A 72089-nucleotide genomic window follows, 5' to 3' on the forward strand; every position below is an offset into this window, starting at 1 on the left:
GACACGAACAAACTAAAACTCAAAGGCTATCAAGCGAACAATAATCAAAATAGAGCAGGAGTAGCAATATTAATTTCTGACAAAATAGACTTTGAAGTTCAATCCACCGCAAAGAATAAAAGACACTACACAATGATTCAAGGGACAATTGACCAGGAAGATATAACCATATTAAATATTTATGGCAGGGCTGCAAGATACATAAACCAAACTTTAACAGAACTGAAAAGTGAGATAGACACCTCCACAAGTATAGCAGGAGACTTCAACACACCACTTTCGGTGAAAGACAGGACATCCAGCAAGAAGCTCAATAGAGACACGGAAGACCTAATTGCTACCATCAACCAACTTGACCTCATAGACCTATACACAACACTCCACCCGACAGCTGCAAAATATACTTTTTTTCCTAGTGCACATGGAACATACTCTGGAATAGATCACATATGAGGTCATAAAACAAACCTTTGCAGAATCCAAAACATCGAAATATTACAAAGCATCTTCTCAGACCACAAGGCCGTAAAAGTGGAAATCAGTAAGAGAAAAATTAGGGAAAAGAAATCAAATACTTGGAAACTGAACAATACCCTGCTGAAAAAAGGCTGGGTTATAGAAGACATTAAGGAGGGAATAAAGAAATTCATAGAATGCAACGAGAATGAAAACTTCCTATCTAAAACTCTGGGACACAGCAAAAGCAGTGCTCACAGGTCAATTGATATCAATAAATGCACACACACAAAAAGAAGAAAGAGCCCAAATCAGAGAACTGTCCCTACCACTTGAACAAATAGAAAGTGAGCAACAAAACAATCTGTCAGGCACCAGAAGAAAACAAATCATAAAAATTAGAGCTGAACTACATAAATTAGAGAACAGAAAGACAATTGAAAGAGTTAACAAAGCCAAAAGCTGGTTCTTTGACAAAATTAACAAAATTGATAAACCATTGGCCAGACTGACTAAAGAAATACAGGAAAGGAAACAAATAACCTGAATAGGAGACGAGATGGGCCATATCACAACAGACCCAACTGAAATTAAAAGAATCCTATCAGATTATTACAAAAAATTGTACTCTAACAAATATGCAAACCTAGAAGAAATGGATGAGTTCCTAGAAATACATTACCTACCTAAACTAACCCAATCGCAAGTAGAACAGCTAAATAGACCCATAACAAAAAAAGGGATTGAAAAGGTAATCAAAAAACTCCCAACAAAAAAAAAAGCCCTGGCCTGGATGGCTTCACTGCAGAGTTCTACCAAACTTTCAGAGAAGAGTTCACACCACTACTACTAAAGGTATCTCAAAGCATAGAAAATGACGGAATACTACCTAACTCATTCTATGAAGCCACCATATCCCTGATGCCAAAACCAGGTAAAGACACCAGAAAAAAGAAAATTACAGACCTATATCCCTCATGAATATAGATGCAAAAATCCTCAACAAAATTCTAGCCAATAGGAGGTGGGGCCACGATGGCTGACTAGGTAGAAGCTACCTCGGATCCCTCTTGCAACAAAGACTTGGAAAAACAAGTGAATCGATCACATACATGACAGTCTATGAACCCTGACCATCAAACACAGATCTAAAGAGTTGACCTGAGTGACAGAGACTGAGAACGAACAACCACGGGGAAGCAGCGACTGTTTTTGGAACCTGGAGCCAGCGTCCCGGTAAGGAAACCTTGGCGCCGGGCTTTGGACTGGGCGCAGGGAAGCTGAGCACGGCATCCTAAGACGGCACATACACGGGACGCAGCCCCAGCCCCCAGAAGTGACCTCAGGGGAAGCCCAGCCAGTGCATGCAGACAGCACAGCTACGCGGCTGACAGCAGGAGAAGTCACCGGAAGGCAGCAACTGATTTTGGAGCCTGGAGTGCAGTGTCCCAGCCAGGGAACCTTGACGCTGGGCTTTGGACTGGGAGTGGAGGAACTGACCACGGCTTCTGAGACAGCACAAGCACAGGACGTGGGCCTGACCCTCGGGGGCAATCTCTACCCAACCAGCGCACACAGTCAACACGCCCCTCGGGAATCTCAGATAAAACAGTCATCCCAAGCAAGATAAGTAACTTTGTCTATATTCTGGCGTGCTACTCTCTCCTATTTATCTGAACCCTCCCCTCCCCTTCCCAGACTGCTTCATTAACATTGGAATTTCCTGAGCCAGAGAGTGAAGTGCGCTGTGGTTTTTCTGTCTTTCTTTCTTTTTTTTTTTTTTTTTTGGTCTTTTCCTAACCCATTCTCCTGACCTGAGAGAAGCAGCTAAAAAAAACCCAGGGACCCAAAATCCTTCCCTACTTGGACTAAAAACACAGAACCAGCTCCAGCCAAACATATGTGATCCACAGTCTCGGGGCTCTCATCCCTACAGGGAACAAGGTGGCTATTATAATGCAAAGGCACTTCTGATAGGGATCTGACTGTAATTGTTTTAGCGGATTCCTGGAAAGACAAGTTTCCCAGGTCTGATATCTCTGCCTATTGAACAGAGCCCTCACTGACCCACAACAGGGAACTGAGGGCTGAAGCTCCACCCAGACCACCTAGCCTCCTGCCTTAGGGGTCTAAGGAGGGTGACACCTACCAATCTGTAGAGGTACCTGCATTGGGGGCCTAAGGTACAGCTGCAGAGCTCACCCACCAATGTGCTTTAGGAATAGAGACATGCCTACCTCACTGGCACTTGGGGGAAGCCTGTCAGCATCCTGCCCCCCCTGGCGTGTGAAACCCTGCTGCTACTAGAATCTGGTGCACACAACTATCACCACTACTTCTCTAGGTGGGTAGGTGACAGTCTGCACCACACACTTGATGACCCCGAATCAGATTCTACTCAAGAATAGTGAATGGACTCTTAGGCTTATATATCTGGTAACAGCCCAGAAAGGCAGGTAGGAAGACATAAGTGATTCAAGGGCTCCAACAATCAAGACAGTGCAATCCAGTAGCCCATCTACATATATAGAAAGAAAACAAAACAAGATAAGGCTCAGTGAACAAATATAAAATAAGTCACTACAATGTCTTAGAGATGGCTCGGAGACAGCAGTCGATATCAAACCACATGAAGAAGCAGACCATGATTGCTTCTACAACTCCCCAAAGTAATGAATCAAAATCTTTCCCAGATGAAGATACAATCCTGGAATTACCAGATGCAGAATACAAAAAACTAATTTACAGAATGCTTCAAGACATCAGGGATGACCTCAGAAATGATATAAGACAATCTCCAGAAAAAGCCAAGGAACACACTGATAAAGCAGTTGAAGAAATCAAAAAGATTATTCAAGAACATAGTGGAAAAATTAATAAGCTACGAGAATCCATAGAGAGACAGCATTCAGAAATCCAAAAGATTAACGGTAAAATTGCAGAATTCTACCACTCACTAGGAAGTCAGAGGAGCAGACTCGAGCAATTGGAATGCAGAGTGGGGGATCTGGAGGACAAGAGTATTGACACCAATACAGCTGAAAAAAAATCAGATAAAAGAATTTAAAAAAATGAAGAAAACTTAACAGTCATGTGGGACTCTATCAAGAAGAATACCTTGCGTATGATTGGAGTTCCAGAAGAGGGAGGGATAACAGAAAATACAGAGAGAATAGTTGAAGATCTGTTGGCAGAAAACTTCCCTGACATCACGAAAGACGAAAGGATATCTATCCAAGATGCTCATCGATCCCCATTTAAGACTCATCCAAAAAGAAAATCACCAACAGATATTATCATCAAACTTGCCAAAACCAAAGATAAAGAGAAAATTTCAAAAGCAGACAGGGATAAAAGAAAGGTCTCCTACAAAGGAGAATCAATAAGAATAAGTTCAGACTACTCAGCAGAAACCATGCAGTCAAGAAGGCAATGGGATGACATCTATAGAGCACTGAAGGAGAAAAACTGCCAGCCAGGGATCATTTATCCAGCGAAACTCTCTCTCAAATCTGAAGGTGAAAGTAAAACATTTACAGAGAACACAAGCTTAGAGAGTTTGCCAAAACCAAACCAAAGCTACAAGAAATACTAAAGAAAATTGTTTGGTCAGAAAATCAATAACATCAGATAACCACACAACACAAAGACAGAGGACAGAACGTCCTGATATCAACTCAAAGAAGGAAATCACAAAAACAAATAAAGATTAATTTTAAAAAGAAAAAAAAATGCTCAAAACAGGGAATCATTGCAGTCATTATGGAAAACATCACAATAATCAGAAAGAGGGACTAAATCTGGGAGGCATAGAACTGCCACGTGGAGAGGAAAACAAGGTGATACAGGATGATACAAGTTAGGTTTTTACTTAGCAAAATAGGGGCAAAAATTCAGGTAACCACAAAGAGTTCTAACAATTCCATAACTCAAAACAAAAACCAAGAAAAACATAACAACTCAGCAAACATAAATTCGACTACTATGAAAATGAGGAACACACAATTTACAAAGAAAAACGTCTCAGTACAAAAAAGTAAGTGGAAAAATGAAACTGCGAACAACACACAGAAAAAGGCATCAAAATGACAGCACTGAACACATTCTTATCTATAATTACACTGAATGTAAATGGACTAAATGCACCAATAAAGAGACAGAGAGTCTCACACTGGATAAAGAAACACGATCCGTCTATATGCTGCCTACAAGAGGCACACCTTAGACTTAGAGACACGAACAAACTAAAACTCAAAGGCTATCAAGCGAACAATAATCAAAATAGAGCAGGAGTAGCAATATTAATTTCTGACAAAATAGACTTTGAAGTTCAATCCACCGCAAAGAATAAAAGACACTACACAATGATTCAAGGGACAATTGACCAGGAAGATATAACCATATTAAATATTTATGGCAGGGCTGCAAGATACATAAACCAAACTTTAACAGAACTGAAAAGTGAGATAGACACCTCCACAAGTATAGCAGGAGACTTCAACACACCACTTTCGGTGAAAGACAGGACATCCAGCAAGAAGCTCAATAGAGACACGGAAGACCTAATTGCTACCATCAACCAACTTGACCTCATAGACCTATACACAACACTCCACCCGACAGCTGCAAAATATACTTTTTTTCCTAGTGCACATGGAACATACTCTGGAATAGATCACATATGAGGTCATAAAACAAACCTTTGCAGAATCCAAAACATCGAAATATTACAAAGCATCTTCTCAGACCACAAGGCCGTAAAAGTGGAAATCAGTAAGAGAAAAATTAGGGAAAAGAAATCAAATACTTGGAAATTGAACAATACCCTGCTGAAAAAAGGCTGGGTTATAGAAGACATTAAGGAGGGAATAAAGAAATTCATAGAATGCAACGAGAATGAAAACTTCCTATCTAAAACTCTGGGACACAGCAAAAGCAGTGCTCACAGGTCAATTGATATCAATAAATGCACACACACAAAAAGAAGAAAGAGCCCAAATCAGAGAACTGTCCCTACCACTTGAACAAATAGGAAGTGAGCAACAAAACAATCCGTCAGGCACCAGAAGAAAACAAATCATAAAAATTAGAGCTGAACTACATCAATTAGAGAACAGAAAGACAATTGAAAGAGTTAACAAAGCCAAAAGCTGGTTCTTTGACAAAATTAACAAAATTGATAAACCATTGGCCAGACTGACTAAAGAAATACAGGAAAGGAAACAAATAACCTGAATAGGAGACGAGATGGGCCATATCACAACAGACCCAACTGAAATTAAAAGAATCCTATCAGATTATTACAAAAAATTGTACTCTAACAAATATGCAAACCTAGAAGAAATGGATGAGTTCCTAGAAATACATTACCTACCTAAACTAACCCAATCGCAAGTAGAACAGCTAAATAGACCCATAACAAAAAAAGGGATTGAAAAGGTAATCAAAAAACTCCCAACAGAAAAAAAAGCCCGGGCCCGGATGGCTTCACTGCAGAGTTCTACCAAACTTTCAGAGAAGAGTTCACACCACTACTACTAAAGGTATCTCAAAGCATAGAAAATGACGGAATACTACCTAACTCATTCTATGAAGCCACCATATCCCTGATGCCAAAACCAGGTAAAGACACCAGAAAAAAGAAAATTACAGACCTATATCCCTCATGAATATAGATGCAAAAATCCTCAACAAAATTCTAGCCAATAGGAGGTGGCGCCACGATGGCTGACTAGGTAGAAGCTACCTCGGATCCCTCTTGCAACAAAGACTTGGAAAAACAAGTGAATCGATCACATACATGACAGTCTATGAACCCTGACCATCAAACACAGATCTAAAGAGTTGACCTGAGTGACAGAGACTGAGAACGAACAACCACGGGGAAGCAGCGACTGTTTTTGGAACCTGGAGCCAGCGTCCCGGTAAGGAAACCTTGGCGCCGGGCTTTGGACTGGGCGCAGGGAAGCTGAGCACGGCATCCTAAGACGGCACATACACGGGACGCAGCCCCAGCCCCCAGAAGTGACCTCAGGGGAAGCCCAGCCAGTGCATGCAGACAGCACAGCTACGCGGCTGACAGCAGGAGAAGTCACCGGAAGGCAGCAACTGATTTTGGATCCTGGAGTGCAGTGTCCCAGCCAGGGAACCTTGACGCTGGGCTTTGGACTGGGAGTGGAGGAACTGACCACGGCTTCTGAGACAGCACAAGCACAGGACGTGGGCCTGACCCTCGGGGGCAATCTCTACCCAACCAGCGCACACAGTCAACACGCCCCTCGGGAATCTCAGATGAAACAGTCATCCCAAGCAAGATAAGTAACTTTGTCTATATTCTGGCGTGCTACTCTCTCCTATTTATCTGAACCCTCCCCTCCCCTTCCCAGACTGCTTCATTAACATTGGAATTTCCTGAGCCAGAGAGTGAAGTGCGCTGTGGTTTTTCTTTTTTTCTTTGTTTTTTTTTTTTTTTTTTTTTGGTCTTTTCCTAACCCATTCTCCTGACCTGAGAGAAGCAGCTACAAAAAACCCAGGGACCAAAAATCCTTTCGTAATTGGACTAAAAACACAGAACCAGCTCCAGCCGAACATATGTGATCCACAGTCTCGGGGCTCTCATCCCTACAAGGAACAAGGTGGCTATTATGATGCAAAGGCACTTCTGATAGGGATCTGACTGTAATTGTTTTAGCGGATTACTGGAAAGACAAGTTTCCCAGGTCTGATATCTCTGCCTATTCAACAGAGCCCTCACTCACCCACAACAGGGAACTGAGGGCTGAAGCTCCACCCAGACCACCTAGCCTCCTGCCTTAGGGGTCTAAGGAGGATGACAACTACCAATCTGTAGAGGTACTTGCATTGGGGACATAAGGTACAGCTGCAGAGATCACCCACCAAAGTGCTTTAGGAATAGAGACACGCCTCCCTCACTGGCACTTGGGGGAAGCCTGTCAGCATCCTGCCCCCCCTGGCGTGTGAAACCCTGCTGCTACTAGAATCTGGTGCACACAACTATCACCACTACTTCTCTAGGTGGGTAGGTGACAGTCTGCACCACACACTTGATGACCCCGAATCAGATTCTACTCAAGAATAGTGAATGGACTCTTTGGCTTATATATCTGGTAACAGCCCAGAAAGGCTGGTAGGAAGACATAAGTGATTCAAGGGCTCCAACAATCAAGACAGTGCAATCCAGTAGCCCATCTACATATATTGAAAGAAAACAAAACAAGATAAGGCTCAGTGAGCAAATATAAAATAAGTCACTACAATGTCTTAGAGATGGCTCGGAGACAGCAGTCGATATCAAACCACAGGAAGAAGCAGACCATGATTGCTTCTACAACTCCCCAAATTAATGAATCAAAATCTTTCCCAGATGAAGATACAATCCTGGAATTACCAGATGCAGAATATAAAAAACTAATTTACAGAATGCTTCAAGACATCAGGGATGACCTCAGAAATGAAATAAGGCAATCTCCAGAAAAAGCCAAGGAACACACTGATAAAGCAGTGGAAGAAATCAAAAAGATTATTCAAGAACATAGTGGAAAAATTAATAAGCTAAGAGAATCCATAGAGAGACAGCATTCAGAAATCCAAAAGATTAACGGTAAAATTGCAGAATTGAACCACTCAATAGGAAGTCAGAGGAGCAGACTCGAGCAATTGGAATGCAGAGTGGGGCATCTGGAGAACAAGGGTATTGACACCAATATAGCTGAAAAAAAAATCAGATAAAAGAATTTAAAAAAATGAAGAAAACTTAACAGTCATGTGGGACTCTATCAAGAAGAATACCTTGCGTATGATTGGAGTTCCAGAAGAGGGAGGGATAACAGAAAATACAGAGAGAATAGTTGAAGATCTGTTGGCAGAAAACTTCCCTGACATCAGGAAAGGCGAAAGGATATGTATCCAAGATGCTCATCGAACCCCATTTAAGACTGATCCAAAAAGAAAATCACCAACAGATATTATCATCAAACTTGCCAAAACCAAAGATAAAGAGAAAATTTCAAAAGCAGACAGGGATAAAAGAAAGGTCTCCTACAAAGGAGAATCAATAAGAATAAGTTCAGACTACTCAGCAGAAACCATGCAGTCAAGAAGGCAATGGGATGACATATATAGAGCACTGAAGGAGAAAAACTGCCAGCCAGGGATCATTTATCCAGCAAAACTCTCTCTCAAATCTGAAGGTGAAATTAAAACATTTACAGAGAACACAAGCTTAGAGAGTTTGCCAAAACCAAACCAAAGCTACAAGAAATACTAAAGAAAATTGTTTGGTCAGAAAATCAATAACATCAGATAACCACACAACACAAAGACACAGAACAGAACATCCTGATATCAACTCAAAGAAGGAAATCACAAAAACAAATTAAGATTAATTTTAAAAAGAAAAAAAAATGCTCTAAACAGGGAATCATTCAAGTCATTATGGAAAACATCACAATAATCAGAAAGAGGGACTAAATACAGGAGGCATAGAACTGCCACGTGGAGAGGAAAACAAGGTGATACAGGATGATACAAGTTAGGTTTTTACTTAGAAAATAGGGGCAAAAATTCAGGTAACCACAAAGAGTTCTAACAATTCCATAACTCAAACCAAAACCAAGAAAAACATAACAACTCAGCAAACATAAATTCGACTACTATGAAAATGAGGAACACACAATTTACAAAGAAAAACGTCTCAGTACAAAAAAGTAAGTGGAAAAATGAAACTGCGAACAACACACAGAAAAAGGCATCACAATGACAGCACTGAACACATTCTTATCTATAATTACACTGAATGTAAATGGACTAAATGCACCAATAAAGAGACAGAGAGTCTCACACTGGATAAAGAAACACGATCCGTCTATATGCTGCCTACAAGAGGCACACCTTAGACTTAGAGACACGAACAAACTAAAACTCAAAGGCTATCAAGCGAACAATAATCAAAATAGAGCAGGAGTAGCAATATTAATTTCTGACAAAATAGACTTTGAAGTTCAATCCACCGCAAAGAATAAAAGACACTACACAATGATTCAAGGGACAATTGACCAGGAAGATATAACCATATTAAATATTTATGGCAGGGCTGCAAGATACATAAACCAAACTTTAACAGAACTGAAAAGTGAGATAGACACCTCCACAAGTATAGCAGGAGACTTCAACACACCACTTTCGGTGAAAGACAGGACATCCAGCAAGAAGCTCAATAGAGACACGGAAGACCTAATTGCTACCATCAACCAACTTGACCTCATAGACCTATACACAACACTCCACCCGACAGCTGCAAAATATACTTTTTTTCCTAGTGCACATGGAACATACTCTGGAATAGATCACATATGAGGTCATAAAACAAACCTTTGCAGAATCCAAAACATCGAAATATTACAAAGCATCTTCTCAGACCACAAGGCCAGAAAAGTGGAAATCAGTAACAGAAAAATTAGGGAAAAGAAATCAAATACTTGGAAATTGAACAATACCCTGCTGAAAAAAGGCTGGGTTATAGAAGACATTAAGGAGGGAATAAAGAAATTCATAGAATGCAACGAGAATGAAAACTTCCTATCAAAAACTCTGGGACACAGCAAAAGCAGTGCTCACAGGTCAATTGATATCAATAAATGCACACACACAAAAAGAAGAAAGAGCCCAAATCAGAGAACTGTCCCTACCACTTGAACAAAGAGAAAGTGAGCAACAAAACAATCCGTCAGACACCAGAAGAAAACAAATCATAAAAATTAGAGCTGAACTACATAAATTAGAGAACAGAAAGACAATTGAAAGAGTTAACAAAGCCAAAAGCTGGTTCTTTGACAAAATTAACAAAATTGATAAACCATTGGCCAGACTGACTAAAGAAATACAGGAAAGGAAACAAATAACCTGAATAGGAGACGAGATGGGCCATATCACAACAGACCCAACTGAAATTAAAAGAATCCTATCAGATTATTCCAAAAAATTGTACTCTAACAAATATGCAAACCTAGAAGAAATGGATGAGTTCCTAGAAATACATTACCTACCTAAACTAACCCAATCGCAAGTAGAACAGCTAAATAGACCCATAACAAAAAAAGAGATTGAAAAGGTAATCAAAAAACTCCCAACAAAAAAAAAAGCCCTGGTCCGGATGGCTTCACTGCAGAGTTCTACCAAACTTTCCGAGAAGAGTTCACACCACTACTACTAAAGGTATCTCAAAGCATAGAAAATGACGGAATACCACCTAACTCATTCTATGAAGCCACCATATCCCTGATGCCAAAACCAGGTAAAGACACCAGAAAAAAGAAAATTACAGACCTATATCCCTCATGAATATAGATGCAAAAATCCTCAACAAAATTCTAGCCAATAGGAGGTGGGGCCACGATGGCTGACTAGGTAGAAGCTACCTCGGATCCCTCTTGCAACAAAGACTTGGAAAAACAAGTGAATCGATCACATACATGACAGTCTACGAACCCTGACCATCAAACAGAGATCTAAAGAGTTGACCTGAGTGACAGACACTGAGAACGAACAACCACGGGTAAGCAGCGACTGTTTTCGGAACCTGGAGCCAGCGTCCCGGTAAGGAAACCTTGGAGCCGGGCTTTGGGCTGGGCGCAGGGAAGCTGAGCACGGCATCCTAAGACGGCACATACACGGGACGCAGCCCCAGCCCCCAGAAGTGACCTCAGGGGAAGCCCAGCCAGTGCACGCAGACAGCACAGCTACGCGGCTGACAGGAGGAGAAGTCACCGGAAGGCAGCAACTGATTTTGGAGCCTGGAGTGCAGTGTCCCAGCCAGGGAACCTTGACGCTGGGCTTTGGACTGGGAGTGGAGGAACTGACCACGGCTTCTGAGGCAGCACAAGCACAGGACGTGGGCCTGACCCTCGGGGGCAATCTCTACCCAGCCAGCGCACACAGTCAACACGCCCCTCGGGAATCTCAGATAAAACAGTCATCCCAAGCAAGATAAGTAACTTTGTCTATATTCTGGCGTGCTACTCTCTCCTATTTATCTGAACCCTCCCCTCCCCTTCCCAGACTGCTTCATTAACATTGGAATTTCCTGAGCCAGAGAGTGAAGGGCGCTGTGGTTTTTCTTTCTTTCTTTCTTTTTTTTTTGGTCTTTTCCTAATCCATTCTCCTGGCCTGAGAGAAGCAGCTACAAAAAACCCAGGGACCAAAAATCCTTTCCTAATTGGACTAAAAACACAGAACCAGCTCCAGCCGAACATATGTGATCCACAGTCTCGAGGCTGTCATCCCTACAGGGAACAAGGTGGCTATTATGATGCAAAGGCACTTCTGATAGGGATCTGACTGTAATTGTTTTAGCGGATTACTGCAAAGACAAGTTTCCCAGGTCTGATATCTCTGCCTATTCAACAGAACCCTCACTGACCCACAACAGGGAACTGAGGGCTGAAGCTCCACCCAGACCACCTAGCCTCCTGCCTTAGGGGTCTAAGGAGGGTGACACCTACCAATCTGTAGAGGTACTTGCATTGGGGGCCTAAGGTACAGCTGCAGAGCTCACCCACCAAAGTGCTTTAGGAATAGAGACACGCCTACCTCACTGGCACTTGGGGGAAGCCTGTCAGCATCCTGCCCCCCCGGCGTCTGAAACCCTGCTGCTACTAGAATCTGGTGCACACAACTATCACCACTACTTCTCTAGGTGGGTAGGTGACAGTCTGCACCACACACTTGATGACCCCGAATCAGATTCTACTCAAGAATAGTGAATGGACTCTTAGGCTTATATATCTGGAAACAGCCCAGAAAGGCTGGTAGTGAGACATAAGTGATTCAAGGGCTCCAACAATCAAGACAGTGCAATCCAGTAGCCCATCTACATATATTGAAAGAAAACAAAACAAGATAAGGCTCAGTGAGCAAATATAAAATAAGTCACTACAATGTCTTAGAGATGGCTCGGAGACAGCAGTCGATATCAAACCACAGGAAGAAGCAGACCATGATTGCTTCTACAACTCCCCAAATTAATGAATCAAAATCTTTCCCAGATGAAGATACAATCCTGGAATTACCAGATGCAGAATATAAAAAACTAATTTACAGAATGCTTCAAGACATCAGGGATGACCTCAGAAATGAAATAAGGCAATCTCCAGAAAAAGCCAAGGAACACACTGATAAAGCAGTGGAAGAAATCAAAAAGATTATTCAAGAACATAGTGGAAAAATTAATAAGCTAAGAGAATCCATAGAGAGACAGCATTCAGAAATCCAAAAGATTAACGGTAAAATTGCAGAATTGGACCACTCAATAGGAAGTCAGAGGAGCAGACTCGAGCAATTGGAATGCAGAGTGGGGCATCTGGAGGACAAGGGTATTGACACCAATATAGCTGAAAAAAAATCAGATAAAAGAATTAAAAAAAATGAAGAAAACTTAACAGTCATGTGGGACTCTATCAAGAAGAATACCTTGCGTATGATTGGAGTTCCAGAAGAGGGAGGGATAACAGAAAATACAGAGAGAATAGTTGAAGATCTGTTGGCAGAAAACTTCCCTGACATCAGGAAAGGCGAAAGGATATGTATCCAAGATGCTCATCGAACCCCATTTAAGACTGATCCAAAAAGAAAATCACCAACAGATATTATCATCAAACTTGCCAAAACCAAAGATAAAGAGAAAATTTCAAAAGCAGACAGGGATAAAAGAAATGTCTCCTACAAAGGAGAATCAATAAGAATAAGTTCAGACTACTCAGCAGAAACCATGCAGTCAAGAAGGCAATGGGATGACATATATAGAGCACTGAAGGAGAAAAACTGCCAGCCAGGGATCATTTATCCAGCAAAACTCTCTCTCAAATCTGAAGGTGAAATTAAAACATTTACAGAGAACACAAGCTTAGAGAGTTTGCCAAAACCAAACCAAAGCTACAAGAAATACTAAAGAAAATTGTTTGGTCAGAAAATCAATAACATCAGATAACCACACAACACAAAGACACAGAACAGAACATCCTGATATCAACTCAAAGAAGGAAATCACAAAAACAAATTAAGATTAATTTTAAAAAGAAAAAAAAATGCTCTAAACAGGGAATCATTCAAGTCATTATGGAAAACATCACAATAATCAGAAAGAGGGACTAAATACAGGAGGCATAGAACTGCCACGTGGAGAGGAAAACAAGGTGATACAGGATGATACAAGTTAGGTTTTTACTTAGCAAAATAGGGGCAAAAATTCAGGTAACCACAAAGAGTTCTAACAATTCCATAACTCAAAACAAAAACCAAGAAAAACATAACAACTCAGCAAACATAAATTCGACTACTATGAAAATGAGGAACACACAATTTACAAAGAAAAACGTCTCAGTACAAAAAAGTAAGTGGAAAAATGAAACTGCGAACAACACACACAAAAAGGCATCACAATGACCGCACTAAACACATTCTTATCTATAATTACACTGAATGTAAATGGACTAAATGCACCAATAAAGAGACAGAGAGTCTCACACTGGATAAAGAAACACGATCCGTCTATATGCTGCCTACAAGAGGCACACCTTAGACTTAGAGACACGAACAAACTAAAACTCAAAGGCTATCAAGCGAACAATAATCAAAATAGAGCAGGAGTAGCAATATTAATTTCTGACAAAATAGACTTTGAAGTTCAATCCACCGCAAAGAATAAAAGACACTACACAATGATTCAAGGGACAATTGACCAGGAAGATATAACCATATTAAATATTTATGGCAGGGCTGCAAGATACATAAACCAAACTTTAACAGAACTGAAAAGTGAGATAGACACCTCCACAAGTATAGCAGGAGACTTCAACACACCATTTTCGGTGAAAGACAGGACATCCAGCAAGAAGCTCAATAGAGACACGGAAGACCTAATTGCTACCATCAACCAACTTGACCTCATAGACCTATACAGAACACTTCACCCGACAGCTGCAAAATATACTTTTTTTCCTAGTGCACATGGAACATACTCTGGAATAGATCACATATGAGGTCATAAAACCAACCTTTGCAGAATCCAAAACATCGAAATATTACAAAGCATCTTCTCAGACCACAAGGCCAGAAAAGTGGAAATCAGTAAGAGAAAAATTAGGGAAAAGAAATCAAATACTTGGAAACTGAACAATACCCTGCTGAAAAAAGGCTGGGTTATAGAAGACATTAAGGAGGGAATAAAGAAATTCATAGAATGCAACGAGAATGAAAACTTCCTATCAAAAACTCTGGGACACAGCAAAAGCAGTGCTCACAGGTCAATTGATATCAATAAATGCACACACACACAAAGAAGAAAGAGCCCAAATCAGAGAACTGTCCCTACCACTTGAACAAATAGAAAGTGAGCAACAAAACAATCCGTCAGGCACCAGAAGAAAACAAATCATAAAAATTAGAGCTGAACTACATAAATTAGAGAACAGAAAGACAATTGAAAGAGTTAACAAAGCCAAAAGCTGGTTCTTTGACAAAATTAACAAAATTGATAAACCATTGGCCAGACTGACTAAAGAAATACAGGAAAGGAAACAAAAAACCTGAATAAGAGACGAGTTGGGCCATATCACAACAGACCCAACTGAAATTAAAAGAATCCTATCAGATTATTCCAAAAAATTGTACTCTAACAAATTTGCAAACCTAGAAGAAATGGATGAGTTCCTAGAAATACATTACCTACCTAAACTAACACAATCTGAAGTAGAACAGCTAAATAGACCCATAACAAAAAAAGAGATTGAAAAGGTAATCAAAAAACTCCCAACAAAAAATAAAAGCCCTGTCCCAGATGCCTTCACTGCAGAGTTCTACCAAACTTTCCGAGAAGAGTTCACACCACTACTACTAAAGGTATCTCAAAGCATAGAAAATGACGGAATACTACCTAACTCATACTATGAAGCCACCATATCCCTGACACTAAAACCAGGTAAAGACACTAGAAAAAAGAAAATTACAGACCTATATCCCTCATGAATATAGATGCAAAAATCCTCAACAAAATTCTAGCCAATAGGAGGTGGGGCCACGATGGCTGACTAGGTAGAAGCTACCTCGGATCCCTCTTGCAACAAAGACTTGGAAAAACAAGTGAATCGATCACATACATGACAGTCTACGAACCCTGACCATCAAACACAGATCTAAAGAGTTGACCTGAGTGACAGAGACTGAGAACGAACACCCACGGGGAAGCAGCGACTGTTTTCGGAACCTGGAGCCAGCGTCCCGGTAAGGAAACCTTGGCGCCGGGCTTTGGACTGGGCGCAGGGAAGCTGAGCACGGCATCCTAAGACGGCACATACACGGGACGCAGCCCCAGCCCCCAGAAGTGACCTCAGGGGAAGCCCAGCCAGTGCACGCAGACAGCACAGCTACGCGGCCGACAGGAGGAGAAGTCACCGGAAGGCAGCAACTGATTTTGGAGCCTGGAGTGCAGTGTCCCAGCCAGGGAACCTTGACGCTGGGCTTTGGACTGGGAGTGGAGGAATGGACCACGGCTTCTGAGGCACCACAAGCACAGGACGTGGGCCTGACCCTCGGGGGCAATCTCTACCCAGCCAGCGCACACAGTCAACACGCCCCTCGGGAATCTCAGATAAAACAGTCATCCCAAGCAAGATAAGTAACTTTGTCTATATTCTGGCGTGCTACTCTCTCCTATTTATCTGAACCCTCCCCTCCCCTTCCCAGACTGCTTCATTAACATTGGAATTTCCTGAGCCAGAGAGTGAAGGGCGCTGTGGTTTTTCTTTCTTTCTTTCTGTTTTTTTTTTTTTTTGGTCTTTTCCTAACCCATTCTCCTGGCCTGAGAGAAGCAGCTATAAAAAACCCAGGGACCAAAAATCCTTTCCTAATTGGACTAAAAACACTGAACCAGCTCCAGCCAAACATATGTGATCCACAGTCTCGGGGCTCTCATCCCTACAGGGAACAAGGTGGCTTTTATAATGCAAAGGCACTTCTGATAGGGATCTGACTGTAACTGTTTTAGCAGATTACTGGAAAGACAAGTTTCCCCGGTCTGATATCTGTGCCTATTCAACATATCACTCATGAACATAGATGGAAAAATCCTGAACGAAATTCTAGCCCATAGAATTCAACGATATATCAGAAAAATAATCCACCACGACCAAGTGGGATTTATACCAGGTATGCAAGGCTGGTTTTTTTTTTTATGCAAGGCTGGTTTAATATTAGAAAAAACATTAATGTAATCCACCATATAAATAAAACAAAAGACAAAAACCACATAATATTATCAATTGATGCAGAAAAGGCATTTGACAAAGTCCAACACGCATTTATGATAAAAACTCTCAGCCAAATAAGAATTGAAGGAAAATTCCTCAAGATAATAAAGTGCATCTATACAAAGCCAACAGCCAACATCATTCTAAATGGAGAGAGCCTGAAAATATTTCCCTTGAGAATGGGAACCAGCAAGGATGCCCTTTATCACCGCTCTTATTCAACATTGAGCTAGAGGTCCTAGCCAGAGTAATTAGGCTAGACAAAGAAATAAATGGCATCCGGATTGGCAAGAAAGAAGTAAAAATATCTCTATTTGCAGAAGACGTGATCTTATACACAGAAAACCCTAAGGAATCCTCCAGAAAACTACTGAAACTAATAGAAGAGTTCGGCAGAGTCTCAGGTTACATGATAAACATTCAAAAATCACTTGGATTCCTCTACATCAACAAAAAGAACATGGAAGAGGAAATCACCAAATCAATACCATTCACAGTAGCCCCCAAGAAGATAAAATACTTAGGAATAAATCTTACCGAAGATGTAAAAGACCTATACAAAGAAAACTACGAAGTACTAATGCAAGAAACTAAAAAGGACCTACATATGTGGAAAAACATACCTTGCTCATGGATAGGAAGACTTAACATAGTAAAAATGTCTATTCTACCAAAAGCCATCTATACGTACAACGCACTTGCGATCCAAATTCCAATGACATTTTTTTATGTAATGGAGAAACAAATCACCAACTTCATATGGAAGGGAAAGAAGCCCCAGATAAGTAAAGCATTACTGAAAAAGAAGAACAAAGTGGGAGGCCTCACTCTACCTGATTTTAGAAGCTATTATACAGCCACAGTAGTCAAAACAGCCTGGTACTGGTACAACAACAGGCATATAGACCAATGGAACAGAATTGAGAACCCAGATATAAATCCATCCATATATGAGCAGCTGATATTTGACAAAGGCCCAGGGTCAGTTAATTGGGGAAAAGATAGTCTTTTTAACAAATGGTGCTGGCATAACTGGATATCCATTTGCAAAAACATGAAACAGGACCCATACCTCACACTATGCACAAAAACTAAGTATAAGTGGTTCAAAGACCTAAACATAAAGACTAAGACGATAATGATCACGGAAGAAAAAATAGGGACAACGTTAGGAAACCTAATACAAGGCATAAACAGAATACAAAACATTATTTAAAATGATGAAGAGAAACCAGATAACTGGGAGCTCCTAAAAATCAAACACCTATGCTCATCTAAAAAAAAAAGACTTCACCAAAAGAGTAAAAAGACCACCAAGAGATTGGGAAAAGATTTTCAGCTATGACATCTCTGACCAGCGTCTGATCCTTAAAATCTATATCATTCTGTTAAAACTCAAGCACAAAAAGACAAACAACCCAATTGAAAAGTGGGCAAAGGATAAGAACACGCACTTCACTAAAGAAGATATTCAGGCGGCTAACAGATACATGAGAAAATGCTCTCGATCATTAGCCATTAAAACTACGATGAGATTCCATCTCACCCCAACAAGGCTGGCATTAATCTAGAAAACATAATAATAAATAATAATAATAATAAATGTTGGAGGGGCTGCAGAGAGATTGGAACTCTTATACACTGCTGGTGGGAATGTAAAATGGTACAACCACTTTGGAAATCTATATGGCGTTTTCTTAAAAAGTTAGAAATAGAACTACCATACAACCCAGAAATCCCACTCCTCAGAATATACCCTAGAGAAATAAGAGCCTTTACACAAGCAGATATATGCACACCCATGTTTATTGCAGCTCTGTTTACAATAGCAAAAAGCTGGAAGCAACCAAGGTGTCCATCAATAGATGAGTGGTGAAATAAATTATGGTACATTCACACAATGAAATACTGCACAGCGATAAAGAACAGTGACGAATCTGTGAAACATTTCATAACATGGAGGAACCTGGAAGGCATTATGCTGAGTGAAATTAGTCAGATAAAAAAAAAATTTTAAGATACAAAAGGATAAATACTGTATAAGACAACTATTATAAGTTCTTGAGAAATAGTATAAACTGAGAAGAACACATTCTTTTGTGGTTAAGAGAGGGGGAAGGAGGGAGGGTGGGAGAGGGTTATTTACTGATTAGTTAGTAGATAAGATCTACTTTAGGTGAAGGGAAGGACAATACTCAATACATGGAAGGTCAGCTCAACTGGACTGGACCAAAAGCAAAGAAGTATCCTGGATAAACTGCTTTGAGGTCAGTGGAGCAAGGGTGGGGGTTTGGGGACTATGGCTTAAGGGGACTTGTAAGTCAATTGGCAGAATAAAGTCTATTATGAAAACATTCTGCATCCCACTTTGAAGTGTGGCGTCTGGGGTCTTAAATGCTAACAAGCGGCCATCTAAGATGCATCAATTGGTCTCAACCCATCTGGATCAAAGGAGAATGAGGAACACCAAGGTCACACGAAATCTATGAGCCCAAGACAGAAAGGGCCACATGATCTAGAAACTTAAATCATTCTGAGACCAGAAGAACTAGATGGTGCCCGGCCACAACCGATGACTGCCCTGACAGGGAACACAACAGAGAACTCCTGAGGGAGCAGGAGAACAGTGGGATGCAGACCCCAAATTCTCATAAAAAGACCAGATTTAATGGTCTGACTGAGACTAGAAGAATTCCGGTGGTCATGGTCCCCAAACCTTCTTTTGGCCCAGGACAAGAACCATTCCCAAAGACTACTCATCAGACATGGAAGGGACTGGACAATGGGCTGGAGAGAGATGCTGATGAAGAGTGAGCTACTTGTATCAGGTGGACACTTGAGACTGTCTTGGCATCTCCTGTCTGGAGGGGAGATGGGAGGGTAGAGAGGGTTAGAACCTAGCAAAATGATCACAAAAGGAGAGACTGGAAGAAGGGAGCGGGCTGACTCTTTAGTGGGAGAGTAAATGGGAGTATGGAGTAAGGTGTATATAAGCTTATATGTGAGAGACTGACTTGATTTGTAAACTTTCACTTAAAGCACAATAAAAATTATTTAAAAAAACTTATAATAAGTGAGATAATGAAATAACTAATTTCCATAAGAATATCTTTTGTCACAGCATTGTATTTCTGGAAGGATACTGTCTTATTTGGCAATAAATTTCTCTGCCTTTAATATTACCTAAAGAAAAAAAAAAGCACAAAGTGGCCAGGTGGCATTCTTAGCTTCCAGTTCAATGGAATCAGTGATGTGTCTTAGTTCCTTTGGAACTAAGGCCTCTAGATCCCCCAGAACATAAGATCATGGGGACAGGAAGCAAAAATCTTATAAGTGAGTGACTTTTAGTGTGTGGTGCCACTCAAATTTCCACCCCTTGATTCCTGGACCCTTGAATCCTAGCTATGGGAAAAACAGCACCATATATTGGATACTTGTTTAGAGAATATACAGCCTGCTGGAGAACATTGCCCCAACTCTGCAATGTAATTGTGTCTTTAGAAGGCGATTTCATCATTCTATCAAGCCAGCTGCTTCAGGATGATGGGGAACATGGTAAGACCAGTGAATTCCATGAGTATGGGCCCATTGCTGCACTTCATTTGCTGTGAAGTGAGTCCCTTGATCTGAGGAGATGCTGTGCGGGATACCAGGATGGTGGATAAGACATTTTGTAAGTCCACAGATGGTAGTTTTGACAGAATTTTGTGCAGGGAAGACAAATCCATATCAAGAGTGTCTATTCCAGTAAGAACAATACATTGTCCTTTCCATGATGGAAGTGGTCCAATGTAATCAACTTGCTACCGGGTTATGGGTGATCAACTTGAGTGATGGTGCCATACTGGGGACTCAGTGTTGGTCTCTGCTGCTGGCAGATTGGGCACTCAGCAGTGGCTGCAGCCACATTGGCCTTGGTGATTGAAAGTCCATGTTGCTGGGCCTATGCATAACCTCCATTCCTGCCACCACGGCCACTTCGTTCATGAGCCCTTTGAACAAAGACAGGAACAGCTGGGGAAAGAGGATGACTGGTTTTCACAGAAGGCGCCATCCAATCCACTTGACTGCTAAAAATCTGCTCTGCTGAGGTCACCCTTTGGTGTGTGTTATGGATTAAACTGTGTCCCCCCAAAATGTGTGCCAACTTGGCTAGTCCATGATTCCCAGTATCATGTGATTGTGCACCATGTTGTCATCTGATGTGATTTTCCTTTGTGTTGTAAATCCTACATCTATGATGTCAATGAGGTGGGGTTAGTGGCAGTTATGCTAGTGAAGAAGGACTCAATCTACAAAATTACATTGTTTCTTAAGTCAGTCTCTTTTGAGATATAAAAGAGAGAGGGAAACTCATACCACAAAGCAAACAAACCGGGAGAAGAACGTGTCCTTTGGACCCAAGGTTCCTGCACTGAGAAGCTCGTAGACCAGGGGAAGATTGATGACAAGGACCTTCCTCCAGAGCTGACAGAGAAATAATGCCATCCCCTGGAGCTAGCACCCTGAATTTGGAATGGTAACCTAGCAGAGTGTGAGAAAATAAATTTCTCTTTGTTGAAGCCATCAGCTTGTGATATTTCTGTTATAACAACATTAGATCGTTAAGACAATGAGCATTCACATGGGAAATATCTTCACTTCTTTGACACATTCAGAGAGGTCTATCCACATACCTCTTCCCCATACCTCTTTCTCTGGAATTTTCCAATCAAGTTCCTTCCAAGTCCCTGATCATCTAGCCAAACCATTGGTCATAGCCCATGAATCAGTATACGGTCACACATCTAGCCATTTCTCCTTCCAAGCAAAGAGAACAATCAGGTCCACTGCTTAAAGCTCAGCCAATTGGGAGGATTTCTCTTCACTACTTTCTTTCAGGGAGGTCCCAGAAAGGGGATGTAGTGCTGCCGTTGTCCACTTTCGAGTGGTGCCTGCATATCAAGGAGAACCATCTGTAAATCAGGCACGAGTTTTCTCTTCCTCAGTCAACTGATCATAAGGAACTCCCCGTGGGGCCATAGGTGCAGACTGGGAGATGGTAGGTAACATGACAGGAGAGGAGACCATGGGCATTTGGGCCACTTCCTCATTCATCTTACTTGTGCCTTCAGGCCCTGCTAGGCCCGATCTCGTATATGCATTTAATGATAGAGTGTTGCTGTGCACATCCATCATTATGACTCTGGGTCAGGGAACACCCAGTTCATAATGGGCAGCTCAGGCTGCATGGTGATTTGGTATCCCATGGTTAAGTGTTCTGTCTCTACTAAGGTCCAGTAACAAGTCAAAAGCTGTTTCTCAAAAGGAGAGTAGTTATCTGCAGAGGACGGCAGGGCTTTGCTCCAAAATCCTAAGGGTCTGGGCTGTGATTCACCAACAGGGGCCTGCCAAAGACTCCAAAAAGCATCTCTATCTGTCACTGACACTTCAAGCACCATTGGATCAGCTGAATCATATGGCCCAAGTGGCAGAGCACATTGCATGGCAACCTGAACCTGTTGCAGAGCCTTCTCTTTTTCTGGGCCCCACTCAAAACTAGCAACTTTGCAAGTAATTTGATAAATAGGCTGGGGTAGCACACCCAGATGAGGAATATGTTGACTCCGAAATCCAAAGAGGCCCAGTAGGTGTTGTCCCTCCTTTTTAGTTGTGGGAGGAGCCAGTTGCAATAACTTATTCTTCACTTTAGAAGAAATATCTTGACATCCCCCACACCACTGGACCCCTAGAAATTTCATTGAGGTTGAAGGTGCCTGAATTTTTGTGGAATTAATAGCCCACCCTCTCTAGAACCACCAAATGCCTTTGGCTGGGTTCTACAGGTAAGCAAAACCAGCAAAGCATATTAATAGAGAGTTTTATATCAAGAAAATCATTCACATGGTTGTAGAGGCTGGAACATCACAAGTCCGTGGGTCAGAATAGAGGCATCTCCTGATTCACGTAGCCCCAGGGGCTTGCAAACCCAAGATCAACAGGTTAGAGAGCAGGGCTCTTGCTCACAGCCTGCGAAGTTTGACTAATCCCAAGATCGACAGGCAAGACCAGAGGGAAGCTGCCAGCTCTTCTCAAGAACTGGAGTACAGACAAACAGGAGCCAGCTGCAGGATCCAAAGCAAGCAAAAGCCCACAGCCATGCCAGAATGTCCACTTGTATTCATTGCAGGCCACACACACAAGGAAACTCGCTTTAAACTGATTGACTATTTGCAGCAGATTCCCTTGTTACCAAACCCCCAGAGAAGTGGGTCCTTGTCCAGCACACTCAGACTTGCCAATTACCTGAACACCAGTCTTAGAGAAAGAGAAAGTAACTTTGTTGCAATGTGCAGAGCAAGGAGCTGGGAGGAAGTTCCTCAGATCTGGCTCACCAAGCTATAGGGAAGCAGGACTTATGTGTGATTTGGGCAGCAAGATGGCGGCCAAGCAGGTGTTCTGGGGAGGGAAAACTCTAGAAGGCGACCAGGAAATAGGAGGTGACCAGGTTCTTGTTGGACCTCTTGTTTCGAAGTAGGGTGTGTGATGATTTTCCTTCTGATTCATTCCTCCTGTTGCTGCGTCCTCTGTTGAGGTAAATTAACAGTCACAGCTGGCCCTTCAGTCACAGCATGTGGTGCAGTCCAAATCTGATTTGGGCTAGTTTTAGGACTAATGGAAATTTACTGGCATTAGTAAGGTAAGATTACAATCCCCCTTGCGTTGTACCAAGGGAAAAAGGTCGGTGACTCATCTGGCTACTTCCTGCTGACATGGGGTGGAGTTTTTAGGGGCTTAGGAACAGACAGGGAATGATTAGCTCCTAGGGGCAGCAGGCAAAGAAGATTTATGGTGGAAAAGGGTACTTATCTATAGGCTGTTTCTTAAAGAGTAATCTTAAGTCTTCTAGCGGCTCACACTCCCACCCTGGTTCAGGTGTTCGCTGTCTTTGTAGTCTGCATTTTGGTAACCCAAGCCTAGAGGAAGACTTTAAAGGCACATCTGGATCTATGGAGGCATACTTCCTCCTGGTGTGGTGGGTCCAAGGTTTGACTCCAGCTACCTTCACCAAGAAATGGGTGACTAGAAGAACTTCATAAGGACCAGTCTACTTGAGTTGAAGCTGGCTGTGAGGATCTTTATGAAAGCTAGGTTTTCTGGGGCAAGAGGATCAAGAGGGGTATCTGTGGGAAAGAACATACGACTGGACGCATAATGGTTTAGAGCTTTCAAAGTTACGTATAGTAACCTGAGATACCTGGAAACCCTAAGTTCCTGGACTACTTGTAGATCATCTGAAGTGCTACATTTCCAGGCTGCCTTAAGGAAAGGTTTCCCATACAGCATTTCATTGGGGTTCAATGGGAGCCTGCTTCTAGGGGCCACCCAGACTCTCAACAGGGCAATGTGTAGCAGTTTAAACCAGGGCAGGTTGTTCTCTTGGCAGAGCTTAGCTAATGTCTTCTTTAAGGTGTGGTTCGTCTTCTGTTTTTACAGTTGACTGTGGCCTCCAGGAAGCATGCTTCTTCCACTGGATGCCTAGGTGCCCTGAAACATCTTGGGTAACCTTAGATACAAAAGCTCCCCAGTTATCTCTTTGAATTGAATAAGGTAAGCTAAATCTAGGAATAATTTCATTAAGAAGAGCTTTGCTTACCTCTGATGTCTTTTCAGTTCGGCAGGGGAAGGCTTCTACCCATCCAGTAAAAGTGTCTGCAAACACTAAGAGATATTCAAAACCTCCAGTAGCTTTAGGCTTAACAGCAAAGTCCACTTGCCAGTCTCTACGGCTATGGTCCCAGGGGCAGGTACCCCAGGCATAAGAGGTTGTGGGGTCTTCTTTCAGATTTATCTTCCCACAGGTGACACATTGTTGCATTATTTTCTGATCTTTTTTAGAAATTTTTTATATTATTTATTGTGCTTTAAGTAAAAGTTGACAAATAAAGTCAGTCTCTCATGCAAAAATTATATATACCTTGCTATGTTGCTATGTACTCCTGGTGGCATAGTGGTTAAGTGCTATGGCTGCTAACCAAAGGGCCTGCAGTTCAAATCTGCCACGCGCTCCTTGGAAATGCTATGGGGCAGTTCTACTCTGTCCTATAGGGTCGCTATGAGTCGGAATCGACTCGACGGCAATGGGTTTGGTTTGGTATGTACTCCTAGCTGCTCTCCCCCTAACGAGATAACACACTCCTCCTCTCCACCCTGTGTTCCCCGTGTCCATTCAATGAGCATCTGTCCCCCTCTGCTTTCTCATCCCACCTCCAGACAGGAGCTGCCCACATGGTCTCATGTGTCTACCTGAGCCAAGAATCTCACTCCTCACCAGTATCATCATCTGTCTTATAGTCCAGTCCAATCCCTGTCTGAAGTGTTGGCTTTGGGAATCGTTCCAGTCTTGGGCTAACAGAAGATCCATGGATCATGACTTCTGGGGTCCCTCCAGTCTCAGTCAGACCATTAAGTCTGGTCTTTCTAAGAGAATTTAAGGTCTGCATCCCACTGTTTTCCTGCTCCATCAGGGATTCTCTGTTGTGTTCCCTGTCAGGGTAGTCCTCGGTTGTAGCTGGGCACCGTCTAGTTCTTCTAGTCTCAGGCTGATGTAGTCTCTGGTTTATGTGGCTCTTTCTGTCTCTTGGGCTCATAATTACCCGTGTCTTTTTTTGGTGTTCTTCATTCTCCTTTGCTCCAGGAAGGTTGAGACCAATTGATGCATCTTAGATGGCCCCTTGCTAGGGTTTAAGACACCAGAGTGGGATGCAGAATGTTTTCTTAATACATTTTGTTATGCCAATTGACCTAGATGTCCCCTGAAACCAAGGTCCCCAGACACCCATCCCTGCTACTCTGGCCTTCAAATCATTTGGTCATATTCAGGAAACTGCTTTTGGTTTAGTCCAGTTGTGCTGTCGTCTACTATATTGTGTGTTGTCTTGGCCTTCACCAAAAACAGTTCTTGTCCACTATCTAGTTAGTGAATACCACTCTTCCTCCCTCCCCACCTTTGTAACCATCAAAGAATGTTTTCTTCTGTGTTTAAACTATTTCTTGAGCTCTTATAATAGTGGTCTCATACAACACTTGTCCTTTCGTGACTGCCTAATTAAACTGAGCGTAATGCATTCTGGATTCATCCATGTTATGAGCTATTTCACAGATCCATCATTGTTTATCCTTGGAATGGAATTGCTCTGCCAAGCGCTCCTTGGAAACTCTATGGGTCAGTTCTACTCTGTCCTATAGGGTCGCTGTGAGTTGTAATCGACTCAACAGCACTGAGTTTGGTTTTTGGTTTTTTTATGGTATTTCTATTTCTAGCTTCTTAAAGAAGTGCCAAATCAACTTCCAAAGTGGTTGTACCATTTTACATTCCCATCAGCAGTGTATAAATATTCCAGTGCCTCCACAACCTCTCCAATATGTATTATTTTGTGTTTTTTGGGTTAATGCCAGCCTTGTTGGGGTGAGATTACATCTCATTGTAGTTTGGATTTGCATTTCTCTAATGGCTAAAGATTCTGAGCATTTCCTCATTTGCCTGTTAGCAGCCTGAATGCCATTTTTGATGAAGTGCCTGTTCATATCCTTTGCCCATTTTTTAATTGGGTTATTTGTCTTTTTGTTGTTGAGTTTTTGCAGTATCATGTAGATTTCAGAGATCAGATATTGACTGAACTTGTCGTAGCCAAAAACTGTCTCCCGTTCTGTCGGTAATCTTTTCATGAAGTCTTTGGTTGAGCATAAGTGATTTTTTTTAGGAGTTTCCAGTCATCTAGTTTCTCTCCTGGTGTTTGTGTGTTGTTACTAATGTTTTGTATATTGTGTATGCAATGTATTAGGGATCCTAGCATTGTCTCTATTTTTTCTTCCATGATCTTTATCGTTTTAGATTTTATATTTAGGTCTTTGATCCATTTTGAATTAGCTTTTGTGTACATTGTGAGGTATAGGTCTTCTTTCACTTTTTTGCAGATGGATATCCAGTTACGCCAGCACTATTTGTTAAAGAGACTCTGTTTTCCCCATTTAACAGACTTTGGCCTTTGTCAAATATCAGCTGCTCATATGTGGATTGATTTATGCCTGAATTCTCAATTCTGTTCCCCTGGTCTATGTAGATGTTGTTGCGCTGGTACCAAGCTGTTTTGACTAGTATGGAGGTGTAATGTATTCCAAAATCAGGTAGTGAGAGGCCTCCCACTTTGTTCTTCTTTTTCAGTAATGCTTTACTTCTCCGGGGCCTCTTTCCCTTCCATATGAAGTTGGTGATTTGTTTCTCCATCTCATTAAAAAATGTCATTGGAATTTGGATAGGGATTGCATTGTATCTAGAGGTTGCTTTGGGTAGAATAGACATTTTTACAATATTGAGTCTTCCTATCCATGAGCAAGGTGTGTTTTTCCACTTTTGTAGGTCTCTTTTGGTTTCTTGCAGTAGTGTCTTGTAGTTTTCTTTGTATGGGTCTTTTACCTCTCTGGTTAGATTTATTCCTAAGTATTTTATCTTCTTGGGGGGCTATTGAAAATGATATTGATTTGGTGATTTCTTCTTCAACCTTCTCTCTTTTTTTATGGAGTAATCCAACTGGTTTTTATATATTTATCTTGTATCCTGATACTCTGCTGAACTCTTCTATTAGTTTCAGTAGTTTTCTTGAGGGCTCTAGAATTTTCTGTGGATAAGATCATGTCATCTGCAAATAAAGATACTTCTATTTCTTCCTTAGCAATCTGGACCCTGGTGGATTCAAACTGCCAACCCATTGGTTAGAAGCCATAGCACTAGCACTTAACCACTACGCCGCCAGGGTTTCCTTTATTTCTTTATCTAGCCAATTGATCTGGCTAGAACCTCCAGCACAATGTTGAATAAGAGTGGTGATAAAGGGCATAATTGTCTGGTTCTTGTTCTCAAGGGGAATGCTTTCAGACTCTACTTAGGATGATGTTGGCTGTTGGCTTTGTATAAATGCCCTTTATTATGTTGAGGAATTTTATTTCTATTCCTATTTTGCTGAGAGTTTTTTTTTTCATGAATGGATGTTGGCCTTTTTCAAATGCTTTTTCAACAACAATTGATAAGATCATGTGGTTCTTGTCTTTTGTTTTATTTATGTGGTGGATTACACTGATTGTTTTTCTAATGTTGAATCATCCCTGCACGACTGGTATGAATCTCACTTGGCCATGGTGAATTATTTTGTTGATACATTGTTGAATTTTATAGGCTAAAATTTTGTTGAGGATTTCTGTGTCTAAGTTCATGAGGGATACAGGTCTGTAATTTTCTTTTTTTGTGGTGTCTTTACCTGGTTTTGGTATCAGGGATATGCTGGCTTCATATAATTTGTTTGGCCGTATTACATCCTTTTCTACCCTCTGAAATTCCTTTAGTAGTAGTGGTGTTAACTCCTCTCTGAAAGTTTGGTAGAATTCTCTAGTGAAGCTGTCAGGGCCAGGGCTTTTTTTTTTTTTTTGCGGGGGTGGGGGGAGTAAAATACTTTTTCAATCTCTTCTTTTGTTATGGGTTTATTTAGTTGTTCTACCTCTGTTTGTGTTACTTTAGGTAGGCAGTGTGTTTCTAGAAATTCATCCATTTCCTCAAAGTTTTCAAATTTGTTAGAGTGCATTTTTTCATAGTAATCTGATATGATTCTTTTAATTTCAGTAGGGTCTAATGTGATATTACCTATCTTATTTCTTATTCAGGTTATTTGCTTACTCCCCTGTTTTTCTTTTGTCAGTTTGGCCAATGTTTTATTGATTTTGTTAATTTTTTCAAAGAACCAGCATTTGGTCTTGAATTGAAAGAATTTTTTCTGTTCTCTGTTTCATTTAATTCTGCTCTAATTTTTGTTAATTTGCTTTCTTCTGGTGTCTGAGGGTTTCTTTTGTTGCTCTCTTTTTTTTTGTTTAAGGTGTAGGGATAATTCTTTGATTTTGGCCTTTTCTTCTTTTTTAGTATAAATTGACCTCTGAGCACTGCTTTAGCTGTGTCCCAAAGGTTCTGATAGAAAGTGTTTTCATTCTCATTGGATTCTATGAATCTCTTTATTTCATCCTTAATTTATTCTATAAGCCAGTAATTTTTGAGCAAGGTGTTGTTCAGTTTCCAAGAGTTTGATTTCTTTTCCCTTCTTTTTCTGTTATTGATTTCTACTTCTATGTCTTTATGATACTTTGTAATACTTCAATGTTTTGGATTCCGTTCAGGATTGCTTTATGACTTAATATGTGCTCTATTCTAGAGAATGTTCCATATGTGTTGGAAAAGAAAGTATACTTGACTGCTGTTGGGTGGAATGTTCTGTGTATGTGTATGAGATCAAGTTGGTTGATTGTGGCATTTAGATCTTGTGTCTTTATTGAGCTTCATTCTGGATGTTCTGTACTTCACCAAAAGGGGTGTGTTGATGTGTCCTAATATTATTGTGGAGCTGTCTATCTTGCTTTTCAATCCTGTTAGAGTTTGTTTTATGTATCTCGAAGCCCTGTCGTTGGGTGTGTAAATATTTAATATGGTTATATCCTCCTGGTATATTGACCCTTTAATCATTATATACTGTCCTTCCTTATCCTTTGCAGTAGTTTAATATTGCCACTCCTGCTCTTTCATGATTGTTGTTTGTTTGATAATTTTTTCTCATCCTTTGAGTTTTTGTTTGTGTCTCTAAGGTGTGTCTCTTATAGGCAGCACATAGATGTATCATTTTTTTTTATCTGTGCCACTCTCTGTCTCTTTATTGGTGCATTTAGTGCATTTACATTCAGCATGGTTATGGATAAAGTATGAGTTAATGCTGTCATTTTGACGTCTTTTTGTGTGTTGTTGACAGTTTATTTTTTCCACTTAATTTTTTGCTGAGTAGTTTTTCTTTATATATACTGTCTTTTCCTCTTTTTCATTGTTGATTTTGTTTTTGCTGAGTCTTTACATTTTTAATATATTTTAATGTGTAGAAATGTTAGTCTTCTTTGTGGTTACCTTAATATTTATCCCTATTTTTCTAAGTTTAAACCATAGTTTTATCTCTTTTTATCATCTTGGCTTCCTCTTTGTATGAAAGATCTATGAATACAGTTTTTAGTCTCTTTTTATTGATTTAATCTTGTCATCTTTTACATAATGAAATCACTGTTTCCCTGTTTGGAGTTTTTTTTTTCTTGATTTATTTTTGTGATTTCTCTATCTGGGTTGATATCTGGTTGCTCTGTCCTGTGTTCTAGTCTTGGGTTGTTATCTGATTTTGATTTTCTAACCAGAGAACTCCCTTTAGTATTTCTTGTAGTTTTGGTTTGGTTTTCACAAATTCCCTAAATTTCTGTTTACCTGAAAATGCCCTAATTTCTCCTTCTTATTTTAGAGACAGTTTTGCTGAATATATGATTCTTGGCTGGCTATTTTTTCCCTTAAATGCATTATATATGTCATCCCATTGCCTTTTTGCCTTCACGGTTTCTGCTGAGTAGTCCAAGCTTACTCTTATAGATGCCCCCTTGTAGGTGGCTTTTCATTTACCCCTAAACCAAAACCAAAAATCCCCTAGCCCCTCTTAAAATTCTCTCTTCGGTTTTGGCAAGTTTGATTGTATCTTGGTGACTTTCTTTTGGAACTTACCTTGAGTGGGGTTTGATGAGCATCTTGGATAGATATCCTGTCATGTTTCCCAATATCAGGGTAGTGTTCTGCCAAAAAATCTTCAACAATTCTTTATATTTTTTCTGTTATCCCTCTCTGTTCTGATACTCCAGTGACTCGTAGGTTATTTCTCTTGATAGAGTCCCACATGATTCTCAGGGTTTCTTCATTTTTTAAAAATTCTTTCAACTGATTTTTCTTCTAATATACTGGTGCCAAGTGTTTATCATCAGTCTCACTAATTCTGACTTTCGTTGTCTAATTCTGAAATTTTATTGTTAATCTTTTGATTTTCTGTTTGCTGTCTCTCTATGGATCCTTGCAGCCTATTAAATTTTTCGTTATGCTCTTGAATAATCTTCTTAATTTCCCCCACTCCTTTATTTGTGTATTCCTTGGCTTGTTCTGTATTTTGCCTGATCTCTTGAAGAGACCTGTATATTAATCTTTTGTATTCTACCTCTGGTAAATCCAGGAATATCTCTTCGTCTGGAAGATTCCTTGATTCTTTGTTTTGGGAGCTTGTTGAAGTGATCGTGTTCTGCTTCTTTATGTGATTTGATATTGACTGTTGTCTCTGAGCCATCTATAATTATTGTATTAATTTATTTTGTGTTTGCTTACTGTGTCCTAATTTATTTCTTTGTTTTGTTTTGATATGACCAAATAGGCTGCTTGAGTGAGCTACTTTGATTATTTTCACCTTTGAAGCTCTAATGTCCTGTCACCAGATTGCTAGGTCTGTTACCAGGTATATGAGCCTAGGAGTCCATTCACCATTCTTGTACGGATTCAGCGCAGCTGTGCAAGGCAGTGGGCTGACAACTGTCCCTTGAGTGTCTGTAAGGAAAGCATGTCCCTGTTCTCTAGAGCACACAGGTGAGTGGGTTCTGCCACTGGACCATGGGCCCCCAATGCATTTGGCTATAAGGACTGGGAGGCACCACTTATGCTTGGACCCTTGTTGAGGGTGACTAGGTGGCCTGGGTGGAGCCACCAGTCTTCGGGTCCCTGATATGTGTAGGTGAGGACCCTGCTTAATAGGCAGAGTCATGTCAAATATTAAAAACCTGCCTCTCCACTGCACAGTTCAAACAGTTGAAGTCAGATCTCAGGCACATACACCATTGCAGTCTCCCAACAAGGGCCTAAGCTGCTGAAATGGGCCCACAGGGGTCCATGCAGGGGTGAAAGGCATTCATAATCAGTGGACCATTTGTGCCTGGACAGGAGCTGCTTCTGCCCTGAGTTCCCAGGTTAGGGGATCTGGCATATTATTTTTTTCTCCCATTTGTTAATTTGTTCCTTCTCCAAGGCCAGGAGAATGGCTCAGCGTGGGCAGCAGGACCTATCTCAGGCCCAGGGAAATTGACAGCCAACGAAACCAGCTTGGAGGCTAGGGCAGAGGGAGGAGGGATCAGATAAATGGGAGAGAGTTCTTTTTCAAGGGGTGCTGTTTGATGCATGTGGTAAATTAGATGCAACCACTTATCTTTTTCTGAGAACACTGTTCTTTGCTAATTCTGGAGTCATGAGTAGACTCTGTGTGGCTCACTTTCTCTCCCTGAGGAAACCACGTCCCAAATGCCACCTCCAGCCCCAGTGTGGTCCCACCAGGGGATCATGCCTGAAAGGCACCATTTCCTGCTGAGTCAGGTCCAGCAACTCCTCGCTGCTTCTGAGCTGTCTCTCCCTCCCCCTGCCGCTCAGCTCAATTTCCTAAGTTTGCCTTTGATGTTCAGGGCTCCTAGTTTGTCATATACATAATTGATTCACTTGTTTTTTTCAGACCTTTGCTGTAAGAAGCATCCCTGGAAGCATCTGACTACTCCACCATCTTGGCCACACCTCCTGCACTACTTTCTGAATAGTCTTTTGTAGATTAAGCCCTTTACTTAGTTTGGCTAGCCAGGGAAACATCTCATAGAGGGTGAACATGGCATAGCCAGGTTTTCAGACTGCTTATTCTACAAAGCTACTTCCATCTGTGAACACTTCTAAATCGGGGTTAGTTAGAGGCTGGTCAGACAGGTCAGGCTTGTTGAAATATACTTCTTCAGTTACCTGGACACAGTTGTTCTCGAGTTTTCCATCTTTCAGTATGGGTAACAGGGTTGCAGGATTGAGAGTGGAGACAGTCTTTAGCGTTACAGCGGGATTGTTCAGTAGGATAGCCTAGTATTTGCTGACTTGCCCTGCCATTAGCCACAGACACAATGGGGGGTTAGAACCATGGTGGGTTGGCCAAGAATGAACTTCTCAGCCTCCATCAGGAGCTCACGTGTTGTTGCAACTGCCCATAGGCAGGTGGGCCAGCCCTGGGTTAAGGGTCTAGGTGTTTAAAGAAGTATGCTACTAGTCCCTTCCACGGACCCAGGACCTGAGTGAGCACCCCTAGGGCAACCTTCTGCCTCCCATGAGTGAACAGCTTAAAAGGTTTCTGGAGGTCTGGTAATCCTAGGGTGGGGTGGTTATCAGCTTATCTTTGATTTGTTGGAAGGCTACTCAACATTCTGGTGTCCATTCCAAGGGTTCAGAATCACTCCTTTGGACACCCTGGTATAAGGGTTTTGTGATGAGACTAAAATTGGGGATCCAGAATCTACAGAAGCCGACCATTTTAAGGAAATGTCGTAACTGTCTCTTAATGTTTGGGGAGGTTATTTGGGCAGTGGCCTCTTTCATGTCAGGTAGCAGCTCTCTTTTCCCTTGTGATATTTTGAGCCCTAGGTATTTTACCTCAGTGGCAGAGATCTGGGCTTTTTTCTGTGAGACCTTGTATCCCTGGTCTCTTAGGAAGTTGAGTAGTGTGACTGTGTTCTTGTCAGACAGGTCTTTGTTGGGACTGGCAATTAAAATATCAGATACATACTGGAGGACTGTGCCCTCTCCTTTAAGTCCCAGAGGTCTCTGGCTAATATCTCCCTAAAGAGAGTGGGGCTATTCTTGAACCCTTGTGGTAAAATAGTCCAGCAATATTGAATCTTAGTTCCTGAGGTGGGATCCTCCCACTCAAGTCAAATATCTCTTGGGAATTTTGTTCCAGAGGTACACAGTATAAAGCATTTTTCAAGTCTAAAACTGTAAACCACATGTAATACCCTGGAAGAACTGCCAGTAGAGTGTATGGATTGGGTAGTCTTCAGTGCCTGGTTTTATTATGGGTACCAGGGTTGCTGTCTTTGCCTTACCAGGGATTCCAGTGGCCTGGACCTGGGGTTTAACATGATCCTGAATGTGCTGGAGTAGGAACAGAGATTCCATAGAGGCAGCCACCTGCAAAAGGGCCGCTTGAAGAGCACAGACTTTATCCGGTTCTACTCCTACATGAAGTTGATCTGCTGAAAATGTGACTTGAGCATTGAACTTGGTTAACAAATCCCTTCTCAAAAGGGGGATAGGACATTCAGGCACAAACAAGAAACTATGAGTCATTTCTGTACCTCTGACTTGACAGTCCATTGAGTGAAGGAATGATTTATTGGTAGGTTTTCCTGACACTCCAGTAATGGACACTTTTCTTTTAGAGAGCGGACACTTCAGGGTTTTAAAAACCAAATAGGTTGTGCCCACATCCACTAAGAATTCAGTAAGTTGTCCTCCCACTGTTATTGCAACCTGGGGCTCCTCATGGGAGATTAAGATTGGCTGGGTGGCTTGCAGGGTAGCCGCTGGGCCCCATCAGTCTGAGTCATCCGCTGAGAGTTGCAGGAGCTGGGTTTCTTATGAGCCTGGTTTTTTATGAGAATTTAAGATCTGCATCCCACTCTTCTCCTGCTCTATCAGGAATTCTCTGTTGTGTTCCCTGTCAGGACAGTGATTGGTAGTAGCCAGGCACCATCTAGTTCTTCGGGTCTCAGGCTGATGGAGTCTCTGGTTTATGTGGCCCTTTCTGTCTCTTGGGCTCCTAATTACCTTGTGTCTTTGGTGTTCTTCATTTTCCTTTGCTCCAGGTGGGTTGAGACCAATTTATGCATCTTAGATGGCAACTTTCTAGCATTTAAGTGGTTCTTCAGGGTTTTTTTTTTTCAGGGTTTATATCAGTAAACTGTAAGTATGCTTCATACACCCATTCTAAGAAACTGGGCTTTTCTAAGGCTCTTCTGTTTTGGAGCCCCTTGCTGCAAACCAAATATCATAACAGTTTTTATAGTGTTCTAGCTGTTCTGCCCCCAGCCAATCATTTGGGTCCCAGTGTGGATCTATGGCAGGTACAGTTTGGGCTGCCAGGAGTCTAATACCATTCTGAGGGTTGAGGTTATGCCACCTGTCAGCCCCTTGGCATGCCTTTTCTAAGACCACTCTCTGTTCCTCTGGAGTTAGAAGGATATTTCGGAATGACAGAGTAGGCCCAATTAAGGTGTTTGGTTTAAGCCTTACCAGGACCGGGGTTGCTGTCTTTGCCTCAACAAGGGTTCCAGTGGCCCAGATCTGGGGCTTAACATGGTTGTCTCTATACACTGGGAGATTATTCTTCCAATTATGCAGAACTGTGTATGGACCCAGATAAATCCACTAAGGTGTTCATTGTGATCCAGTCCAGCAGGAATTTGTCTCAGTGGAAATTGCCCTGAGGAGACTTGGGTGGATCCCTGGCTGAATTGCACCACACTACAGGTGTGTGCTGGGGAGACTATAACCTGGGTGGGACCAGGTGTTTCTGACTCATGAGGGGCCAGCCAAGGTTCCACCAAAGGGGTATCTGTCACTGCAGTAGCACAAGGGCTGCTGGTGACGGGCTAGGAACCAGGCCTATACCTTCAGGTGGATAAAGAGGAGGGGGCACAGGTAAGAGACTGAAGGGGCTCTCTGAGTATGGAAAGACCAAGAACTTCCTATCTCCCATTCTTTTTTTCCCTGCTGCCTGCACCATTAGCTTGCATTGTTTTTGTAGTTTCTTATTCTTCCAGAGAGACATAAAGTTTTACAAGAAGGGGATTTAATCCCATTTTACCTCTTTTTCAGAAAACATCTAACTGTAAAATGGTAGAACAATTAAGTGACCCATACTCAAGCCACCTTTCACAGGACTTCAACTGGTACTGGGGCCAGACAGTGTTACAAAATGTTCTCTTTCTCCATAGGCTCATAACTAAAGAAGGGGCTGTCAGTGAGGTGGAGTGGCGGAGTAACAAGGGTGATCTTAGCAAGGCTTCAATCCCCACTAATGGGGATGTCTTAGTCTTACCTCGATCCTCCAGATACCTCCCCACCTCCAATCCCAAGCACTTAACTTAATACGTGAAATTCTTAGGGCATTTACCTAGTGGACGTTCACACCAGAATTAGTTTCCAAATCTCAAAGTAAAAAGGCCTCAGTCTGCTCACCACCTCAGTCGCAGGTAGGAAACCCATCCGATCCTCCCGAACCAGAGGCTTAGTGTGTGCTGAGGGTTCGTGGAGTTTCCACTCGTGGCCAAAGGTTGCCGTGCTCCAGATGGAGGCTCCACATTGGGTGCCAAAATTGTTACCAAATCCTAAAAGATGGGTCCTTGTCTGGCGTGCTCAGACTTGCCAATTATCTGGACACCGATCTTTAAGAAAGAAACTTTATTGCAATGCACAGAGCAAGGAGCTGGAAGGAAGTTCCTCAGATCTGGCTTACCAAGCTACAGTGAAAAAAATACAGGGAAAGCAGGGCTTATATGTGAATTGAGCAGCAAGATGGTGGCTACACAGGTGTTCTGGGGGTGGAAGACTCTAGAAGGCGGCAAGGAAACAGGAGGTGACATGCTTCTTGTCGGACCTCTGGCTTCAAAATAGGGTCCGGTTGATGATTTTCCTTCTGATTTGTTCCTCTGGTTGCTGTGTTCACTGTTGAGGTAAACTAGTGGTCACAGCTGGCCCTTCTGCTAGTTTAAGGACTAATGGAAATTTACTGGCATTAGTAAGATCAGGAAGATCAGTAAGAATCGCCTTCAGGTGTGAGAGTCCATTTCTTATGTGGATGGTGAAGTGTTGGCATTTCCATGACATTCTGAGAGAATGTGAAGGACAATAGAAACTGATATCTGAAGTCTGCAGTGCCCTGTAGACTTGAATCTTTTCTATGATGCTAGTTTCAAAATAACATTATATAATAAGGAGTCATCCAGAATTGGAACCCAGGCAACTTGAGAACCAGGCATTGAGCAAGTCATCTCCTCTTCATAGTCCTCAATTTCCTCACTGCTAAAAGGCGATGAGGGTTGTGTGGAGGTTCTTGGGCTGCTAGATTTCTGATACTGTTCACATCTCTACTGTTAGGTTCTATCTTTTGAGACTGAGGCAGATGCCCTAACCCCATAGACCAGATGAGGAAATTGAGTACCAGAGAGGTAAAGTGACTTCCCCAAAGTAACAGGGCTCAAGATGGCAGGGTTAGGAGCTGATCACAGGTGTATTTCAGAGGCCCTCCCCTATCAGATATGTGTGGAGTGTGAGAGGGCATGTACACCCCCCTTGTGCACAGCTTTCTCCACTCCCACTTCCCGCCTACTTTCATGCACAGAGCTTCACACAATTGCCCGGGGAGCAGGACAGGTCAGGGCAGAAGTTCTCACATCCATTTCTCAGGTGAGGAAACTGAGGCTCAGAAAGATGATGTGACTAAGACTGCAGCCCCACAGAACCTAGGAGAGGTGAGCGAGGGGGACACTGAGGGCCAGAAAGAGAAAAGGCTGAGTCAAGGCCACTTGATGAGGCAGTGGTAGAGCTGGATCTGAGACATCAGGCACTTCGCTTCCCTCCTCTGAGTCTGTTTGCTCATCTGTACTATGTGAAACTGTAACCTCCAAAGAGAAGAGCATGCATGAGAATGGAATGAGAGAGTGCACATAAAGTGCTCAGGATATGGTGGTAATCGTGATGAAGATGAGAGGGAGAAGGAGGGTGGCTGCCCTGGGATATGCATAACCTGCTGTCTCAGGAGGCTAGGAGGGGGACACTGAGGGCCAGAGAGAGAAAAGACTTGTTGAGGCAGCAATAGAGCTGGGTCTGAGACCTCAGGCATGTCGTTTCCCTCCTCCGAGTCTGTTTCCTCATCTGTACAACTGGGAACAGTAACGCCTGAAGAGTATCCATGAGGATGGAATGAGAGAGTGCACATAAAGTGCTCGGGGCATGACAGTGATAGTGATGAAGAAGAGGGGGAGGAGGAGGGTGGCTTCCGTGGGATATGCCTAATCTGATGTTTCAGGGGGCTGGGAGGGCCTCCGGTGGCAGATCAAGGAGAACCCTCAGGACAAGGAAGCCAGGAGGAGTGGAGTTCCTGCTGAATGAAGGCAGACAGGGAGCAGCATGTGCAGTGTGGATGTGTGGGTGTCAGTGAAGAGTGATGAGCAGGTGGGTGTGTAGCCCACACAACACCACGAGCCCTTCAAGGGCAGTGGCAGCAGACTGCAGTGGGCAGAGCATATGTCTTGGCCTCAGAGAGTCCTGGGGTCCAGTCCCACCTCTGCCACTTCATGGCTATGTGACTTTAGGCAAGTGTCTTCCCACTTGAGGCTTCAGTTTCCTCATCCATGAAATGGGTCTAATCCTCCCCTCCTCTCAGGGCTGCCTATGAGGAGTCAGAGAGAGCAGCCTGGGCTGGGGAGAAACCTGTGGGAGCTTTCAAGGGCCAGGCAGTCTCAGCCTCGGGCTCTTGCACATACTAGGGTCTCAGGAAACACTTGCTAAGATGAATTATAGACCTTTGAGATGGGGGCACCTGTGGAAGTCCCAAGGCCGGGGACAGGAGGGAGGCCTTCCTTGGTCTCCTGTTTGCCATTAGTGAGGAGGTAGACCTGTCACTGAGGTGGCCAGCCTGGCCCTCCTGTGGGACTGACTGCATTTCCCAGGGCCCTCCTCCCTCCCTGCTCCTGAGGCCACCTCTCTGCTCTCTCCCTCCCTGCCCAACCTGATCTCAGCACTGTCCCCTACAGAGTATGGGATCATGGGCCCATGGCCCAGTGAGGCAGACTTGGGGGACGGGGCCGGGTGGTGCAAGCCTGGAGGAGCCTGGGAGGTGGGGTCTTCCTCTAGGGCTGTCCTTCTCTGAGGGCTGCTCTCTTGTCCTTTCCAGATGAGCTGCTGTAACTCAAGTGCCCTCTGCACACAGTGCTCAAACTCACACCTGTGTCTTATGGTGAGTGCTCTGCCTCATCCAAGGAAAGGCATGTGTCTACTGTGCACAACAGTGTCCTGAGAGGGACCCAGGATGAGGGTACCAGCCATGTTATGTGCAATTCCTCACCCCCAGGAGGAGGTCCCAGGCATCCTCCACCTCTCCCACAGTCCCAGGCATAACCCTGGAAACGTTAAGGTAAGAAGACTCGATTTCTGTCAAAATCACAAAATGTCAGTGTGGCCAAGTAGACCCAGCATCCAGAAAGGTGAAAAACACAGTGCTGGCTAACAAGGTGGAGGCCCACCACAAGCCTGTCTGAAGGGGTGGGGTCAGGACAGGGCCAGCTTCCTGGGTATGCAACCTGTGCAGTCGAACAGATCCTTGTGCTTAGAAGGGCCCTACACTTGGTTTAATGCTCTGCTGTCCCCGTCTTGAAATTCTTAATAATTTTTGAGCAAGGGACCCAGGTTTTCATTTTGCACTGGGCCTTACAAATTACGTAGCTGGTCCTGGGTCGGGATCCAGGTCTGGCTGAGAGAGGACCCTCTTCTAGGGGAAAAGAAGCGAGCAGCAGGCACTCTCACACTGCTGTCTCCCTCTTTTTAATGCAGGGCCCTGTCCTCCTAAGCTCTGGACATCACTGGGGGACCCAGGAAAGCCCTGGACACTGTCCCTGCCCACTGCTGAGCCCTTCCCAGGAGTCCATACTATCTCTGCCCTCACTCTCTTCCACCTGAAGGAGTTGTAGCCCTGTCCCACCTCCTCCAGGTATCACCCAGCCCATGAAGGCACCAGGACCAATGCCTGGCCTTGGTGTGGGGGAGGGGGAGAATGCTGCTTCCATGGAAGAAGACCACAGAAGTCTTGGTTCACAGTTACAAGCATTGGGCTGTCTAGCACTGCCTGGAGCTTTGTTTTTCTTAAATTCTTCTCTTAGCAATAATGGCTCCTCCTCCTCCTCCTTGCTGGAGGGGTGAAAATGTCATTGTGAGTCCTGCCTATTGTCCTTAAGCCAGGTCACAGTGATGAGGTCTTGAAACCCTGTGGATGATGAGGGAACAGTTCCAGGACAGCACCTCTAAAGACAAGGGAGCAAGAGGTGGGTCCTGGTGAGTGCCTATGGACTCTCTTTCCTTGCTGGGAGGGACAGTTGGCACCAGCCCACAGTCCTCCACTCCATCCCTTCCCCTGCTCCCCTGCTGGAGTCTACCTGGGGCTGCTGAGCAATGCTTGTAATACATCACACAACTATGTGGACTGGGGCCTCTGTAAACTCATGGTATCCACACTCAGCTGGAACCTCAACACCTCCCAGAATCCTACCCATGCCTACCCACCTTTTAGGCAGAGGCGGGGCCCACCTACACCAGACAGCCCAAAGAAGGTTCCTCCCTAAGAGCCCAACCACATGGCAGTTCTAGCAACACGTGCACACGAAAAGGCGGAAACGTCCAAATTAATTTTGTAATTTTAATGTAACACTGATACCAAAAACATGAAAGCACAAGAAAAAGCAAGCAACAAAGGCAGAAAAAGCGAAGAAAGCTTCATCTTGCATGTCATCTTCAATCGACAGGTAGAAGCTGCCACGAGTGCTAGGTTAAGAAGGAATCTGAGGAGGCACTCTGGTTTGGAGAGTAAGATTGCTACAGTTCATCAGCGGTGTCTGTAAACACAAGAAACAAAAGTGAAAACATAATTTGAAATACATTAAACAGTGAAGGATATATACAACAAAAACAGTGTTTTTCTATTCTTCATCATTCTCCTACCCCAGGCTTCCCTCTGACATCTCACAGCTCCTCTGCACACCCTCCTCAGAGTCTACTTGAAACCAAAAAACAAACCAAGCCCACTGCCATTGAGTCGATTCTGACTCATAGCGACCCTGTAGGACCGAGTAGCACTGACCCCATTGCGTTTCCAAGGCTGTAAACTTCACGGGAGCAGACTGCCACATCTTTCTCCCACAGAGCGGCTGGTGGGTTTGAACCACCGATCTTTTGGTTAGCAGCCAAGTGCTTAACTACTGCACCACCAAGGCTCCGTAGAGTCTAATTTATCAAGTGAAAATCTTACTGAATCCAGGAGAAGAAGTTGGCACCGGCTCTGGCGGCATTTCTGGTCCGGATGGTAGAGCTAGTGCTAGGGCCATCTAGGATGCTGGTGCTGGCCCCACCATTGGTGCCACTGCTGACACCAGCTCTCCATGTGGCTCTCCTATTGGCACGGTTACTATTCAGAAGGTACTGATGGTACCTGGCCCAGAAAGCAAACGGTATCCTGGCCCAGGCATCGCCAAAATCTCCATCCTCATCCCAGGTCAGGAGCTCCACCTGTATGTCATCCCAGCTCCACCGTCCAATCAGAGCTTCATCCCCGATATTCATCTGGGCCCTCATCTGTGCCCTGGCATGTTCCTCAGCCATATCCACATCCATAGTTTTGAAAGCATCATCCACAGCCTCCAAGAAATGAGCCTTCCATTCCCTGGGGTCTCGGTTCTGATTCTGAGATGCAATAAGAGCAACCATAACCACAGAGCTACCACACATTCATTGAGCACCCGCTTCCTGCTATGCAGCCTATTAAGCACTTTGCTTTGGAAGATAAAAAATAAAGGTTACTGGCATCAGGCTTCTATAATAGGTGCCAGGCCCGGGATTTCACCCCGTCCCTCACACTGACTACTTCTGTGACCTTGTATAAGTTACTTAGAAACCTTTCTGAGCCTCTGTATCCTCACTGGAAACAGAAGGTGACAAGGAGGCTGTTGACCGATTAACAAACAAGCAAGGTATGGAATGTGCCTATGCCAGTGCATGGCACCTAACAGAGCCTCTCCGTTACCTGCGCGATGAATCTCAGGACCCTCATCTTGCTGGTCTCATGGCGGGCTCGCAGGCCCCAGAGGAATTCATACTCAGGTGGGCTGCTATTTGGGATCTTTTTGTACTCCAGGTACCTTAGTGAGAGAGGAAAAGAAATTTTTGCTTCTAACCAAGCAGATCTGTTTTTCATCTAATGGGTTCCAGGTGGCACCTCCTCAAGCCTAACGCTACAGCTCAGCTCCTGGAAGGGGATTTCTCCACACCCAAACTCACTCCCAGGGTTTTTGCCTCTGATATTGAGGCCTTCAGAACCCTGGTGGCACAGTGCTTAAAAGCTCGGCTGCTAACCGGAAGGGCGGCTGTTCAAATCCACCAGCCACTCCTTGTAAACCCCGTGGGGCAGTTCTACTCTGTCCTATACGGTTGCTATGAGTTGGAATCGACTCGACGGCAACGGGTTTGGTTTTGGTGTTGAAGCCCTCAAAGCCTTATGTCTTTGGTCCTACCCAGAAGCAACTGGAGGTGCAGGGGAGGTACGTGTAGGGCATTTGTTCATCGGAAGGCCGCAAGTTGTGGGCCCCTTGTCACAATGAACCCGAATTCCTGTTGGGTGTTTTGTACACAGAGGGGCCATTCTTCAGGCTCCCTGCTCTGAGCACACCTCACTGCAAGGGTCTCGTCTGAGACCTGGCCAAGCCCTACAAAGTTCCGCCATAGAAGACAACTGTAAAGGGAAGACACAGACAACCGAGAGTGGCGTACTCCATGCACACTCTGTATTATGCTCCTGACAGAGTGCGCACGAGCAGGTCCTCGTATGGGAGTGTGTGTGTGTCTGTGTGTCTGTGTGTGTCTGTGTGGTATGTGTGCCTGTTTGGGGGTACACACGTTTCCCAAGAACCAAGGATGGGGTGGGCCCTGGCCAGAAAGTCAGGAGAACTGTGCTCCAGGCCTGAATGGCCCCATTACCAGCTCTGGGCCATGCCCAGAGTCTTCTCCCCAGGTTCCTTAGATGTGAAATGGGGGAATTCTCATAACAGCCAGTAGGGCAGGCGCTAAATGAGAAGGCGGTTGTAACACAGCCTGCGCCGTGTTCTCAATGTGTGTTCCCTTTCCCCGACATTGCCCTGGAATTCTTCTATCCACAACTCACATACTCTCATCCACTTTCAATATATCAAGGCACCCGTTCCTCTAGTGCTAGATATGGGGTGGGGAAGGGCTTTCTGAGCCAGACCAACACACAAAGGAGCACATGAGTGTGACACGAAGTTAACACTTACTTCTGCTTCACAAAGTCATCTGTAAGGAGCTTCCTCAGATCGCCAAGGAATGGGTGCCTCACCCTGACGGCAAGAAAAAGAACCTACGGTTAGAGGTAGTAAAAGAAATAAAAAAAGAAATAGTAGCAGTGTCCAAATTTGGGCAGGAGCACTCCCTAACAAGATTGAGAGCTTCCCTGCCCAGGGGGCTTCCCCGTGGAGGCCTGGGCATGCAGCAGAGGCCAGACAGCCACTTGTCAGAGACGCCCTATGTAGGGGATCAAAAAAAAAAAAAGGATCAAAGGCGCCCCTAATTCTGACCGTCTACCTTAGACGTTGTCTGGGGACAGACAGGGGACCGAGAACAGAGAGGAGGCTGAGAGTTCAGGACTGTTTTGCCATCCACCTTGGTGAGATCCTTTGCTCTCTACTGGACCAGGACACCCCACTCCCCTGCACCAGACCACCACGCTATTGAAATCCTGGGATCTCTTTTGCCAAGGGACAACACTGAGAGGTAGGAGCTGAGAGAGGCCAATCATACCCGGGGTGCAGTCCCATCTTGCGTAGTGCCTCCCAGAGGACAGCTGCAAGGGGAGACATAGCACAGGAATTCAGCACACGAAAATGACACTGTGGGCGGTCCCCCAGCCACAGGTCCAGCCACTCACCCTCGCTAGCACGGTTGCCATTCATGAAGATGACGCCCAGAATCACCAAGACGAGACTCAACCTGGGAGTGTCCTTGGTCCTAAAGGTGTAGAAAGAGGAATCCTCTCCAGCAGCCATTTGCACAAGAGACTACAGCCGGCTCACCCAACTAGCCTCTCCCAGATTTCTCAGCTAGAGGGAAATTCTTCCCAGCACTTGATCCTGGCAGACAAATCATTCCTCCGCCTGACACTTAATCACTTCATCCATACAATGTGTATACTAATACTTTGCTTCCAGGGTTCTACAGAGGGCAGGGGCAGTCACAGAGCAAATGCTGGCAAAGGTGTATTCAGAGGCAAAGCCGAACTTCTCCTGCCCACCGGGCCTCAGAATCTACCCTCAACAGGAAGCTCTCCAGTGAGGACCACCCAGCCAAACCCTACTGCTCAGCAGGGAGAGGCAAGCAACGACAGGCCGGATTTCCTGGGAAGCTTCAGGAGGTAGGGAGCAAAACCCTGACCACAGCTACTATACGTTTCACCCAGTCATCACTGGGCACCACTACCTGTGTGTAGGAGCTGTGCTAGGAACGTAAGCCCTGTTTTCCTGTTCCTCTGAGAGCATGTGGGGGGCTGGGCAGGAAAGGGGCGCCACCAAGGAAGGCCACAGCCCTTCCCTTTCTTACTTCCCAAGAAGGCGAGCTGAAGAGTCCTGTGTGCAGACAAGAATATACAGGTGTTCTTCCTTGTCAATTTCCTTGAGGTGGATCCCAAATTTCTACATGGGGGAGAAAACAAAGCGTGAGATGAAAAATCCAGCCTGGGCTTCCTGCAGGCAGCCACTTGATTCCATGTTAGAACTTTTCCTGAGCACAGAACCCCAACTTGTGAGAGAGGGTGGAAGAAGAGAGGACATGGAGGACCTGGCTCCATGGCAGCTCTGATACTGCCCAAGGAGATGAGACTAACTTCTCAAGACAATGAGACACTCAGAGAGAATGAGAGAGGGGAACTGAGGGAAGGACATATGCCCCAAACTGCCAGTGTAATGGAAGCTCAAAGGTGGAGAGGTTAGGGAAGGCTTCTGGAGCAGGCAGTACTGAAGTTGGGCCTAAAAGGGCTGCAGAGTTCAAGGCTTCCCCACTGCTCTTATTCCACAGAGCAGCCCCGCACCCCTGTACCCACCTTTTCCAGAGTGTATGTTGCTCTTTCAATGATCTCTGGGAAATGTTCGTCGTATTCTCGGATGACATCCTTCAGCATGTCTGCAGGAGGGGAGAGTTGGGGAGAGCTCCTGGGCTGAGCAGGGGCCACAGAGCTGCAGCTCCATGGCCAGCCCTGCTGAGGGTAGCACAGCCAGGGTCCTGTGCTGTAGAAATGAAGGAGCCAGCCATGGCCTGATGGGGTGGTGGCATATGAACAAAAGGACGCCCAGAGGTGAGGGTGGGGGAAGGGCAGAGCTCAGGGAAGGGCACAGGTTGCCTACCTGAGCGCTTAATGGGGATCTTCTTGTAGTCCTTAATCATCAGGTACTTCACCAACTTATTTGCCTGGAGAAGGAGGAACACACGGGGAGATCAACGCCTGAGTGACTGCAGAGAACTGGCCGGTGAGGGAGAAGAAGAGGGAGACGGGGGAGGGCGGGCTTCTTACCCTCTCTTGCAGAAGGACCACATTGCGGGGTGGCAAGCACAGTACGTGCCTTGAGGGTATCTGGGACCTCAGGGTCATCGGGGGCCGAGGGGCCATCGGAGTCCTTGCCGTCAATGGGGGTTGCGATGCTCTCCAGGTCGGTGGGACTGTAGGAGGCTCTCTCTCCTCCTCGCTGCTCTCATATTCATCATCCAGGTGCTTGGACTGTGTCATTAGAGGAGAGACCCAGGGTTACCAGGCTCCCCGTGCAAAAGTGTCTGGCACACACCTTACCCACAGCAGGTACTTGGTAAATGACATGTGTTGAGTGCTTACTACGTGCCAGGCCCCGAACTAACCTCTTCTTCCACTAGTCTGTGTGCTCCCTGAAGACAAGAACTTTGTGGAGTAAAAACAATACTCGGCCCACTTGTGTTGGCGAAACATGGACAGGCTGAGAGAAAGGGAGAGGAAAGGGGAGGGGAGGGGAAGGAAGGGAGTGAGGGCGTGTGGAAATGGCAGGGAGATCTCACCTTCTTCGTCCTCTTGCCTCCCATCCTGGCCCGGAGCTCAGCACTGTGCTGAACAGTGGCAGCTGCACCCTCAGGCTCAGGGATGCTTGTGGCCATCTTGGCCTCGGCAGCAGTCACTGCCACAACATTCTGAGGCTCCACCCACCGAGTCTTGGCCAGAGCCTTCCCAGACTTGGTTGTCTTGGGCTGGGTGGCTGCCACCTCCTTGGCAGATGCTGCCTGGTGCACACGAGAGGCAGGACTGAGGCCATCCGTCACAGCCTCTTGGGCTGGGGTGGGTCTCTTAGGCCGTGGGAAGGCCATGCCACTGACACCTGCAGGCTGGGTGAAATCAAAGACATCGTTCTGACCTAGAAAGACAGTCTTGGGCCGGGTGGTATCCAGCTCACTGGCACGTGGAGCCTGAGAGAAAGCACTGGCAGTACTAGGGCCCTCAGTAGCAGCCTCCTGGGCCTGGGAGGCTGTCTGGGGCTCCGTGGAGGTTGCTGGAGCCCCAGGGGCAGTCATCTCACTGTTGACTGACATCTTGGAGGTCTGTGGAAAAGCAGGAGTTGTCCTAGGGGTGACTCCCTGAGCCTCGGCATATGTCATGGGCTCGGTATCGTCTCCTGAGGCCTGGTCTCTAGCCACTGGGTGGTTAGCGGCTGCCCTATTGTTGGAAGTGATATGGGCAGTGGCGGCAATGGCAGGAGTGGCCCAGTTGGAGGCGGCAGGGCGGGCTATGTTCGTAGCACGGGCGGCTGCCTCACTGGCAAGGGTTTCTGGATCCAGCTGCAATGCCTCCATCAGGGTCTGGGCCAGCACAGGGTTTTCCAGTTCCCAGGGCTCATTCTGCAAGGCCAGAGAGAAGGGTAGGGGAAAGCAGGCAACTCTGCACACGTGCATCATGCTTCCCCTGTGCTGGCCAGCCTCCTCCCAGCAGACAGCCCTTCCAAATCTCCCCACCCCCTCAAGCAGGAGAGGGCTTTGGGAAAGCTGGGTAATCCTTCCCCACTCAAACCTCCCTTCACCCACCCTCCTTCTCTCCTCCCCCGATTCACAGGGGAGAAGGTCCAGGGCAAGCAGGTGGCCAAAGGGGCCTCACCGACAGGATGCGAAAGCCTGCACCCAAGCTACCAAAGGCTCTGAGGATATGGATGTCAAAGCTGGTAAGGGTGCCGTAACCACCAAAAGCACCAAATTCTTCATAGTCGTTTCCTTCAATCATCTCTTCCTCCCCGACTCCCTGGCTACCCTCATCCATGTCTTCAACATTGTAGCCTTCTGATTCCATGCTGTAGCTCCCCTGGGCCGTGCTGTGGGACCCAAGCATAAGAGAGCTCAGCCTGAGAGGGAGGGTGAGGCAGCTTCATGGCTAGGGGGCAGGATTCATTGGGAGGCAGGATTTGGCGGGAGGTGGGGGGTGGCAATCACAAGGCTACTAGGCAGTACAAGGATGGGAGGGATCTACTGGGGTGGATTCTGTGAGGCATAGAGTCCTGGGAAAGGGATAGATGAGGGGAGTTTAGGATAGGCAGGATCCCCATCCTAGTGAGTAGGTTAGAAGAGGGGGCTGACTGAGGGCTTGGGTTGGAAGAATCCCAAAGGGGATGCATTGAGAGACGGAGAAACAAAGGGCTTGGATTTCAGGGTCTGAGCAGGGGACCAGGATGAAGGGGGAGCAGATGGGAGGGCTCAGGCAACAGGGACAGCAGAAGGCTCTGAAAAACTGAATCCGAGGACCCTGTCTGGCAACATCTGGGTGAGGGAAGTCAGCTGGTTCCGGTCTAGATTGTGCTTATACAGAAATGCTAGGAGTGGATGGGGTAGGGGTCTCGGACCTAGGTGAAGCTCGAATTGGAGCGCGGGAGGTCTCAAATCCAACGTACTCCAGGCTAGGGACAAGAGGTCAGCTAGGCTGAGGTTAACTAGAAGTGGCTGGGGGTGGGGTGGGGGTGGGGCCTCCGGACTAAGAAAGCTTATTTCATGGCACAGGGGCCTGCTGAAGTGGCTTGAATTTGGGCGCCTTGGTTAGGTGCGGGGAGGGCTCCTAGCTACACCTCATGTCTAGTGGGGTTCTAGCTCTGTGGCATGGGGCTTTGTTCAGATCTCAGGTGGTAAGGGAGGATGTCGGGTGCCACTCGTCCTGTCCAGGTCCATTCTGGGGCTGGATTCTTACCTTCATTGAGGCTCCAGTGGCTTCAGTCCTCAGCACCAGGAACTGGCAACCTTGCCCTTGCCTACTGCTGCCGGCACAGCAGCTCCAACCACCCCGCTCCTTTTGTCAGTGCACCTCCGGAGGCTGGAGAGCGTTGCGCATGCGCGGACTCCTCCACCAAGCCGCTTTTCCAATAAAACCCGTTTTTAACCAGGTCCGCCTCGCGCTTGGGATTCCACTGGATGCTGGTTTGGTGGTGGGGCATGGAAAGTGGGGGAGTGGGGACGGAATGGTCCTCTTCTTGCCTCCAGATTCCCGTGATCCACCCTCTGACCTCAGGTGGGCTCAGGCACACCCAGCAGCGGAGCTTAACCCATCCAGTCTTCTACTATCAACTTCAGCCTCTCCCCCTTTTGCACAATGCTTTTCAGTCCTTTCCTTACCTCTCCCACAAAATTTCTCCTGCCTTCTCCAGTATACACTATGTCTTACTTTCCCCAGCATGATCCCTAGGTCATAGTTAAAGAGATCTCTATCTGGTTCCCTGACTGCGACAAGTACAAAACCTCAACCAAAGAGTCCAGAGCATGGCAATGGCTGGAGGATGGTGGGTCCCTTTGTGTTCTTCTCCACTACCTATCTTTATGGAGCATCTGGGAGTATCTGCCTCCAGAGCTACCCTTTATGCGGCTTGTATGTCACAACAGAGTCTGTGCTGGGGCTTGTTTTCCTCTCACAGCTGCCCTGGGAGGTGAATGCCAGCATTTCCATTTTACAGATCAGGAAGCTGAGCCAGAGACAAGGTAAATGAACTACACAAGGCCATAGAGACAGTAAACAGAAAATGCAAAAATTTGTGCCTGGGTCTTTCAGACTCCAAAGCTCATGTGCCGCTAGTGCTGGCCTGGGGACGGAGGCACCCTCTCTTCCTTAGTTGAGAGTGAAATATCCCCCTAATATTTGTCCCAAAAACCAAGCTTTGTGTTCCTGGAGACCCAAGTTCATGCTCTGCCTTCAGGAGAATTCAGGTAGAGAACCCCAGCCTCATCCCCCACCCCTGACTGCGCTGTGTGTGTCCATCCAGGTGTGGAAATTGCTCCAGGGGAATTACTCCAGTATCAGGCCTCTTAGCTGTGAGTGGCATGAACATGGTGTCCTAGAGGTCTCCCCGGTGCTCACTGGAGCAGCCAGGACAATCAGGCACTTGTGTGTCTGAGCCATGGCAAGCCCTGGTTTAGAGTAAATGTTTGCTCTGGTTCCTTCTGGGGCTGGGGCCTGGGGCAGCTGTGGTCTCATAGAAGGAGGCTGGGCTGGGCTTCAGAATTCCTGGGATGGAGTCCTGGGCCTGTCTGTCACTGGCTGTGTGAGTCTGCTCAGGTCACTCAACCTCTCTGAGCTCCAGTTTCTCAATAAGCAGAAATGGGAAGCATAAGAAACACTTACTGGGGTTCTACCCAAAGAGACACATACGCCACTGTGGTTGCCAGATCACTGAGAAACTCAAAAAGGCAGAAAATGATAGTCAGATGTGAAGTGTTCCTGACTCAAATTGAACATGCTCTTTTTTAAAAAAATCCATACTTTACTTTCATTCTTGTTTTTTATATCAGCCTCTGCCAGGGACCCTATGTAGCAATGGAAGCAACTAAGGCCACTGCTCTTACTGTCTAGTGACCAATATCAATTCTGCCCGGCTGGATGGCTGGCTTTCCCCATCTATTTGGTACCAACCTCCCCTATCAGCTGCCTGTGTCTCTTCAGCCCCTTCTCTGTAACCTGTCTTCTGTGAGACATGACCAGACCCTAGAAACAAAAGCCCTGACAAATCTCTATGTTAATAACTTGAAAATCTACAACACCAGTTCAACCTTCACCTTTGAGGTCCAAATCCATATGTTCACCTGCCTCTGTGATGTCTCCATTTGGATGTCTCAAGGGCTTCTTGTAGTTAGCCTGTCCACAATTCGTCACTTGGCATACCCACTCCTCACATGCACTCACACATTCACACCTCTCTCTCTCTTTCTCCCCTCTTCACAATCTCAGTAAATGGCACCGTTATCCACAAAAATATTCACTCCAGAAACTGAAAGTCATCTACCACCACTCCCCCTTTCTCATGCACTGCATCCCCGGGGAAACCTCTGAAGATCTCCAGAGCAACTTCTCTGTGCAGCTCTCTCCTGTCCATTACTTCCAACAAATTCTCATCTGTTTGGTCTCTCTGAATTCTCAGCTTCTTCACTCAGGTTGTCCTCTCTGTGAGCAGCAATCTGGAAACTCTATCCAGGCAAAAAGCTCTTTCCACAAGACAATCAGAAGGTTCATCTCCTTCGTTTCCCTTCTCTCAGGAATAGCTGTCCTTGGCCAGTGGTGCCATGCCTTAAAGCCACATATTTTATAGCCCATAATTTTTTATACTAAAAAAAAAAATATGGGAGGGTAAATCTATTAGTTCCAGTACTTGTCTTGTGGAGTCTTTAGGGTTCTTTCTGTATTGTATCATATCATCCGTGAACAGGGATAGTTTTACTTCTTCCTTACCAATTTGGATGGAAGTACAGCTATCTGTCACATTTCTTCCTTTTTTTCCCCACTGAGCACTATGCTTTTAAGATGTATCCACAGTGCTATGTACAGAAAACCCATGCCGTTTTACCCATCTGCTTCCTCAAGAATTTACTCTTTGTTCTACAGAACAATAAAACTGGAAAAACATATGAAACTTACAGAGGTTAAAAGATATGAATGCCAGCACACCAATAGAAAGCAATGCAACTAGGACGAAAGTGGTCACCATCTTTAAAACAGTGAAAGAAAATTGGCTGTCAACCTATAACTCTATAAACCCACTGCCGTCGAGACTGCATGAAAATATGTTTTAAAAATAAAGTTGAGGAGGCTGACCCAAGATGACGGACTAATCAGACACCCCAAGCCATCCCTCTGCAACAAAGACCTGAAAACAAGTAAAGCAGACACAGATGTCAATCCTGGAACTCTGAATCTCAAATGAGGGTATAAATTTTTAGATCAGAAGCCACTGAAAAGAAGAAAATGATAGAAAAAGGCGAACAAGTTGAGATATGGTGTGGAGGTTCCTGGCCAACCCGCAGAACACAGCATGGCCAACTTGGAAAAAAGCCAACAGTCTCACAGGAAGAATGCAGAAAGGCACCTTCCTAGAATTCCCAATAGGAGATAGAGGTACAACGCAAACACACATAGAGCTAAGTAAGAACATGATTGCTGGCTGCAGCTCAAGGAATTGTGCAGACACTCTCATGCAGTAACAACAGGATCACCCTCCTAAATCCCCCACCCCTCTGGTGAATAACAGCATACTGGCAACCTCAACTGCTGGGAACCACAGTACAAACCTACTCTATTGCCCTCCTCCTATCTGCCCCTCCCTTCACTCTCCTACTGCCTTTATCTCCCAGCATGCCCAGTGCCATGCCCCCAAGCAAAGCAACTGAGACCTCTGGAACCCAGCATCCCCACCCTCGACCCCTCCCCACCAAGCACTGCAACTCTGAGCTGGACTGGCTAGGACCAGGGGCCACCAACCCCCAGGCCAACCGACCCCATGCCCCACCTCACTGAGTGTGATGCTGCAAAGAGAGACCAGTCCAGACCTCTGCACTGCTGGCCCCAGTTCATGCCACAAATGACCCATCTCTGCCCCTCCCCGAAGCTGGACAAGCCCTGCTGCACCATAGCTGAGCAACTGGCCTTGCCCACCTGGGCAAAGTTGGTAAGAACTATTGTGCTACGGAGGATCAAGCAATAAAACACACCCAGCACATCTGCCCAGACATAATCAAATAAAACAAAAAAGCAGGATGAAACAAACAAACCTACAATCAATAAAAGAAGAAACTAATACTTGAATATCTTGGAGACAGCAGATAATATCAAAACATAAAAAGGACAGGCTGGCTCTAGTAAGCAACCAAATGAAAGCACCAGATGACCTTCTGTTGGGAGAAAAGTCACTGAAACGACCTGACGGGGAATTCAAAAGTCTAATATTAAGGGCTCTCCAAGAGATTATGAAAGAGATAAAGGAAAACATGGACAAAACTAAGGGAAAAAAATAGAAAAAATCATAGAAAATACAGACAAAACACAGCAAAACATAGCCTAAATCAAGGAAAACAGAAACAAAGCAATGGAATGATTCTGGAAAATAATACAAGAGCAAAATATCAAAATAAATTAATTAGAAATCATACAGAAACAGCAATTAGAAGTCCCAATGACAAACAACAAAATTTCAGAAATGAACAACGTAATAGAAGGTTTTGGGAGCAAATTTGAAGCAATGGAAGACAGGATCAGTGAAATTGAAGACAAATTCATGGATACGACATTGAAGAAAAATCAGGGAAAAGAATGAATTACAATGAAGGAAACCTAAGAATTATGCGGGATATAATCAAGATAGAAAATTTGCACATGATCGGAGTTCCAGAACAGGGGGAGAAAATGGAAAACAGAGAGAAGGTCATTGATGATTTGCTGACAGAAACCTTCCCTAATATAATGCAAGATGAAAAGCTGACCATCCAAGAAGCCCAACAAACCTCATATGGGACAGCTTCCAAAAGAAAGTCACCAAGACATATAATCACCTGGCCAAACCAAAGACAAAAAAAGAATCCTGAGAGCCACTTGAGAAAAACAAAGTCTCATACAAAGTGGAAACAGTAATGCTAAGATTTGATTCCTCATCAGAAACCACACAGGCAAAAAAGCAATAGAATGACATATATAAAACTTGAAAGAAAAAAATTGCCAGCCAACAATAATATATTCTGCAAAATTCTTGCTCAGATATGATGATGAAATCATGACATTTCCAGATAAACAGAAATTAAGGGAATATGTAAAAACCAAACCAAGCTCACTAGAATTATTAAAAAGGAATACTTCAGTTAGAGAAACAACAACATCAGACAAGAACTGAATCTAGGACACAGGTCAGCATCAGCCAGATGCCATCCTAGGTAATGAACTCTCAAGGATAAAACAAAACTAATAGACTAACAACAGGGAAAAAGGGACATCAATCTGTAAATGACAATGAAATCAGAACAATAAAATGGAGGCTAAACATTATAGGCATAGAACTTTCAAATAGACAGGAAGTCAAGATAATATCAAGCAATAAAAGAATGGTACAAACCTAGGAAGATAAGTTTAAATTTCAAGGTAACCACAAAGAAAGTTAATAAACCTACTCATCTAAAGAAAAAAAAAACCCACAAAATCTACAGAAACAAGAGCAACAAAAAGAAATTTCACAAACAAAAGGAACTCAGCACAAGAGAGTAAGAGGAGCAAAGAAAACATCGGCACCAGGAAAAAAAAAAACTACAAAATGACAGCAATAAACTCACACCTATTGATAATCACACTGAATGTAAATGGCTTAAATGCACCTGTAAAGAGACAGAGAGTGATAGAACAGATAAAAAAAATATGACCTATCAATAAACAAAAGACATAAATTTATTCAAAAATCAAAGGATAGAAAAAACATTTCAAGTAAACAACAAACAAAAAAGAGCAAGAGTAGCAATACTAATCACAGATAAAATAGACTTTAAGGCAAAATCCACCATAAAAGACATGGAAGGACATTATATAATGATGAAAGATACAATCCACCATGATGACATAACCACAATAATATCTATGCACCCAACGACATGGCCCCAAGATATTTAAAACTAACTCTAACAGCACTGAAAGGAGAAATTGACAGTTCCACAATAATACTAGGAGACTTCAACACACCACTCTTGGTAAAGGACAGAACATCTAGAGAGAAACTCAACAAAGATAAAGAATATCTAAAGGCCACAATCAACCAATCTCACCTCATAGACATATATAGAACACTCCACCCAACAGCAGCAAAGTTTACATTCTTTTCCAATGCACGTGGAATGTTCTCCAGAAGAGACCACATCTTAGGCCACAAAGCAAGCCTCAACAAAACTCAAAACACTGAGATAATACAAAGCATCTTCTCTGATCAGAATGCATAAAAGTAGAAATTAATAACAGGAAGAGCAAGGAAAAAATCAAAAACATGGAAACTGAATAACACCTTGCTTACAAGCCACTGGGAAATAGAAGAAATCAAAAATGAAATAAAAAAATTCCCAGAATCAAATGCGAATGAAAACACATCATTCCAAATCTGCCGGGACACAGCAAATGCAGTGCTCAGAGGTCAATTTGTAGCAATGGATGCATACATCAAAAAAGATGAAAAGGATAAAATCAAAACTTTAGGTTCACAACTCGAACAAATAGAAAACAAACAGCAAAAGAAATAAAGAGCCACCAGAAAAAGGAAATAATAAAAATCAGAGCAGAAATAAATGAAACACAGAGCAGAAAGACAACATGAAGAACCAAAACAACTAAAGTTGGTTCTTTGAAAGGATCAAGAAAATCGACAAACCACTGGCCAGACAAAAGAAAAACAGGAGAGGATGCAAATTATCCAAAGAAGAAATGAAATGGGGGACGTTACAACAGACCCAACTGAAATAAAAAAGATCATAGCAGAGTACTATGAAAAACTATACTCCAACAAATTTGAAAACCTGAAGGAAGTGGACAAATTTCTAGAAACACACTACCTACCTAAATGAACAAAAACTGAGGTTGAAAATCTGAGCAGACTCATAGCAAGATAAAAGATTGAAAAGGTAATTAAAAAAAATAAAAAAACTCCCAACAACAACAACAAAAAAGTCCTGGCCCAGATGGCTTCACTGGAGAATTCTACCAAACATTTATAGAAAAGCTTACACCAGTACAACTCAAACTATTTCAGAACATAGAAAATAAAAGGGATACCTCCTAATTCATGCTGAAGCCAGCATAACCCTGATACTAAAACCAGGCAAAGACACCACACAAAAAAAGAGAAAATTACAGACCAGTATCTGTCATGAAAATAGATGCAAAAATTCTCAAAGAAACTCTAGCCAATAAAATTCTTAAAAAAAAAACATACACCACCACCAAGTGGGATTCATAACATGTATGCAAGGATGGTTCAACGTTAGAAAATCAATCAATGTAAATAAAACAAAAGATGAGAATCACATGATCATCTCAATCAACCCAGAAAAGGCATTAGATATAGTGCAACACCATTCCTGATAAAAACGCTCAATCAAATAGGTATAGAAGGGAAATTCCTCAATATAATAAAGGTCATTTATACAAAACTAACAGCCAACATAATTCTCAATGGAGAGAGGCTGAAAACATTTCCCCTGAGAACAGGAACAAGACAAGAATGCCCTTTATCACCATTCCTATTTAACATTGTACTGGAAGTCCTAGCTAGAAAAATAAGGCAAAAAAAAAAAAAAGAAAGAAAGAAAGAAAGAAAGGGCATCCAAATTGGTAAGGAAGAAGTAAAACTATCCCTGTTCACGGATGATATGATACTATACAGAAAGAACCCTAAAGACTCCACAAGACGACTACTGGAACTAATAGAAAGATTCAGCAGAGTAGCAGGATACAAGATGAACATACAAAAATCAGTTGGATTCCTCTAAGAAGGAAATCGGAAAAGCAATACCATTTATAAAAGCCCCTAAAAACATAAAATAGTTAGGAATAAATCTAACCAGATACGTTAAAGACCTATACAAAGATAACTACAAAACACTACACAAAAAACCAGGAGGAGACCGATATAAATGGAAAAGCACACCATGCTTATGGGATAGGTAGACTCAACATCGTGAAGAAGAAAAACAAAGTAGGATGCCTTGCACTACTTGACCTCAGAACCTACTGTACAGCTACAGTAGTCAAACAGCCTGGTACTGGTACAATGACAGAGATATTTACCAGTGGAATAGAAACGAGAACCCAGATATACAACCATTCACCTATGGTCACCTGATCTTCAAAAAGGCCCAAAGTCCATTAAATGGGGAAAAGGCAATCTTTTTAACAAACAGTATTGGCTAAACTGGATGACCGCCTGTAAAAAAAATGAAACAGGACCCATACCTCACACCATACACAAAAAAATAAATCAAGATGGATCAAAGACCTAAATATGGAAAAAATATATTATAAAGATCATGGAAGAAAAAATATAGACAACTGTAAAAAAAAAAACCCAAATCAGTTGCCATCGAATCCATTCCCACTCAGCGAACTTATGGGACAGAGTAGAACTGCCCCCGTAGGGTTTCCAAGGAGCACCTGGTAGATTCGAACTGCGAATCTTTTGGTTTGCAGCCCTAGCTGTTAACCACTATGCCACCAGCGTCAACTCTAGGGGCCCTAATATGCAGCATAAATAGGATATAAACCATAACTAAAAATACACAAACACCAGAAGATAAACTAGATAACTGGGGTCTTCTAAAAATTAAACACTTATGCTAATCAAAAGACTTCACCTAAAGAGTAAGAAGAGAAACTACAGAATGGGAAAATATTTTTGGCTACGAGATATCTGACAAAAATCTAATCTCTAAAATCTATAAGAAAATCCAACACCTCTACAACAAAAAGCCAAATAATCCAATTAAAAAATGGGCAAGGGATATGAACAGATACTTCACCAAAGAATACATTCAGGCTACTAGCAGACACATGAGGAAATGCTTGCGATCACTAGCTATTAGAGAAATGCAAATCAAAACTACAATGAGAAACCATTTCACCCTGACATTACTGGCACTAATCCAAAACACAGAAAATAACAAATGTTGGAGAGGCTGTGGGGAGTTTGGAACTCTTATGCACTGCTGGTGGGAATGTAAAATGGTACAACTATTTTGGAAAACAACATGGCACTTCCTTAAAAAGCTAAAAATAGAAATACCGTATGATCCAACAATCCCTTCCTGGGACTATATCCTAGAGAAATAAGAGCAGTCATAGGAATAGATATACACACACCCATGTTCATTGCAGTGTTATTTTCACTAGCACAAAGATAGGAACAACCTAAGTGCCCATCAACTAATGAATGGATGAATAAATTATGGTACATACACACAATGCAATACTACATAACCATAAAGAGCAATGATGAATCTGCAAAACATCTCACAACATGGGTGAATCTGGAGGGCATTATGCTTAGTGAAATAAGTCAATTATAACGTGTCAAATACTGTATGAGACCACTATTATAAAAGTTCAAAAAAAGGTTTACACGTAGAAAAAAGCACTGTTTGATGGTTACGAGGGAGAGGAGGGGTGAGGAGGAAAAACCACTAAGTAGGTAGTAGATAAGTAGTAACTTTGGTGAAGGGTAAGACAGTACACAATATTGGGGAAGTCAGCACAACTTGACCAAGGCAAAGTCGTAGAAGCTTCACAGACACATCCAAACTCCCTGAGGGACCGAGTTACTGGACTGAGTGCTGGGGACAATGTTCTCACAGGACATCTAGCTCAATTGGCATAACACAGTTCATAAAAAAAATGTTCTACATCTGACCGTGGTGAGTAGTGTCTGGGATCTTAAAAAGCCTGTGAGCAGCCATCTAAGATACATTTACTGGTCCCACCCAGTTCAGTGCAAAGGATGATGAAGAAAACTAAAGACACGAGGGAAAGATTAGTCCAAAGGACTAGTGCACCACAACTAACAAAATCTCCACCAGAGTGAGTCCAGAATAACTAGATGGTGCCTGGCTACTACCGCCTATTGCTCTGATAGGGATCACAATAGAAGGTCCAGCACAGAGTGGAAGAAAAATGTAGAACAAAATTCAAACTCACAAAAAAAGACCAGACGTACTGATCTGACAGAGACTGGAGAAACCCTGAGGTTATGGCCCAGAGACACCCTTTTAACTCAGTACTGGAGTCACTTCTGAAGTTCACGCTTCATCCAAAGATTAGATTGGCTCATATAACAAAATGGGACTAAAGGGGCAAACCAGCCCAGGGGCAAGGACTGGAAGGTAGGAGGGGTAGGAAAGTTAGTAATAGGGAACCCAAGGTCAAGAAGGGAGAGTGTTGACATGTTGTGGGGTTGTTAACCAATGTCATAAAACAATACGTGTACTGTTTAAAGGGAAACTAGTTTGTTCTGTAAACCTTCCTCAAAAGCATAATAAAGAAAAGCTGAAAAAAAAAACATGCATCAGGAACGTGCTTCATAGTTTGACCATGTATATGAGACTAAATGGGCACACCAGCCCAAAAGCAAAGACTAGAAGGCAGGAAGGGGTAGGAAAACTGGATGAATGGAAATGGGGAAACCAGGGTGGAGAACAAGAGAGTGTTGACACATAGCAGGGTTGGCAACCAACGTCACAAAACAATTTGCGTATTAATTGTTTAATGGAAAGCTAATTTGCTCTGCGAAACTTCACCTGAAGCACAATTAAAAAAAAAAAAGAAATTTGAAATCCTAGAACAGTAAACATGGAACAGGAGTAGGAAAATAACAATTACACAGTTATTATATCCTACAGCTGCATACCATTTTCTATTTTTCCCCAACTTTTACCTTAAAAAAATAATTATTTTATTCTTTCAGCAACCCATGATATAAACGGAGCCAGTATTATTATCCTTGAGCCATAAAGGGGAAATGTCCTCCACAAGGCCATTCAGTAACTTAAAGACACTTGAAGGAATATACCCAATTCTACTCTTGTTTAATCCAGAACTTTTACTCTACTGGCTATATATAAGCATCCATTTCTGCCTTCTCCCTTTTGTGATTCCCTTTTGAACTTGAACTCTCACCAGCTGTGGAGTGGAGATGGATCCATGTTCAGAGTTGCAGAGAACTGTTGTTTAAAGATCCCCAAGGGACCTGTTTCCACTGCTTACCTTCAAAGAAACAATTTGAACCTGTGATGGAAGTCCCTCAGAGGTGGCTGCTGGGATTCCTCCCACCAAAAACCTCTGTAATTAGCTCTGTTAACAACTGTGATTGAACATGGCTTGTCATAGTCATTGTCCACTGACAGGCACCGATAAGAGCCACATCTCAGCAAGTGATGTTCTGGATGGTGTTAACTGTTTGGCAAACTCGTGTGAGGCACTAGTCTAAGACAGGGTTCCCAAACTCTACTAGGAGCAGTGTCATTGCAACACCTTCCAAAGCTGACAAAGGAGGCCTTAACAGATTCCCAGTGAGTGCACTGCCATGCAGTGGGAGAGACTGTTTCTATTCTCACCTTGCCCAGGATCTGGCTGTCCTTTCTTATTATGGAAAACATAGCTGTGGCTTTGCAGGATTAAGAGAAAAGGCAATCTTCCTCTTCCTTCTTAAGATTCCCACCTTTTCAGATCTTCCTGATACGAACACTGGTAAGTGAAAGTTATAATGGCACACTCAGCTTACACTTTTCAGAGCCTGTGCTCTTATTAGAAGCAAAACAAAGTGCTGCTTACAAACACCTATCCAAGATGACAGTACAGAGCCAAAAGGTAGAGTGGGCGTTGGATGGGAGATGTTGTCCTGGCAGTAAATCCAAGTTGCTCACACCAAAGGAAATGTTTCTAGGGGAGCTATCTGAGCAAGAGGTAAATATTTAGTCATTCAGAACAGCCTGTAAATGACTGCTGCATCTCCAACAAGGGGAAGTTTGATTTGAAACAGCTCTCAGAATGGTGGGAAAGCATTTCTCTCTTCAAAGTAACCCTTTATTCATAACACACATTCCTCTGTTAAGAAATTTAAGAGTCTCTAAAATCAAACCTTTGTCAATATAGTGTTAAAGAGCTAAAATTAATAAATAAATAATGTTAAAAGAAAGGGTTTTTTATAATACATAATGTGAAAGCATTCATCATTAGTAGGCCTGCATTCCATCTTCTAGGAATACGGAATGCAGGTCTACTAATGATGAACTAGTAGTAATGATTGATCTGTATTAGCCATATTGAATGGGACAATTATATTGTCTACTGTGCTGGGAATGACAAAGTGAAGAGGTATGATGTCACATTCATCGTCAAAAAGAACATTTCAAGATCTATCCTGAGTACAATGATGTCAGTGATAGGACAATACCCTTACATCTGCAAGATAGACCAGTTAATATGACTATTATTCAAATTTACACACCAACCACTAATCCAGAGATGAAGAAATTGAAGAGTTTTACCAATTTCTGCAGTCTGGAATTGATCAAAACTGCAATCAAGATGAACTGATAATTATCAGTGATTAGAACAAAAGATTTGGAAACAAAGAAGAAACACTAGTTGGAAAATATGACTTTGGTAATAGAAACAATGCCAGAGATTGCATGATAGAATTTTGCAAAACCAATGATTTATTCATTGGAAATACTTTTTTTCAACAGCATAAACGGCGACTATACACGAGGACCTTGTCAGATGGAATATACAGGAACCAAATCGACTACATCTGTGGAAAGAGACAGTGGAGGAGCTCAAGATCATCCGTCAAAACAAGGCCGGGGAAGACTGCGGAACAGACCATCAATTGCTTATATGCAAGTTCAACCTGAAGCTGATGAAAATTAACAGAAGTCCATGAAAACCAAGGAACGACCTTGAGTATATCCCACCTAGATTTCAAGACCATCTCAAGAATAAATTTGACACGTTGAACACTAATGACTGAAGACCAGATGAGTTGTGGGATGACATCAAGGACGTCATACATGAAGAAAGCAAAAGGTTATTAAAAGACAGGGAAGAAAAAAAATATCAAAATAGATGTCAGAAGAGACTCTGACTTTTTTGAACATAGAGTAGCTAAAGTAAATGAAAGAAATGATGAAGTAAAAGAGCTGAACAGATTTCAAAGGGCAGCTCGAGAAGACAAAGTTAAGTATTATAATGAAATGTGCAAAAAGAAAGAATATGCTAGTTTTTTCTCAAGCTGAAAGAACTGAAGAAAAATTTCAAGCCTTGAGTTGCAATATTGAAGGATTCCAGAGGCAAAAAAAAAAAAAAGAATGATGAAGGAAGCATCAAAAGAGGTGGAAGGAAAACACAAAAAATTGGTCATCGTTCAACCATTTCAGGAGTTAGCACATGATCAAGAACAAATGGAATTAATGGAAGAAGTCCAACTTGCACTGAATGAATTGGCAAAAAACAAGGTTCCAGGAAGTGATTTCAACAAATGGATGCAACGCTACAAGTGCTCACTCATCTATACCAAGAAATTTGGAAGACAGGTATCTCACCAGCCAACTGGAAGAGATTCACATGTATGTTCTTTCCATAGAAAGGTCATCTAAAGAAATGTGGAAATGATCAAACAAAATCATTAATATCACATACAAGTAAAATTTTGCCGACGATAACTCCAAAATGGTTACAGCGGTACGTAGACAGAGAACTGCCAGAAATTCAAGCAGGATTCAGAAGAGGGCATGGAATGAGGTATATCATTGCTGATGTCAGATGGATCTTGGCTGAAAGCAGAGACCACCAGAAAGATGTTTACCTGTGTTTTATTGACTATGCAAATGCTTTCAACTGTGTGAATCATAACAAATTATGGATAATATTGCAAAGAATGGGAATTCCAGAACACTTAACTGTGCTCATGAGGAACTTGTATATAAACCAAGAGGCATCATTTGAGCAGAACAAGGAGATACTATGTGGTTTAAAATCAGAAGAGATGTGCCTCATGGTTGTATCATTTCACCATACATATTGATCTGTATGCTGAGAAAATAATCTGAGAAGCTGGACTATATGAAGAACACAGCAGGGGGATTGGAGTCAAACTAATTAACAACCTGTGATATGCAGATGACATAAATTTGCTTGCTGAAAGTGAAGAGGACTTAAATCACCTACTGATGGAGATCAAAAACCACAGCCTTCAGTATGGATTACACCTCAACATAAAGAAAACAATAATCCTCACAACTGGACCAATAAGCGACCGCATGATAAAATGGAGAAAATATTGAAATTGTCAAAGATTTCATTTTATTTGAATCTACGGTCAACACCCATGGAAACAGCAGCTAGGAAATCAAACAAAGTGCGTTGCATTGGGCAAATCTGCTGCAAAAGACCTCTTTAAAGTGTTCAAAAGCAAAGATGTCACTTTGAGGACTAAGGTTCACCTGACTCAAGCCATGGTATTTTCAATTGCCTCATATGCATGTGAAAGCTGGACAAAGAATAAGGAAGACCAAAGAAGAATTGATGCCTTTAAATTATCATGTTGATGAAGAATATTGGATATATCATGAAATGCCAGAAGAATGAATACATCTGTCTTGGAAGAAGTACAGCCAGAATGCTCCTCAGAGGTGAGGATGGTGAGACTTCATTTTATGAAATTTATACATGTTGTCAGGAGAGACCAGTCCCTAGAGAAAGACGTCATGCATGGTACAGTAGAGGGTCAGTGAAAAAGAGGAAGACCCTAAATAAGATGGATTGATACAGTGGCTGCCACAGTGGGTTCAAACATAACAATGATTGTGAGGATTGTGCAGGACCAGGCAGTGTTTCATTCTGTTGTACACAGGGTCACTATGTGTTGGAACCAACTCAATAGCACCTAACAATAACAACAAGTTTTAGTCTCTTGAAGTAGTGTTTTATAGTTTTTATTTTATAAGTCCTTTATTTTATTTTATAAAACACTACTACAAGGGACCTACATAAATGGAAGGATACTCTCTGCTTATGGTTTGGAAGACTTAATATTGTGAAAATATAATACTGAAACAAAAAAAACCTAACTACCAACTTTTTATGGAAAGGAAAGAGGCCCTGAATAGCATAAGCAAACTGGAAAAAGAACAAGTCAGAGGCCTCACACTTCTGATATCAAAATTTACTATACAGTTAGAATAATCAAACAGCTTGGTATTTGTTCAACAATAGACACACAGTCCAATAAAATAGAATTGAGATCCCAGATATAGATACATACCTCAGTGGACAACTGATTTTTGACAACAGTTCAAAGTCCATTCAATGGGGAAGAAACAGCCTCTTCAACAAATTGTGCTGGCAAAACTGGATATCCACATGCATAAAAATGAACCGGGACACAAACCTCATGCCATACACAAAAAATAACTCAAAATGGATCATAGCTGTTAAACTGAAAACCATAATGTTCTTGGAAGAAAACATAGAGGTAAACCTATGGGACCTAATTATTCTTTAAGATAGATTATCAGGAGGTAGAGCCAAGATGGTGAAATAGACAGACTCTTCTGGCGAGCCCTCTTTACAACAAAGACCCCCCCAAAAAAGTGAACCGAGTATATTTGTGACAAGCTGGGGCCCTGAGCTTCGAAGGCAAGCTTAGAAAATGAACTGAGGGGCAGGAAGGGGAAAAGACCATTCAAAAGAGGAGAGGACTTAACACCTCTGGAACCTGAGAAGAACAGCACTCTTGGCAACAGCCAAGTACTTGAGCATATTTTACTGCACCTCCCCATCCCCAAGCCGGCTTCAGTGGCTGAATTCCCTGGGCCTGACATAGGCAATGTTGAGCACCTAGAGCCATTCTCCTGGTCTTGGGGAAGGAAAAAATTTGCAGTTGGGGGAAAAGATAATTTGCTAGCTCCACTAACCACGGGAGCTCAGGACAGAAGTGGCTCCTGTCCAGGCATAAAACATCCATGGACTTTGAGCACCTTTCCCTTCTGCATGGACCTGTGTGGGCCTATTTCAGGAGAATAGGCCCTTGTTGGCAGACTCCAACCATTTCAGCTGTGTGGTGGAGAGGTGGGTGTTTGATATTTGACATTGCTTTGCCTATTAAACAAGGTCCTCACCTACCCACATCAGGGACCTAAGGACTGGTAGCTCCACTCAGGTCACCCAGCCACCCGCGACAGGGGTCCATAGAAAACTGGTCCTTCCCAGTCCTTATAACCAAAAATTTGGAGTGCCCATGGACCGTCTGCAGAACCCACCCACATGCACGCTCTAGGAAATAGGGACGTGCTTTCCTCAGAGACACTCGGGGGTCAGTTCTCAGTCCCCTGCATTGTTCAGAGTGTGACCCCCTGCTGCAACCAGATACTGGTATATACGCCAATCACCCCTGCCCCTCTAAGACTGTAGGACAGAGCCTGTACCACACACTTGATGATCAGCTACCTGGAAACCTGAGCTGAATTCATACAAGAAAACTGAATGGACTCCAAGACTGATATACCTGATAAGAGCTCTAGCCAGCTGGGGACAGGACACCAGGGCTCCAAAGGCGAAAATAATCAAGCTAGCTCACTCAAGCAACCCATAGGGGTATACCAAAACAAAACAAAGCAAGCAGCTATGACACAGTAAGCAAGCATAAACTAATACATTAACTTATAGATGGCTCGGAGACAACAGTCAATATCAAGTCACATAAAGAAACAGGCCATGATCACCTCAACAGACTCTCAAAACAAAGAATCTTCTAGATTCTATCTTCTAGAATATACATTCTAGGGATCTTCTAGGAAAAAGTGCATTCCTGGAATTACCAGAGGCAGAATACAAAAGTTTAATATATAGAACCCTTCAAGACATCAGGAAGGAAACGAGGCAATACACAGAACAAGCCAAGGAACACACACGTAAGGCAACTGAAGAAATCAGAAGGATTATTCAGAAACATAATGAAAAGTTTAATAAGCTGGAAAAATCCATAGACAGAGAGCAATCAGAAATTCAGAAGATTATCAATAAAATTACAGAAGTAGACAACTCAACAGAAAGCCAGAGGAGCACAATTGAGCAAGTAGAAACTAAAATTTCTGAACTCGAAGATAAATCACTTGGCACTAATATATTTGAAGAAAAATCAGATAAAAGAATTTTTAAAAAATGCAGAAATCTTAAGAATCATGTGGGACTCTATCAGGTGAAATAAGCTACCAGTGATTGGAGTACCAGAACAGAGAGGGATAACAGAAAATATGGAGAGAATTGTTGAAGATTTGTTGGCAGAAAACTTCCCTGATATTGTGAAAGATGAAAAGATACCTATCCAAGATGCTCATCGAACTCCACATGAGGTAGATGTTAAAAGAAAGTCACCAAGAAATATTATGATCAAACTTGCCAAAACCAAAGATAGAGAAATTAAGAGCAGCAAAGGATAAAAGAAAAGTCACCTACAAAGGAGAGCCAATAAGAATAAGCTCAGCCTACACGGCAGAAACCATGCAGGCAAGAAGGCAATGGGATGACGTATTTAAAAAATTGAAGGAAAAAAATTTTCTGCCAAGAATCGTATATCCATCACACCTGTCTCTTAAATATGAAGGTGAAATTAAGACACTTCCAGATAAACACCAGTTTAAGGAATTCGTAAAAACCAAACCAAAACTACAAGAAATACTAAAGGGAGTTCTTTGCTTAGAAAATCAATAATATCATCTATTAACCCAAGACTGGAACACTGGGCAGAGCAACCAGAAGTCAACCCAGGCAGGGAAATCAAAACAAAACAGAACAAAAAAAGCAAGATTATAAAAAAATGTATTATTTTATATTATTATATAAAAGAAGACAGCATTAAAATAATAAAGAGGGACTAAGAAATGTAATCATACACTTCCATGTGGAGAGGAAGATACGGCGATACAAAGAAATAAAAGTAAGTTATAAATTTAGAAAAATAGGGGTAAATAATAAGGTAACCACAAAGGAGACAAACTATCCTACTCATCAAAATAAAATAAAAGGGCAAAATACAGACTCAGCAGAAACAAAATCAACAACAACAAATATGAGAAAAGGACAATATACAAAGAAAATCTATCAGCACATAAATTCAAGCGGGAAAAGGAATCTGTCAACACACAAAAAAAAGACATCAAAATGACAGTACTAAATTCATATCTATCCATAATTACCCTGAATGTAAATGGACTAAACGCACCAATACGCTGCCTACAACAGACACACCTTAGACTTAGAGACACACACAAACTAAAACTCAAAGGATGGAAAAAATATATCAAGCAAACAACAATCAAAAAAGAGCAGGACTTTAAAGTTAAACCCATCAGAAAGGATAAGGAAGGACACTATATAATGATTAAAGGGACAATACACCAAGAAGATATAACCATATTAAATATTTATGCACCCAATGACAGGGCTGCAAGATACATAAAACAAACTCTATCAGCATTGAAAAGTGAGATAGACAGCTCCACAATAATAGTAGGAGACTTCAACACACCACTTTTGGTGAAGGACAGGACATCCAGAAAGAAGCTCAATAAAGACACGGAAGATCTAAATGCCACAATCAACCAATGTGACCTTCTAGGCATATACGGAACACTCCACCCAACAGCAACCAACTATACTTTCTTTTCTGGTGCACATGGAACATTTTCTAGAATAGACCACATATTAGGTCATGGAGCAAGCCTTAGCAGAATCCAAAACATGGGAATATTACAAAGTATCTTCTCTGACCATAAGGCCATAAAAGTGAAAATCAATAACAGGAAAAGGAGGGAAAAGAAATCAAACACTTGGAAACTGAACAATACCCCACTCAAAAAAGACTGGATTATAGAAGACATTAAGGATGGAATAAAGAAATTCATAGAATCCAATGAGAATGAAAACACTTCCTATCAGAACCTTTGGGACACAGCAAAAGCGGTGCTCAGAGGCCAATTTATATCAATAAATGGACACATGCAGAAAGAAGAAAGGGCCAAAATCAAAGAACTGTCTCTACAACTTGAACAAATAGAAAGAGAGCAACAAAAGAAACCCACAGGCACCAAAAGAAAAGAAATAATAAAAATGAGAGCTGAACTAAATGAAATAGAAAACAGAAAAACAATTGAAAGAATTAACAAGACCAAAAGCAGGTTTTTTGAAAAAATCAACAAAATTGATAAACCACTGGCCAAACTGACAAAAGAAAAACAGGAGAGGAAGCAAATAACCTGACTAAGAAATGAGATGGATGATATTACAGCAGACCCAACTGAAATTAAAAGAATCATATCAGATTACTATGAAAAACTATACTCAAATTTGAAAACCTAGAAGAAATGGATGAATTCTTAGAAACACACTACCAACCTAAATTAACACAGAGGTAGAACAACTATATAGACCCGTAACAAAAGAAGACATTGAAAAGATAATCAAAAAACTCCCAACAAAAAAAAAGCCCTGCTCTGGACGGCTTCACTGCAAAGTTCTACAAAACTTTCAGAGAAGAGTTAACACCACTACTACTGAAGGTATTTCAGAGCATAGAAAAGGATGGAATACTACCAAACTCACTCTATGAAGCCACCATATCCCTGATACCAAAACCAGGTAAAGACACCACAGGAAAAGAAAATTATATACCTATATCCCTCATGAATGTAGATGCAAAAATCCTCAATAAAATTCTACCAATAGAATTCAACAACATATCAAAAAAATAATTCACCATGACCAAGTGGGATTCATACCAGGTAGGCAGGGATGGTTCAACATTAGAAAAACAATTCATGTAATCTACCACATAAATAAAACAAAAGACAAGAATCACATGATTTTATCAATCGATGCAGAAAAGGCATTTGACAAAGTTCAATACTCATTCATGATAAAAAAAACTCCCAGCAAAATAGTAATAGAAGGAAAATTCCTCAACATAATAAAGGGCATTTATACAAAGACAACAGCCAACTTCACCCTAAATGGAGAGAGCCTGAAAACATTCCCCTTGAGATTGGGAACCAGACAAGGATGCCCTTTATCACCACTCTTATTCAACATTGTGCTGGAAGTCCTAGCCAGAGCATATAGGCTAGATAAAGAAAGAAAGGGCATCCAGATTGGCAAGGAAGAAGTCAAAGTATCTCTACTTGCAGATGACATGATCTTATACACAGAAAACTCTAAGGAATCCTCCAGAAAACTACTGAAACTAATAAAAGAGTTCAGCAGTGTATCGGGATACAAGATAAACATACAAAAATCAGTTGGATTCCTCTACACCTACAAAAAGAACATCGAAGAGGAAATCACCAAATCAATGCCATTTACAGTAGCCCCCAAGAAGATAAAATACTTAAGAAAAAATCTTACCAGAGATGTAAAAGACTTATACAAAGAAAACTACAGTACACTTCTGCAAGAAACCAAAAGAGACTTACATAAGTGGAAGAACATACCTTGCTCATGGATAGGAAGACTTAACATAATAAAAATGTGTATTCTACCAAAAGCGATCTATATATTTAATGCAATTCTGATCCAAATCCTAAGGACATTCTTTAATGAGATGGAGAAACAAATCAACAACTTCATATGGAAGGGAAAGAGGCCCCGGATAAATAAGGCATTACTGAAAAAGAACAAAGTGGGAGGCCTTACTTTACCTGATTTTAGAACCTATTATACAGCTACAGTAGTCAAAACAGCTTGGTACTGGTACAACAACAGATACATGGACCAATGGAACAGAATTGAGAATCCAGACATACATCCATCCACATATGAGCAGCTGATATTTGACAAAGGCCCCAAAAGAGTTAAATGGGGAACAGACAGTCTCTTTAACAAATGGTGCTGGCATAACTGGATATCCACCTGCAAAAAAGTGAAACATGACCCATACCTCACTCCATGCACAAAAACTAACTCAAAACGGATCAAAGACCTAAATACAAAATCTAAAATGATAAAGATCATGGAAGAAAAAATAGGGATAACGTTAGGAGCCCTAATACATGGCATAAACAGTATAGATATCATTAAAAAGAACGTAGAAGAAAAACTAGATAACTGGGAGCTCCTAAAAATCAAACAGTTATGCTCATCCAAAGACTTCACCGAAGAGTAAAAAGACTACCTGAAGACTGGGAATAAGTTTTTAGCTATGACGTTTCTGATCAGCGCCTGATCTCTAAAATCTACATGATACTGCAAAAACTCAACTGCAAAAAGACAAATAACCCTATTAAAAAATGGGCAAAGGATATGAATAGACACTTCACTAAAGAAGACATTGAGGTAGCTAACAGATATATGAGGAAATGATCACGATCATTAGCCATTAGAGAAATGCAGATCAAAACTATAATGAGATTTCATCTCACTCCATCAAGGCTGGAATTAATCCAAAACACACAAAATAATAAATGTTGGAAAGGCTGTGGAGAGATTGGAACACTTATACACCGCTGGTGGGAATGTCAAATGATACAACCACTTTGGAAATCAATTTGGCCCTTCCTTAAAAAGTTAGAAATAGAACTACCATAGGATCCAGCAGTCCCACTCCTTGGAATATATCCAAGAGAAATAAGAGCCTTTGCACAAACAGATATATGCACACCCATGCTTATTGCAGCTCTGTTTACAATAGCAAAAAGATGGAAGCAATGAAGGTGCCCATCAAAGGATGAATGGATAAATAAATTATGGTATATCCATGCAATGGAATACTATGCATCAATAAAGAACAGTGAAGAATCTGTGAAACATTTCATAACATGGAGGAACCTGGAAGGTATTATGCTGAGTGAAATTAGTCAGTTGCAAAAGCACAAATATTGTATAAGACTACTATTATAAGATCTTGAGAAATAGTTTAAACTGAGAAGAAAACATTCTTTTGTGGTTACGAGAGGAGGGGGGAGGGAGGGTGGGAGAGGGGTATTCACTAATTAGATAGTAGATAATAACTACTTTAGGTGAAGGGAAAGACAGCGCACAATACAGGGGAGGCCAGCACAATTGGACTAAACCAAAAGCAAAGAAGTTTCCTGAATAAACTGAATGCTTCAGAGGCCAGCGTAGCAGGGGCAGGGGTCTGGGGACCATGGTTTCAGGAGACATCTAAGTCAACTGGCATAATAAAATCTATTAACAAAACATTCTGCATACAACTTTGAAGAGTGCCATCTGGGGTCTTTAATGCTAGCAAGCAGCCATCTAAGATGCATCAATTGGTCTCAACCCACCTGGATCAAAGAAGAATGAAGAACACCAAGGACACAAGGTGATTACGAGCCCAAGAGACAGAAAGGGCCACATGAACCAGAGAGTACATTATCCTGAGACCAGAAGAACTAGATGGTGCCTGGCTACAACCGATGACTGCCCTGACAGGAAACACAACAGAGAACCCCTGAGGGAGCAGGAGAGCAGTGGGATGAAGACCCTAAATTCTCACAAGACCAGACTTAATGATCTGACTGAGACTGGAAGGACCCCGGTGGTCATGGCCCCCAGACCTTCTGTTGTCCCAGGACAGGAACCATTCCCGAAGCCAACTCTTCAGGCATGGATTGGACTGGACAATGGGTTGGAGAGGGATGCTGGTGAGGAGTGAGCTTCTTGGATCAGGTGGACACTTGAGACTGTGTTGGCATCTCCTGCCTCTAGGGGAGATGAGAGGGTGGAGGGGGTTAGAAGCTGGTGAAAAGGACACGAAAAGAGAGAGTAGAGGGAGAGAGCAGGTTGTCTCATTAGGGGGAGAGTAATTGGGAGTGTGTAGCAAGGTGTATATGGGTTTTTGTGTGAGAGGCTGACTTAAATTGTAAGCTTTCAGTTAAAGCACAATAAATATTATTAAAAAAAAGTAGAGTGTCACCCATGACTAATGCACTCTTAAAAATTCAACTATATGAGAGCAAATTGTCAATAGTTACTCTAAAGCATGGATGAGAAAGAAGGTTGGGGAGCAATGAGGCAAAGTGAATGGGAATGGAACAAATAGGATGGAAATAATGAGAATGTTGACACAAAGTGAAAAATGTAAACAACATCACTGAACAACATGTGTAAAAACTGCTGAATGGAAACCTGTTTTGCTGTGTACGCTTTCACCAAAACATAATAAAATATTTTAAAAATAATAAATAAATCATGATGGAATAATTAGATAGCCATATGAATAAAAGAAGCTCTACCCTTTCCTCACACCATAAACAAAAAAATAACAACAAAAAATGGAAATGGATCATAGTAAGAGCTAAAATTCTAAATTTCTAGAATGAAATCTGGGAAAGCACAACTTTCTTAGTATCCTTGGTTCTGACAAAGATTTCCAAAATACTTCCCAAAGATTTTCCATGCAAAAAGTATAAAAGAAAAAAATTCATAAATTGGACTTTAAAATGAAAAACTTTCGGTCTTCAAATGTCACAGGCTGAGATAAAATATTTGCAAAATGCATATGCAATACAGAACATTTTTAGACTATATAAAGAACACTTACATTTCAATTATAAGACAAATACCCCAACTAAAAAAAAATTGGGCAAAATACTTTAACAGACTACCTCACCAAAGAAAATATATGAATGGCAAAAAAAAACAAAAAAAGATGTTCAACACCATTTATCATTAGAGAAATACGCATTAAAACCACAATGAGATATTGTTATGGGCCCATGAGTATGACTAAAATTAAAATAATAGGCTGTATCAGGTGTTAGCAACAATACAGAGCTACTAGAACACACATACATGTGGAGGAAAAGTAAAATGATACATACACTTTGGAAAACAGTTTAACAGTTTCTTATCTACTTAAACATGCATTTACCATACAACTCAATCATTCCACACCAATGAATACACAGGTTAAGTGAAAACATACTGTCCGAAAGAAGCTAGAGCCCACCCCCCAAAAAAGAGTACAGAGAATATTATTACATTTTATCAAATTCTAGAAATCTCTAGTGAGAGAACACAGATCAATGTTGTCTGATGATGAGGGCATGGAGAGGGCAGAACAGATTTCAAAGGGGCACAAGGATACCTTCTTTGTGATAAATATGTTGTTTATCTTCACTATGGTGATAGTTTCATATGTGTATATATACATGCATATATATATACTCACACACATACATATATACATATATGTAAGTACATATATACATATACATATGTATATATATCGCCAAGGCCATAGTTTCCAACAATTGATCCTTCTTTGTTTCCAACTTTCCCATTCCAATCACCAGTAGTTATGAATGGATCCTGATTGCATGTTTAGTCAATTTCAAACTGCAGAACTTGGTAAAAGTCTTCAATTTCTTCATCCTTGGCCTTAGTGGTTGGTGCATAAATTTGAATAATAGTTGTATTAACTGGTCTTCCTTGTAGGCATATGGACGTTATCCCATCACTGACAGCGTTGTAATTCAGGACAGATCTTGAAATATTATTTTTGAAGATGAATGCAATGCCATTCCTCTTGAAGTCGTCACTACTGGCATAGTATACTACATGATTGTGCAATTCGAAATGGCCAATACCAATCCATTTCAGCTCACTGCTACCTAAGATATCAATGTTTGTGTGTTCCATTTCATTTTTGATGATTTCCAATTTTCCTGGATTCATACTTCATACATTCCAGGTTCTGATTATTAATGGAGGTATGCAGCTGTTTCTTCTCATTTTGAGAATTGGTCAACACTCAACCAGTTCAGGAGGTAGCATGTGATCAGGAACTGATGGTACTGAAGGAAGAAGTCCAAGCCACACTGAAGGCACTGGCAAAAAACAAGCCTCCGGGAATTGACAGAATACCAATTAAGATGTTTCGACCAACGCAAGCAGTGCT

The 72089-nt window shown here is 42.6% G+C and overlaps 1 protein-coding gene and 1 non-coding gene across 3 annotated transcripts; both read right to left on the reverse strand.

Moving 5' to 3' along the window:
- Positions 1 to 39970: 39970 nt before the first annotated feature.
- Positions 39971 to 46690, reverse strand: LOC126068948 (melanoma-associated antigen D4-like). Of its 2 annotated transcripts, XM_049871734.1 has the most exons (13): positions 46484 to 46690; positions 45400 to 46230; positions 45226 to 45252; positions 44888 to 45091; positions 44721 to 44784; positions 44420 to 44499; positions 43921 to 44012; positions 43253 to 43332; positions 43126 to 43168; positions 42603 to 42665; positions 41339 to 41453; positions 40568 to 40998; positions 39971 to 40154 (listed from the first exon to the last, which is right to left on the reverse strand). In XM_049871734.1, exons 1-13 carry the CDS (start codon positions 46670 to 46672, stop codon positions 40145 to 40147), a joined length of 2229 nt encoding a protein of 742 aa, XP_049727691.1. In that variant the 5' UTR covers positions 46673 to 46690; the 3' UTR covers positions 39971 to 40144. The 2 variants fall into 2 exon arrangements, with proteins under 2 accessions (XP_049727691.1, XP_049727692.1); XM_049871735.1 differs by lacking the exon at positions 45226 to 45252.
- Positions 41855 to 41983, reverse strand: LOC126069772 (small nucleolar RNA SNORA11). The gene has a single exon (XR_007516044.1). It is a non-coding gene; the product is annotated as a small nucleolar RNA SNORA11 (small nucleolar RNA).
- Positions 46691 to 72089: the final 25399 nt, after the last annotated feature.

Source organism: Elephas maximus, chromosome X (assembly GCF_024166365.1).
Source record: "Elephas maximus indicus isolate mEleMax1 chromosome X, mEleMax1 primary haplotype, whole genome shotgun sequence".
Classification (NCBI taxonomy): Eukaryota; Metazoa; Chordata; class Mammalia; order Proboscidea; family Elephantidae; genus Elephas; species Elephas maximus.

What these genes read in the sequence shown, in the direction of transcription:
- LOC126068948 (XM_049871734.1), bottom strand. Translation starts at nt 46,672, where the DNA reads ATGGAATCAGAAGGCTACAATGTTGAAGACATGGATGAGGGTAGCCAG. An exon ending in CAGGCTTTCGCATCCTGTCG is followed by an intron (nt 46,231 to 46,483) that starts GTGAGGCCCCTT and finishes CTGGCCTTGCAG; the next exon opens with AATGAGCCCTGGGAACTGGA. An exon ending in TGGCAACCGTGCTAGCGAGG is followed by an intron (nt 43,169 to 43,252) that starts GTGAGTGGCTGG and finishes CTCCCCTTGCAG; the next exon opens with CTGTCCTCTGGGAGGCACTA.